Raw genomic sequence first — 72,089 nt, 5'->3', positions numbered from 1 at the left:
AGGTTGAGACATGGAAACACCTGCTCAGAGAAACAACTTTCTTTAGCAATGAAGCCACATGCTGGGAAGGAAAAAAACAAAACAAAACAAAACAAAACCTTTTGTGTTGAAATTCATCTGCCTTAAATATACCATTTAATGTTTCCAGTATTTAGAAAACTACATTTTGAGTATATATTTTCCTGGGATAAAAGGAGTGTCTGTTTGTTTGTTTGTTTGTTTATTTAGAGAGCATGTGCATCCCCAAGCATGAAGGGAAGGGAAGAGAACAGAGAGAGAAACTAAAGCAGGCTCCCCGGCCAGCGTAGAGACCAACTCTGAGATAATTCTCATGACTCTGAGACCATGACCTGAGCCAAAACTGAGATTCTGACACTTAACCAACTGAGTCCCTCAGACATCCCAAAAGGAGTGTGTATTTGAATGAATATTAGAGCTGAAAGTTTAAGAATATCTTTTTTTTTTTTTTTTCACATGTCATCCAGGTTATCAAGGATGTTTTTGTAGTGGTGTTCATTAACACCAGAATAAGATAATTAAGAATGAGATAATTGAGTCATACCTCAAGTAGCTATCAACCTGCTTTTAAAGCAAAACACGGAAAGATAATTCTAAGACAAATGCCAACTGTAGTAAACATGAAGAAGTACACATGGCATTTCAGAAATATTTAGAAGGGGTTAGTTATCCCAGTTGGGGAAACACAAATCATGAGGAGCTACCTGAACTAGTTAACACTTGAACTAAATACTAAAGGAAAAGTCAAGTGAGAAATGGGACAAAGAGAATGTCTTAACATAGTGGGGTCAGAGACAGCTTTAAAAATCATGGGGAAGAGAAGTAGTTGTCTGGAAATAACAAGTCATTCGGGGTCTTTGAAGCATATGGTCTTTAAAGCATACCAAAATATAGTATCTTATGATATGGGTAACGTGGATGGTTTGATACTACAGCTTTTTATATTGTGGTACTTAGACTATATTCTAAACGGTAAGGAGCCAGACAAAGGCATAAAGCAAAGAAAATGCATGGTTTTATGATTTTTTATATAGGTGATTTTAGGAGTCAATACACAAATGGATTGAGGCCATGAACGAGTTGGACACCCCTCCAAATGACGGGGCGAGAAGGATAAAGATCCAACAGAAAAGAAAAGAGAGGAATGATGTAGAACCCCATACAGTTCAATATATGCTGCATGCAATTTATATTGAGAATTCTGTCATTTAATGAGACTTTGCATGTGAGAGGAGGTACATAGTTGGGCTCAGCCTTATATCCAAACTATAAGCTTTTATATTTCTATGAAATGATCAAAAATTTTATATGGTTAAAGAGTAGCTACTATAAATTAACCAGCATACCTTGTTTCTATGTAGTTCCTGCACTGCATGATTTAAATGTTGCAATCTTTAACTGTGTTACCTGTATTCCTCACTTTGAAATGAGTGTGAAAATGGTACTAAAATTTGACAAACTTATATTCTTTCCCACAGAGACTGACCATACAGGTTAATGCTCTGTTTTAAATTTGATATTGTCTGACTATGAAGAGTCTATGTTTTTTCTTTATGACATTATTCATCATTTAAATAAAATATCTTGACAGTTTCTGGAGGCAGAAAGAAAACCCAGAACTCTCTCAATTAAATGCTGTTTTTTTTTCTGGACACAGAGCACACAGATTTGAAACATAATATTGAACTAAAAGCTGAATATTGTTAATGTCCATTACAAATAAAAGAATCTTCACTCTCTTATGCAATTGTTGATTTCTTCTTTGTTTTTCCATTAGTGAATACAGATTTTGAGAAACCAATTAGATCTTAAAATCTCACAACTAAAAAAGAAAAAAAATATATATATATACATATACTGGAAATTACACATTATTCTTCAAATTACACATGATTCTACCTCTCATTTTAATTGTTAGTTAACCAAAAATTTTCTTAACGTTATGTAGGAGTAGCACAAGAATGAGAGTAATACTAATTCATTTTTCAAAGAACATGTTGATGTTAGTGAATCTTGTCAAGGATTATTTCTTATATTCCATGATAGGGAAGAAAAATTTGGTATAAGTAGGGGTCAAACTGACATGAAAGGGTTAATAAAAGATAGACATACATCCACAAAAATTAGCTAAAATGTCATCTAGGATACTTGTTTTTATGCCTAACTCAGATAAGGAGAAATAGGCTTTTAGTTTTGGGAAAGAAAAAAAAAATATATGTCATTTTATACTTGTATTTGCTAGGTATTATGAAATTTAGATATCCAGTTTTAGGTTTGGAACTCTATTGTTTCGGTAAATAGCATTCTTTTTCGACATGGATACAAAGACTTTATGACATTTCTGGTGGAGAACTGGAAATATTTACTTGGATCAAAGACATACACAGTAGTTAAGCTGCTGCCTTCGGCTCAGGTGATGATCTCAGGGTCCTGGGATTGAGTCCCTCATTGGGCTCTCCACTCAGCGGGGAGCCTGCTTCCCTCTCTCTCTCTCTGCCTTCTTGTGATCTTTCTCTGTCAAATAAATAAATAAAATCTTAAAAAAAAAGACATACACAGTATATGCGAGAAATTTGGATCACTGAAGATGGAATACTACAGTGAAAAGTCAATCTTTCATTACTGAATTTTAAAGGTGTGTGATGTCATGGAGGGGGATGATTGGGATAAAAATGGGGAAGCTGGAAGAGAAAAGTCTGAGGAATCCAGTTTCATCCCTTTCTCTCTTCTCTCAACTGTTTTTTCCATTTGGAGGAGATATACATGCATACATACATACATACGTGTGTGTGTGTGTGTGTGTGTAGACCTCAACTTTTTTTTTTTTTTTAAGATTTTATTTATTCATTTGACACAGAGAGATCACAAGTAGGCAGAGAGGCAGGCAGAGAGAGAGAGAGAGGAGGAAGCAGGCTCCCCGCGGAGCAGAGAACCCGATGCGGGACTCGATCCCAGGACCCTGAGATCATGACCTGAGCCGAAGGCAGTGGCTTAACCCACTGAGCCACCCAGGCGCCCGTAGACCTCAACTTTGATTCTGCATTCAAACTGAATGCTGATCAGAATCCTTGACATGCTGGATAAAAGTCTTCCAGGCTCTACTGTGTCTAAATCAGGCACTTCATTGTTCAGAAGACCTTGGTCTCACAAATTAAGGTCGTATTTTTACATTTTTGTCTTTTTAGTGTGGTTGTAGAAGAAAACAAATGTAACCTGATACAAACCATTAATTGAATAAGGGACATTAATCAGGCAACCCTATTGTAATAAATACTATATTGAAAATAAATTAGACAGTTAAAGCACAGACAATAACTTTCTGATCATAAGAGTAAAATCAAGTAATTTCTAAAATAATGAATAAGGGAAGTCTGCACAATTTGTAAAATAAGAATGCATGCTATAAGTGTTCTTGTAAATATTTGTAATTTTCTCTGCAGCTATAAACAGATTTTCTAATATTTACTTTATTATTCTTGTTTTTTTTTAATTTTTTATTTTTTATAAACATATATTTTTATCCCCAGGGGTACAGGTCTGTGAATCACCAGGTTTACACACTTCACAGCACTCACCAAAGCACATACCCTCCCCAATGTCCATAATCCCACCCCCTTCTCCCAAACCCCCTCCCCCCAGCAACCCTCAATTTGTTTTGTGAGATTAAGAGTCACTTATGGTTTGTCTCCCTCCCAATCCCATCTTGTTTCATTTATTCTTCTCCTACCCACTTAATATTCTTGTTATTTTTTAAGATTTTATTTATTTATTTGACAGAGATCACAAGTAGGCAAAGAGGCAGGCAGAGAGAGAGGAGGAAGCAGGATCCCTGCTGAGCAGAGAGCCGGATACGGGGCTCCATCCCAGGACCCAGAGATCATGATCTGAGCAGAAGGCAGAGGCTTAACCCACTGAACCACCCAGGCACCCTATTATTCATGTTTGATGCAATTCAGTTGCCCCCAAAATTGCCCACACTATCACTGATATTACTCATGGTTCTAAATAAGGGATGTTTCAGGCTTATAGAATTTCTTAATACTAAATGGAATTAAAAAGAAAATATTTATCCTATTAGTCAATAGGTTGAACTTTTAAAAAAAATTATATCTATTCTATCTTTAATTCATTTACAAAGTAAATTTAACATGACAAAATAGTTAAAAATGCTATCAATACATATTCTAAAAAGACTCACATTTCATAATACGTTTCCCTTTTTCCATAGTGATCTTCCCTTCTCATTTGAAAGATTTGCAAATATAGCCTAAAGAAATAACTCATTTTTAAGAGAAGATGATTATAAGCCTTTTCCTTTAAAAGGAAAAAACGGGGGGCCACCTGGGTGGCTCAGTGGGTTAAAGCCTCTGCTTTCGGCTCGGGTCATGATCCCAGGGTCCTGGGATCAAGCCCCATATCGGGCTCTCTGCTTGGCAGGGAGCCTGTTTCCCTCCCTCTCTCTCTGCCTGCCTCTCTGCCTACTTGTGATCTCTGTCTGTAAAATAAAAAAAAAAAAAAAAAGAATCTTAAAAAAGAAAGAGAAAGAAAGAAAGAAAGAAAGAAAGAAAGATTTTTTTGCTCATTTACAATTTTGTAGACTAGGAGTTATTGGAGATGCATAAATAATCCTATTTAATCTTCACAGTACAGTTGACCCTTAAATAATACAGTGCTTTTAAGTGTCAACCCTCTGAGCAGTTGAAATCATGTATAACTTTTGATTCCTTAATATCTTAACTATTAATAGCCCACTGTTGACCAGACCTTAGTGATAACATCAACAATCAATTCATACATATTTTTATATTATGTGTATTACATGCTGTATTCTTTTTTTTTAAGATTTTATTTATTTTAGAAAGAGAGAGAGAGAATGAGCAGAGGAAGGATCAAAGTGGGAGGGACAAGCAGACTCCATGATGAGTACAGAGCCCTACAAGGGGCTCAATCCCACAACACTGAGATCGTGACTTGAGCTGAAACCAAGAGTTGGTTGCTTAACTATCTGAGCCACCCAGGCCCCCCTATGTACTGTATTCTTATAATAAGGAAAGCTATAAAAAATTTAAGAAAATTCATAAGGAAGAGAAAATGTATTTAAAGTACTATACTGTAAAGACACCTTTTGTGAAAATTTTTATACATTAACATTTTGAGTATCCCTATGTGAAAAGTAGAATTTGGAAAGATTTCCAAGTGGTAAAACATTACTGAAATGAAATGTGTTCTCTTTTTTTAGCTCATGGATGTGTATGAACATATATGCCTATACATGTACGAATACATGTGCACACACTCCACTGCTCTTTCTACTGGAATTCATTGTAAAGATTTTTTAGAAATATCTATTTAATTTTTAAAAAAAGACTCCTAGGGCACCTGGGAAGTTCATTCAGTTGAGTGGCCAACTCTTAGTTTCAGCTCAGTTCATGATCTCAGCATTGTGAGATTGAGCTCCACGTTGGGCTCCACGCTAAGTGGGGACTCTCTTTGAGATTCTTTCTCTCTCCATTTCCCTATGTCCTTCCCCCCACTCTCTTTCTAAAAGTAAATAAATTAATTAATTTAATTAAATAAAAATTATAAGAAAGACTTCAAATGTTACTATTTCTAGTGAAAGAATACCTGTGCTAAAATCAGGACTGATGAAAAGAAACATAGGAATGTAACACTTCTTTACTTTGGGAATATTGCAACAAAGACTCAACCTGTTTTAAAACAATTTTCTATTTCCTTAGTAATACATTTACATATGCTTATATGTAAAGAAAGTCTTTGGATTTAATTTTTACAATATTCTATTTTTACTTTTCTCCTCCAGTCTGTTCATTAACTATCATGAAGAACCAGAAATCCCATTCTCAACATATGTAATTTGGACTAGAAAGGGATTAAATAAAAGAAATAAAAGGTGACTTGAGTGACCTTGAACTCTATTTTTGTTTTTACACACAGTCACACAACAGTTGTCAAATAGAATCTTCTCCATGGCCACATGAACCTGCATGGACATTTTTCCTAGTGTCCTCAATGAAGGTAGATAAATATTAGCTTTTCACATAGAAGTTCTATATTACAAGAAAATTAAGCAGCTGCTATTTGCCAGAATATGATTCTTTTTCTTAAGTTAGATATTTTTCAATAGTCTTCTCATTTTTATCTAAATCCCAATTTATCCTCAAATATCCAGTAAAATATATTCATCAAATATATTCAATACTTCCTTTGTAAATTTCATTTATAGCTTCAAATTGCTAAATAATATTTAGGACAAATTTTATGTAAAATCTGCTAACAAAGGTAAGAATTGATTTTAATTTAATGTGAACTAGTGACAATTAATTTAAAAAGAATGGATTTCATAACTATATGAAAAAAGGCAAACAGTAGTCTGAGTTAAGTAAAAATAAAGCTAAATAAAAACCCTTGCAGGTATAAAATTTACCAAGGGTCTACTTAAAAACACTAAGATATAAAAATATATGGATCTAGAAATGAGGGGGATATTAGATGCAAAAACAAAGAAAACAAAAAAATAAAAACTCTACATTATTTTGGAGTGACATTTACAAAATATGGTACTTTATATTGTTAATTTTCCAGATTAAAAAAAAAAATATTAGAAGTCAAAGAACCAACAAGGAAATTATAAAGTTTTTTTAAAAAAAAAAAGGTTGAGATAATTATTACTCCTTGAAAACCAAGATAACAAATTATTTTGAAAATTAATAAACTCAGATGAAGAATCATGCATTATAATTTTCTTCTTTCTGGACACTCCCATTTTCATTTATGCTCTATGCCATCCAATCAACATCTTCACTCAGATTACAACACTGGTAATTCAGCTTTAGGAGCTGTGTTGGAATGCGACACCTGGATGGCTCAGTTCATTAAGCATCTGCCTTCAGCTCAGGTCCTGATCCTGAAGTTCTGGTATTGAGGCACACATTGGGCTCCTTGCTCAGTGGGGAGCCTGCTTCTCCCTCTGCCTGCCTCTCTCTTTCTCTGAAAAACACATAAAATCTTAAAAAACAACAAAACAAAACAAAACATGTTGCAGTGTTATCACATTGAACGAGAATAATGCAAACAAACTCAGGTTGCGTTTCTTGGATATTGAAAGAGTGAATATAGGGATTAACTCAGGAAAATCAAACAGGGAGATTAACACAGATTCTTGATAATAATAATTTTCTTCCTAATTTCAGCTTTTTTGATGTCCTTCTTTCCAAATCCTTCACTGTTTTACTATTTATGACATTTTTGTAAAGGAGCATGATTTTCAGGTACCTTGTCTCATTTTCTTTTTTCTTTTTTCTTTTTTAAAAAAATTTTTTAAATTTATTTTCGGCGTAACAGTATTCATTATTTTTTTGCACCACACCCAGTGCTCCATGCAATCTGTGCCCTCTCCAATACCCACCACCTGGTTCCCCCAACCTCCCACCCCCCCTGCCCTTTCAAAACCCTCAGATTGTTTTTCAGAATCCATAGTCTCTCATGGTTCACCTCCCCTTCCAATTTCCTTCAACTCCCTTTTCCTCTCTAACTGCCCTTGTCATCCATGCTGTTTGTTATGCTCCACAAATAAGTGAGACCATATGATAATTGACTCTCTCTGCTTGACTTATTTCACTCAGCATAATCTCTTCCAGTCCCATCCATGTTGCTACAAAAGTTGGGTATTCATCCTTTTTGATGGGGGCATAATACTCCATAGTGTATATGGACCACATCTTCCTTATCCATTTGTCCATTGAAGGGCATCTTGTTTCTTTCCACAGTTTGGCGACATGGCCATTGCTGCTATAAACATTGGGGTACAGATGGCCCTTCTTTTCACTACAACTGTATCTTTGGGGTAAATACCCAGTAGTGCAATTGCAGGGTCATAGGGAAGCTCTATTTTTAATTTCTTGAGGAATCTCCACACTGTTCTCCAAAGTGACTGCACCAACTTACATTCCCACCAACAGTGTAAGAGGGTTCCCCTTTCTCCACATCGCCTCCAACACATGTTGTTTCCTGTCTTGTTAATTTTGGCCATTCTAACTGGTGTGAGGTGGTATCTCAATGTGGTTTTAATTTGAATCTCCCTGAGGGCTAGTGATGATGAAATTTTTTCACGTGTCTGATAGCCATTTGTATGTCTTCATTGGAGAAGTAGGTGTTTTCTCAAGTTAATATTAGGTCACATTCCTGGGTGAAAAGATTTTGTTGCAGATTTGAGCAACAGGTGTCTAATTGTGAGTGCTCTTAGGAATAATTCCTGAAAAGGAGTGATAGAGGCAGTGAGAGGAAGAAGCTGGACTGCAATGAAGATGTTTCAATTGATCCCATGGAGCTGAAATAGCCCATAAAATTCGCCCCAAATTAAGGCAAGTTGATCAGGTGTTTATTTGGATTCTGCCATTGACAAGTTATAGTATGTCAGAATAGATGATAGATAGATGATAAAGAGATAGACTCACCATCAAAGATAATATAAAATTTGGGCGCCTGGGTGGCTCAGTGGTTAAGCCGCTGCCTTCGGCTCAGGTCATGATCTCAGGGTCCTGGGATCGAGTCCCGCATCCGGCTCTCGGCTGAGCAGGGAGCCTGCTTCTCTCTCTCTCTCTCTGCCTGCCTCTCTGCCTACTTGTGATTTCTCTCTGTCAAATAAATAAATAAAAATCTTTAAAAAAAAAAAAAAAGTTGCACAGCTAGTGACAGCTTTCTAAAAAAAAAAAAAAAAAAGATAATATAAAATTTAAGGTCTGCTTCCAGTTACATTATTTTGCTAAAGGAAGTACAGTTTTTCCAGCACCATTCAGTGGAAAGACCATTATCTTTGCATGAATTACATTTATGCTTTCATTAAAAATCAGTTGACTATATTTCTGTGAGTCTATTACTGGGCTCTATATCTTACCTTCAGGAGGTATCTTTCCAAATTTTGGGTGGTTTCTTTATAATAATGTGCTGTAATTATTAGAGTGTTAAAAAAGAAGATGTTATTGGGCATATATAATGAGATAACTGGAAAAATGGAACCATATTAAGATGACATATATTTGGAAATAGAATTGAATATGAAATCTGCTTTTCTGATTATAAATATATATATGTGATGTTAATTTATTTGTTTTTGAGTCTTGATTTCTACAATTGTAAAATAAATATAACAATTGTTGATTTTATAAGAATATATTAAATTATCTAAATTACACAAAGTATTGTAGAATTTCTAAAATGGACCAGATTTTCATTATTGAGTACCTTTTATATTTGTAAATATGTGTTTTAAATTTTGTCATAAACAAAAGATAAATCTCTGGTTTATTTCACTTAGCATAATACTCTCTACCTTCCTCCATATTGCAAATGGAGATAGAATTATGCTAAGTGAAATAAGTCAGTTATAGACAAATACTGTATGATTTCACTCAGGAGGAATTTAAGGGAAAAAAGAAGCTAAACAAACAAGCAAAAAACACAAAATAAAACAAAACAAAAAAAACAGAGAGAGATTGAGAGAGAGAGGCAAACCAAAAATCAGACTCTTAACTATAGATAACAAATTCCTGGTTACCAGAGGGGAGGTAGGTAGGAGGATGGGTGAAACGGATGATTAGGATTAAAGAGTTCACCTACTGCCTTGAGCACCAGATGTTATATGAAACTGTTGTACACCTGAATCTAATATTACACTGGATGTTAACTAACTGGAATTAAATAAAACCTAAAAAAAAACCATGAACCAATAACAGCACATTTTTGATCAATAAAATTACTACTTTAGAACAAAATGCAACACATAATTCTTGAATTCATTGCTCTCTCTGTGGCAAACAATTCAAATGATGCCAAGGGAAATACTGCATGTGAGGGTTTTACTGTGGTTTAAATGTAGAAAGTGGTAGGGACACATAGGATGGGAATGTGTAAAGTCTGATAGACTCACTGAATTAAGACCAGAAAACAAAAGCAAGAAAAACATACACTATACTTAGCCCTAATTATCTCCCAAAGGCTTTATCTCCAAATACCATCCATTGGGATTTCAAGATTCAACACATGAATCTTAGGGACACAATTCAGTCCATATCAGCTAACTAGTCAAACCTATAGACAAACAAAACAAACAAAAAACATATAAGGAAGCCTTGTGCAGAATGTTGTAGGAGTAGAAAGGAGGGGCTGAATTTGCAAAACTTTATCAGGAAAACGGAATAGGAAAAATGAACTATATAAAGTTTGGAGAGAAGCTTGGCAGAGGAGAGAGGGAGAATACTTCAGGTAGAGGGAGTAACAGGATCATAGGGAAAAAGAGTTCCTTATGAAGACAATGGGTTTAGTGAGCTCCATCTTAATGGAGAAGAGAGAGTTTGAGATCAGAAATAGATTGAGATTGTGAAAGTTAGTTGGATCCAAGTTTAAAGATTTGTGTGTATCATGTTGTGAAGCAGGAAATTAATCCTGTAGGTCACACTTTTGCCTAGTGATTTATAGGTACTGAAAAGCACAAGGTAGATAAAAGAGGCATTTTCCTTTATATAAGGATAAACTTACTCCAAATTAATTCAGCTACTGGCAATAACACTTATGTATTTGGTTTGCTGTTGAGGATATCTCCAGGGGAGATGTGGAAAAAGTGAACATGACTATTGTTTTCCTGAGAGAATAAAGCCCTGACTCAGAAGTTGACATTGTTCTGGCTGATTGACAGTAAAGAAACCTATGAAGGTGAAGAATATAAGAAACTGTGTGCTATCAATGACATATATAATAATCTATAATTATATTCACCTTGGAATTATATAACCAATATATATATTATATATTCCTATAAATAGCTGGAAATGGTTTAAAAAATATATGTAGTATATTCTGGAAAAAAATTAAAACAGTTGAATTTTTATTTATTTTTATACATTGATAAAAAATGATTTGAACTTTACTACAAAAATATATTATCTCTTAGGATATATTATCTCTTTGGAATATGGCTTTCATATACAGTATAATTTTAGATACTGAAAATTTAAGGACCATAAGGATCAGATTCTTGATCAATAAATGTTTTTATGACATAAGTCACTCAGAGCTTCCATCATTATCAGAATATTAATGATCCAGATTGGGTCTTGACAGTGTTACTTGCTTGACTTCCGTTTCACAGATGATCTGAGGTTTTTCTGTTCAATTACTAAAAAGTGCTGATTTTTTTTTTTAGGATTTATCCAATTACATCATTTTTATAAGCAAGATGTTGATGGGAAGAGAGGGATTTTATTCAGAGAGGTTTTATCAAAATCACTATCCCTACAAAGGTACTCATGTATTGAATTTCATTCAGTTCATTACAACTTTAATCTACAAGGAAAGTTTTGGGGAAAGATGATAAAGATAAACAGAAATTAAAAAAAAAAAATTACCTTTCAGGATTTCTGACACTTGCACCCAAGGAATTTTAAGTAAAGTAACTACTTAACTACGTGTTTCATGTCTGGCTTACTCAGAGCATGTAACCAAAAATGGGAAAATATAAATTTGCTAAATCAATATATGTCTACAATGATAAAATACATTAAAAATTCCCTTACCTTATGTAATTAAAATATATATGTGGTCAAAAATCCATGAAATCTGATCATAAAAATGGTAAGTTCTTTTAATAAATATATTTTGTAGAATAATTTAAAACATATAAAATTGCACTTTTTCACCAATCTTTTGAAACATGACCAGGTGATTTTCTTTTTCTTCTCTCTCTCTCTCTTTTCTTTTCTTTCTTTCATTTTTTTTTTTTTGACCATTTTTTTGGAAAACAAACAAACAAACATATTGCTTTCTTTTAGTGGGGGTGAGAACTTCAGGTTACTTAGAAAATAATAGTGCAATTCTTTATTTTGACAGCTCAGCCCTATCTCTATCCCTTACCTGTTCTTCAGAACATTTATTGTAAAATTTTCCTTTAACGATCTTTCTAAGGCTTTCTAGTTGGTTTTCTTTTTTTTTTTTTAATTTTATTTATTTATTTATTTATTTATTTTGAGTAGCTATTTTTTTTAATTTTTATTTTTTTTATAAACATGCATTTTTATCCCCAGGGGTACAGGTCTGTGAATCGCCAGGTTTGCACACTTCACAGCACTCACCAAAGGGTTTTCTTAGGGAGAAAAATAACAATTCCTTTTTTGTTTGCATTCATATTTTATCAGTGGATGATAATTGTACTACCAGAATATATGTGTTTTAAAATCTTCACAACTGACTTAATAAACATACCAGCCAACTGTTGGGAGCAGCAGTGTATGGATGTATTAAGTGGTGGCCATATGGCCATTGGCCACAAACTGGGGGCAACAATTTATGTTATAGAAGACCTAAAAAAAATATTGATTATTCAGACACTGAGCTAATGGCCCAGTTATAAGATTCTCTACTATCTCAAATCTCTATGTTACAGCTGCATAAAGAAGTTATAGAAATCTAGAGGCTAATCTAAGTTTGTGTGTTCATCAAAAATATCTTGATTATACATCTGGGTGCAACATAAACTGTGAATAAATTTTAAGATTATGTAAAGAGTTCAGATACATTTATGTATCTCTGAAATTAGAAAGACCATACCTTTGGTTCTTTCCCATGAGCATGGCTCTTGGAGTAATGGTATCATTTAGATTAAGCTATGTATTTGTGTCTTTGTCTGTAATATCTGGTGGACAGTTATATATCTTAAAAGTACAGCACACTAAAAATATCCTGAGATGAAAAGTCTGGCTGAGCAAGGTTTTGTACTTGCTTTATTTACTAGTTTGTATGACTTTAATTAAATTGTATTACATTATGAGGAATCACCATTTCCACCTTAATGTAATAAAATAATCTATTCCTCATGGGTTTATTGAGGAAATTAAGAAGATAATGTGTTCAAAGGACCAATCATCGTACAGGGAGATAGTAATAGTTTAAAAGACATAACTTCATTCTCCCCCAAATCTTTTATAAAGTAAAAGTAATGAAATAAGTTGTATTGCATTTATATACCTTTCAAAGCAATTGTAATTAAAATAAAGTGTCTCAAATGTCAAATAAAAATAATAGACTAGGTTAATATGCCATTAAGAATTTATGAGTGATTATTAGTTCCACTTTTATGTATTTTCACCCCATTTCTTATAAGAACCTATTTCTCGAATTTAGTACACAATTATTTTTTATGATTAGGTACTTATACCAACACATGTTATTTAAAATCACCCTGGCTGACATTGACATCTCTGCCTTGATGGTGGTGAACTGCTAATTCAAAGTTCTTTCTCTGTACATTCTCATATAACATCATGAACAATTACCCTTAAAGAAATGTGTCCTGATGATAATGATGGTGTGCAATAAACTCCCTTTTACTTGGGTTTTAAACAACCATAAAACTTAAATAGCCAGAATTTATTTCTATTCTTTATCAATGGCAACTAGGTCATACCACAATTGAAATCAAACAGGGAACACCTTCATGTGAACTTTTCCTGCTATTCAAGGGTCCAATTATCACTACTTGTTGTCATTTTATAATGTGGAATTCACACCCATGGATTACACTTTGTCACATTCAGGCCAGGAGTTCCTCTGGTTTACTCCAAGGGCCATTGCTCCAATATCCGAGGATTAGCCCTTGAATGTTTTAGTTAATATTGTTAAAAATAAATATTTTACTATAGTATTCTTTTTTATTCTCTCCACTGTATGAATGAATAACATGAAAATTCTCAAGGAGTCCTAATCAATGTGAACCTAATGCTCTAGGCTAGACTACTTTATTGATCCTAAATAAGGACACTTTCTTAATGTGAGTTGTAGAAAGATCGATAGCTATCAGAGCCAAATTATATACCTAATGTTTTGTGTGTATTCTTAATCCTTCTCATTTTCACTCCTGATCTTGCATGTGTATACAAATACACATAAATACACACCCACACCCACACCCAAACACACACACACACACACACACACACACACACACACACACAATTTGCTTTGTATAACTCTGGTACTATATATATGTATGCATAACATTTTCACTGGATACATGCATTATTGTACATAAACAATATCATTTGGACTATAGTGCAAAATCAAGACTTTCAGGAGTAGTGGTGAATTTCACTAAATAATGTTTAATATAATAAAATTATTCATGTTACAAAATGTTTTTCCAAAATTCTGTATAGTCCTTAATCACAAATACCCATAATCTACAAAGTTTAAGATAATTTAGAATCTGGATAGTTTGAGTAACTAGATAATTTGAAGTTTGAATGAGGGTATTATGTTCTCAAGATCCAAGAGTTACTACACTTTGTTTATTTGAACCAGTAATCTGTGAAAGATCTTCCCTTGCATCAATGGAATAATAATAGAAATGAAAAATCAAATAGCTACTTTTTTTCTTGCAATAATACTTTATTTTTTTAAATCTCTATTTAAATGATATATTCTTGGTGAAATAATTAAGCTCTAAATGTGTCTTATTGTTTGTAGTTAAGCAAATTTTGGGATTATTGACATTCCCTTCATTTGAAAGTATTTTATTTCTCTGAGTTTTAAGTATCAATGTTTAAATATATGTTATATGAGTTCATACAACTATAGACATGTTATTTTCTTCTATTTAACATATAGTTCTCTATATATCATTTATAAATTATTTGTAGATATAAATTATGTTGTTTTGTGTTGAAAATGTATTGGACATGTACTAGAAATATAACTAAAGGGACGTATGGGTGGCTCAGTGGGTTAAGCCTCTGCCTTCATCTCAGGTCATGATTTCAGGGTACTGGGATCAACCCCTGCATCAGGCTCTCTGCTCAGCAGAGAGTCTGCTTCCTCCTCTCTCTCTGCCTGTCTCTCTGCCTACTTGTGATCTCTGCCTGTCAAAAAAAAATAAACAAATAAAATAACTAAAGATGGGGCACCTGGGTGGCTCAGTCGTTAAGTGGCTGCCTTCAGCTCAGGTCATGATCCCGGGGCCCTGGGATAGAGCCCCACATAGGCCTCTCGGCTCAGCAGGAAGCCTGCTTCTTCCTCTCCAGCAACCCCTGCTCATGTTCCCTCTCTTGCTGTGTCAAATAAATAAATAAAATCTTAAAAAAAAATTAAGAAATATAACTAAAGATATTTAATTATTAAAAATATTACATGTTGGAATTGATTTTAAATATACACACCTAGCCTGAAGAAAATCTAGACAATCTATCTAAAAACAAGAGATGCATAAATATATTAAATACTATAAAATTACACAAACAAAATGTGTATGTCTGTGTTTTCCCGTGATATTTTTTGTTGAATAGAAAATATTCAGTGAGGTGACCAGAGACTCAAATTTCAATTTAGTTTACTCTACTTCCTACACAGATAAATAGCTTTATCTTTCTGTCAGAATTTTAGTTATAATAAGAAAGAGTGTTAAAAAAAATTCTAATGTCATTCCTAGCTCTTTCATTTATTTTAAAATTATGTTCTATAATTTCATAGGCCTGAGACTCAGACAATTAAGGGAATTTTAAGCATATTGAACTATTATAATTCTCAGATTGCAGGTACAATTCGAATGAAATGGTAAGTCCTCTTTTCTTTTTTAGAACGCTGATTTATCTTATTAACAAAGATGGCAATGACGTATGAGCCACTCAGTTTATTTACATCACATTTTATTTATTTATTTATTTATTTATTTATTTATTTATTTATTTAAAGATTTTATTTATTTATTTGACGGAGACACACAGTGAGAGAGGGAACACAAGCAGGTGAGTGGGATAGGGTGTAGCGGGGTTACTGACAAGGAGGGAGCCGGATGTGGTGTTGAATCCCAGGACTCTGGGATCATGTCTGAGCCAAGGGCATAAGTTTAACAACTGAGACACCCAGGCACCCCTTTATATCACATTTTAAAGCCAAAGATGTAGCTTTTCTTTATTTTTTACTATTTATTTATTTATTTATTTCCCAACATGGGGCTTGATCCCACAACTCTGGGATCATTACCTGAGTGGTAAGCGGTTGCTTAACCAACTGAGCCACCCAGGTGCCCTGAAACCTTTCTTTAAAACAATCTATTAGGAACAGGAAAAAAATATGGCAGATACAGAGTACCATTTATAAGTATCTGTGATATTCTAGGTACTAGAAGGCCTGCTTTATAAAGATCTCCTCAATTAATCATGAAACCAGTTTTCTGAAATAAGTATTATTTTCCCATCATTAAAACCATTTTATAGAGAAGAAACCTAGGTACAAATTTTATGTAGCTTGCATTCATAAAGTTAGTAATAAGTCATGGAATTAGGGTGCAAGCCCAGGTCTTTCCAACTCTAATTCCCAAATGTTTATCCATTTTACAAAACTTACTTGAAAGATACCAGTTTTGTCCCTTTGTCACTTTGTCAGAATTCTTTCCTCATTTCTAAGACCTCATTCTCATGCATAGACCTTGAATTCCTGTTCCCCAGGGCCTTGGCTTTATGAACAGAGGCCTGTTGGCTTATTTTCAGCTAATGCCTCTGCCAGCAAGGCAAACTGGAATTCGTCTCCAGACTCTGCCATGCATAAACTGACCCTTCCAAGAGAAGGAGGATAATGCCTTAATAATTTCAAAGCTAGTGCTTTTATATGATGATGTTTTGGGTAGACTCAGGTAACTTCTATTTTTCTATTAATTTTAGCTTTTCTGTGTTGACATAAGATGTTATTCAGAAATGTGATAAAGTTGAAAGGTGCTGAATCTGTGGGTAGAGTGTAAGATAATGATTTAGCTTATCCAATTTATTTTTTCTAGTCAAGATACTAGAAGCTTCCAAATATTACAACTATCTGTCTCTGTTACTCTCTGCATTGAAAAAAAGGAAGAGGGGCGGCTGGGTGGCTCAGTGGGTTAAGCTGCTGCCTTCAGCTCAGGTCATGATCCCAGGGTCCTGAGATCGAACCCCACATCGTGCTCTCTGCTTAGCAGGGAGCCTGCTTCCCTTCCTCTCTCTCTCTGCCTGCCTCTCTGCCTACTTGTGATCTCTGTCTGTCAAATAAATAAATAAAACCTTAAAAAAAAGAAAGAAAAAAAGGAAGAATATTTTCAAATTTGATTGAATCTCATATGATAATATATTGATAGTTTTTTGTTTTGCTTTGATATGATCTATTCCAAAAATTCCTTCTCTGTATGAGTATTTGAATTTTCTGTGCATTTAATATGCAAAGCTGTAGATGTCTGGATTCCATTTCTTTTGTTTTCATTTCTAAGTTGTGTCAATTGTACTGTACAAATCCTTGAGGACTTTCTGGTTAATAATAAGTCATAGTTTTCGGGTGCCAGGGTGGCTCAGTCATTAAGCAGCTGCCTTCAGTTCATGTCATGATCTCAGGGCCCTGGGATCCAGCCCCACATTGGACTCCCTGATCAGTGGGGAGCCTGTTCCTCACTCTCCCACTCCCTCTCCTTGTGTTTCTCTCTCCTTGTGTCTTTCTCTGTCAAATAAGTAAATAAAATCTTTAAAAAAATAATAAGTCATAGTTTTGACAACTCTGATGATAAGCTTTTGTTAGGTCTCTAACTCTTGAGTTCCATAAGTCATTTGGTAGAAAACTTATCACAGAGTAAAAATGTTTCTTTCCCCTCCAGAAATATAGCTATACCTATAATTTTAAACCCCTGTAATTGACAATTACATTGAGAATAGTATTGTATGGCTCATACTTCAGAAATTTATTTGCAGCCTTCTTTTACATTTATTTATTTATTTGTTTAAGATTGTATTTATTTATTTCACAGAGACTCAGTGAGAGAGGGAACACAGCAGGAGGAGTGAGAAAGGGAGAAATAGGCTTCCCACTGCTTGAGCAGGGAACCCAATGCAGGGTTCCATCCCAGGACCCTGGGACCATGACCTAGCCAAAGGCAGACACCCAACGACTGACCCACCCAGCTGCCCCCTTTTTTGCACTTTAACATGCTAAGTATAAGCCGCTGAAATCTAAAGGTTCTGACATGACTGTATGAAAAGTAGACATTCTAAAAGAAAAATTAAGTTCCAATGCTCAAGTCAAGACAATCAGAATGTATATGCCAAGATAGATTATTCCATGTATATACATTATAAAAAGAATATTTATTATACAGGGATTTATTTCCTTCTTCCCAGATTCAACACACTTGTCAAAATGAAATTAAGAATCAATGAGCAAATGATGAGATAAAAATTTAGAGAAAATCAGAGTTTGCATAAGCCATTAGCATGATGTGCTGTAGACTTTTTTCCAAAGAAATGGCTTGAGTTTTTAACCTACAAGGTTTGGGTATAATAGATGATTCCTTTTGAAAAAGCATTATTTCACTATTTATGCTTATGTAAAACTCTTAAAAATTTGTATTTTCTATTTATTTTTGTATTTTTTAATCACATGGTAGAGAATTAAATTGTCTAGCAACTCATCTCTCTCTCTTTTTTTTAAAGTACAGCATTGACATTTGGCTACATCCAAGTAAACTTTTTTTAGTAGTTTCTAAACAAAAATATACAAAGTTCTATTGGCTATTTAATAGAAGAGAAATTGTTATTCACTGATTCATGCAAATGGGTTATTATTTTGGAAGTGGAAGAAACAGCATCTCTTATGAATCTGACTCCTTTCAATGAACAATTTCATTCTTAATCTATTAAACTGAATCATTTAAAAATACCTTAAAATGTACATTACATTCCTAATCTTCACAGTAGTGTCTTGTATTCACCTAAATAATTCATCCCTTCTGAAAACTGGAAAATAGTCAAAAGGAAGATTTTTTGCATAAATTGTTTTCTGCAGGTTTTCATTACATAAAACCTCTATATTTAGAGGTTTCATTACATAAAACCTCTAAATATAGAGGTTTTATGTAATGGAATATTACTAGCTGAAGAATTGATGCTATATATTTTGAGAAAACATAAAAGTGAAAGCTTTTTAGGTTAAAGCTAAGTTATTTTGTTATATTCTAACAATTTTGTTAGAAGTTAATATATTTAATATTTCTTCCTACCAATATCCTTCATTTGAATCAATTGGAAACATCCATTCTATCTTAGAAGCATGAACCCTGGCACACATTTACTAACTTTGCAGGTTTCGTTGAATTGACTACTACAGTTTTATAGACATTATGAATAATGAAAAAATGAAGTAGAAAATGAGATCAATGCATAGGAATGCAAGATTTGATTGGGGACCTCAGTTACCTCTTATCACTGAAGACAAAAGCATAATATGAAAGCTCCTGTAAGATAAAATACACAGAATGAAATATGACTGAAAGACAGGTAGGTGAACATTTTTTGTGGTTCTGTTATTTTGACTTCGAGAACATGAATAAATATTCCACATCACTTTCTGTGAATAGAGTTGAAAGCCATAAGCAGCATAAGATTGTATTTTTACACTTCTACAAACCTTCTTATTAAAAAAAAAATAAAGTCATGCATATTTTGGAATTTAATTTGTATCCCACACTGTGTATTTGCATTCAAATTTATTATTGCCTTCCTGATCCAATATTTATTTTAGTAAGTTAACTGTATTTTTAGAGTGCCAATTTCATTAAACTCAAGATTAGTGTTAAAAATTCAATTCTGACATGTATTTGCCTCTGACATTTTCAAATAAGATTAGAAATATATGTATAAACTGTAGATTTTCTCTGACATTGATCAACAGTTATGTGATATATTTCTACAGAATGTGGGTTTTACACATTCACTTCCATCATACGTTTAAAAGAAATTCACAAACCTACAAAATAAGGTAGATTATTGTCTTGATAATATATATATAAAATTATGTGTATTTAGTTTTTTAAAAAGATGTATTACCAAGGATCTTGATGACGCAGAGAATAATACAGTTTGAAGATACATGTCCTTGACAAGTCTGAAAAGAAAATTAATGGTTCTATGATTAGCTTTTTATGATTTAGACATTGACAGAGTACTTCTAATTATTTGCTTCTCAGCTTGCCTTTATTTACCTATTTTTCTGACTTTTTTGAATAATAATATTTTCAATACCATATTAAGAAAAATTAAAACATTATTCATTGTGGAAATTTAACATATAAATAATTGTGTAAAGACTTCTGTGAAAATTTGTTGAGAAAAAATAAAATAAAGTGACTTGTAAAGAAAAACTGGACAGTGTGTGTATATATATATATATATATATATATATATATATATATATAGTCATTTATAGACCTAAATTTCAAATGTTATATTTCTTATGATTATAATAAAATTTGTAAATGTATTGAAGCCTACATTAATTGTATAATTTACCCTGCACTAATTTGCATTGAATTACCTATAATCTAATATTATGAAAGCAAACCTCATTACCAGCTATTAGGTTTTTTAGCTAGACATTATGTTATAATTTGATTTTTTAATACAATAGGTCTTTAAGTTACTATCCATATAAATAGGTCTTTAAGTTACTATCCATATAAAATTTACAGTTCTTTTTTTTTTTTTAAAGGTTTTATTTATTTATTTGACAGAGAGAGATCACAAACAGGCAGAGTGGCAGGCGGCAGGAAGGAGAGGGGAAGAAGGCTCACCGCCAAGCAGAGAGCCCATTGCAGAGCTCGATCCCAGGACCCTGGGATCATGACCTGAGCCGAACACAGAGGCTTTAACCCACTGAGCCACCCAGGGGCCCCCATATAAAAATTTATAGTTCTTACTAATCCCCCCAAATAAACCCTGATTTCTTAGTTAATTAAGGAGTTGATTTGTTATGAATTGTTAATCAGTTGTATGTTAAATGTGATTATTGCTAATTGTGCAAATTTAGATCATTTTGTAATTTCTCTGGCTCATTGGTCTCATATCTAAAGTGAGAAACATGATTGAGCCCACCTCTATTCACTCTAGTGGGGGTTCAGTATGGTGATCCAGTTAACATGTATGTTGCAGGTTTTGATGAACAGAAACCACCTTATTTTCTTTTCTCCAGAGATAAAGGTATATATACACACACTTTTTTTTTTTAGACATAAAATACACTGATTTTTTTTTTTTTCCTGAAGCTCTGTCTGGTATTAATTTATATTGAGTTATAACTTTACAACTTTACTTCGACTACAGTTAAGAATTTATGAGGTTTTGGTAGCAATTGAGGATTTATCTTTAAAATCAGTTTAATGAACATATTTATCCATTCACTTTGCATAGGTGGAAAATAAAACACAAACAGGGAGAAACAACTAGGTATTCTGACATTGACATTTTTGTCACTACTCAATTATTTTCCTGCAACAGAAGTTTTTTTTAAGTACATAAACTGAATTTTAACAGTTCAAAATTCCTTTATTTCAACTAAAACAGGACTTAGTAGCACCCATTCTAAAGGCAATTTTGAATAAATATTTGTAATTATAAAATAAACATATGCCATCCTTCTTGATTTTTTAACCTACAAATAGATACCTATTTTAAACTGGTATGTGGATGTAGCACAATCTAGTGTGTCATGAGGTTTAGTGGAAAACACAGGGCAAAATAGGAAAGGTGAAGCTAGAAAGGTGATGACTCGTCCACAATTTTATTCTATTTTTTTTAAAGATTTTATTTATTATTTATTTGACAGAGAGAGAAAGATCACAAGTAGGCAGAGAGGCAGGCAGAGAGAGAGGGAGAAGTAGGCTCCCCGCTGAGCAGAGAGCCCGGTGTGGGACTCGATCCCAAGACCCTGAGATCATTACCTGAGCTAAAGACAGAGACTTTAACCTACTGAGCTACCCAGGCACCCCTTGTCCACAATTTTAAATAAATTGTTGAGTTAGGAAATAAAACCAGATGAGCTAAGTTTTCAGTCAACAGTTAGCTGCCCCACAAGTCAATTAATTTTTCATTTTATTCATCTGTCATTCATTTATTCACTCATTTATTAAACATTTATAGGAAACCCAATGGTGAATAAAATACTTGCAACACTCTCCCTTGGATTTTCAAAAGTAGCAGAGAACAAGGAAAATGAACAAAGGTGAGGGGCCTATGAGAACCAGAAGGTAACAAGGAAGCATGTAATAGGGAAATATAATAAAGACTGTGGTTCCAGGAGAAAGGCCCCCACACTTTGTGAATCTCAGTTTACTAATCTTAATGTAGGGAGGTGATTCTCTGAGATAATTATCTAAAGAATCATTAGTAATGTGGATGATTATTAAACTATGAAAAATATATCATCTGGAGAAAGGGGAATCTTCTTCCACTGTTGGTGGGAATGCAATCTGGTGCAGCCACTCTGGAAAACAGTATGGAGGTTCCTCAAACAGTTAAAAATAGAACTACCTAAGATCCATTTTGTATTTACCTAAAGAATATAAAAAGACTAGTTTAGGGATCCATACCCTGATGTTTATAGCATCATTATCAACAATGGCCAAATTATGGAAAAAGCCCAAATGTCCATTGACTGATTAATGGATAAAGAAGATATGGTATGTGCATATGCATGTGCGTGCGTGCGCGCATGCACACACACACACACACACACACACACACACACACACACACACACAGGAATATTACTCAGCTATCAAAAAGAATGAAATCATGCCATTGGCAATGATGTGGATGAAGCTAGAGTATTATGCTAATAAGTCAGTCAGAGAAAGACAAATACCACATAATTTCACTCATGTGGAATCTAAGAAACAAAACAAATGAACATGGTGAAATGGGGGAGAAAGACAAACCAAGAAACAGACTCTTAACAATAGACAAAAAGCTGCTGGTTATTGCCCGTGATGTGGGCAGGGGGACGGATTAAATCGGAGATGGGTAGTAAGGACTACACTTGTGATGAGCACTGGGTTTTGTATGTAAGTGATGAATCACTAAATTCTGTACCTGAAATTATTATTGCACTGTATGTTAACTAGCTGGAATTCAAATAAAACTTGAGGAAAAAATGAGAACTTTTAGTTATATTTGAGATTTAGAAACATGTAAGATTGAAATCTTCCTAATAAGGTTTCAACTTATCTTTATTTTCCATTATATTTTTTCAAATGAGTCTTGTTCCATGTCAAGATTTAATGATTTAAACATTATTCAAACTGGACTTACCCTTATTTCAGCTACTCCTGGCTTTTCTCTTCCATACTTTTTTTTTTTGGAAAGTGTTTCTTAACTATGGTAACTTTGCCTACCAGAGGATATTTGGCAATATATGAAGATATTTCTAATTGTCACAACTTGGGAGGGGGGATATTATATTAGTATCTAATGGGTAGAAGTGGTGATGCTGTTAAACAATGCATAATATTTCATGCCAAAGCAAAAAAAATATAGATAGATATATATAGATATAGATATATAAATTCTCTGCCTCAAAATGTCAAAAGTACAAAAGTTGAGAAACCTTGCTTTGAAAAAAATAGTATTTTCCTTCTTACTTCATCTCCTATGTCTTCACTCTTAAATTAGCTACGTGGGGTAAGGAGGTTTCTTTTTCATATGCTCATTACTAAAGTTATTAATTGATTTCCTTACACAGATCACACCATTGTGTAGCATCGACAAATTCGTTTATTTATCTGGACCATTTATTTAGAAATCAATAAATATTCACGTAGAGCTTATTATGTGTTAAGCATTCTGCTATTAATACAAAACACCTGAACATAAGGAGGGGAAGGGAAGGGGAAAAAAAGGATAAAAACAGAGAGGGAGGGTCTCCTGGGTGGCTCAGCCCTTAAGTGTCTGCCTTTGGCTCAGGTCATGATCCCAGGGTCCTGGGACCCAGTCCTGCATCGGGATCTCTGCTCAGAGGGAAACCTGCTTTTACCTCTCACACTCCCCTTGCTTGTGTTCCCTCTCTTGCTGTGACTCCCTCTGTCAAATGAGTAAGACTTAAAAAAAAAAAAAAAAAAAGAGAGAGAGAGAGAGAGAGGAGTCAAGCCATAAGAGATTCTTCTTAACTACAGGGAACAAACTGAGGGTTGCTGGAGGAAGGATGAGTGGGGGGATGGGGTAAGTGGTGATGGGCATGAAGGACGCACTTGATGTAAAGAGCACTGGGTGTTACATGCAACTGATGAATCACTAAATTCTACCCCTGAAAGTAACACTACACTACACATGAAATAAAATCTAAACAAAACAAAACAAAGAACCTTCCATCACAATAAAGAAAATGTATTTAAATGCTTAACAATATGTAATGTTTAAACTGGCTTTGGCTTAAATATACTTAAAAGCCTAGGTTGAAGGCATCAATTAAATTTCAGTAAGTATTATATATATGTATATAGATACACATAATATATATATAGACAGAGCAGGAAATAAATTATCTTGACAATTACACTTAATTTTATTTATTATCTTAAAAACTTATTTAAAATTGCCCATCCATCTTTTATTACCATTGTATGTCATGCAACCTATCATACTACAAGTAGCTTAAGAAGGTCAATTAAGCTTTAGAAACTATGCCATGAGCACAATTGCTTAATCCCTTGGTACTTCTCTCTTAATTGAATTTAAACTACCAATTTTCTTTAGTTCTCCTTAGCTCAGAAAACTTACTTAATGTGCCAAGACTAATATAATACCATAGCTATCATCAAATTAAATAGAATTTAATTTCCATTAAAATATAGAGAGGGCACTATGTCCAAAACTATCCATTAAAATATATGTGGCTGTATTGACAGTACAAGTGCAAAGTGGATGTGAAACAATCTGTTTTTTTTTTAATTTTTCCATGCATTTTTCCATCCATAATGTGACATTTTTATATCCATTTTGATTTTTTGTTGTTGTTATTGTTCTCCAAGTCTTTTTTTTTTTTAATTTCATTATCTCAGTTTTTACTAAAGGTCTACAGAGACCTACAATGTACCCTCTCATACTATCTCGTAAGTGTTGTTTCCTGAATGCAAGGGTGAAGGGAGGCACGTGTCAAGTCTAGAGAAGAGCAGATAAAATGTACTTTTGATAGTAAAAACTATCAAAACTTTTATTACCTTTTGCTTCCCCCTATTTTTTTTAATCCAAATGTGTAGATTGTGTAAATTCATACAGTATAGAGCATGGAAATAGGAAATTATATGGGGTCATATAAGAGATAAGAAATGATCAAGAGCTTCATGTGAAATTATTCTTAAAACATCAAGTTTAAACATGAAGGCAAATGCTATCATAAATGTTTAATAGTGAATCATATTAAAAATGAAAAATATGAAGACTTAATCTCTTCAGAAAACATATGCAGAGAGGTTTCTTACCCTTAGTTGAAATACTACATGGCCCCATTAATATAACATGGCATTGGGTCATAGACATCTCTAACTGAACCAGCTGAGAAACAGATGGAAAAATAAAATTGCTAGAGTAGATTGTCAGAACCAAGAAAGTGCTGCAGACATTCAAATACCAAGTCATTGGTATTTTTGGAATTTTTTTCCAAATAAAAAGGGGAAACAGTAAGTCCTCTGAGTAGAAAATCTAAAGAGTAAATAGAATTCTGGAGAGCATTTTAGTGATTTGAGGCTGAGGGCCGTATATCAGATAACATGGAAAAGAAAGAGAACAGACAGAACTGCTTGACAGCTAAGGAGTTGGGTTAAGATGGGAAATAATTCAGGGTGCCTAGGTGGCTCAGTGGGTTAAAGCCTCTGCCTTCAGCTCAGGTCATGATCCCAGGGTCCTGGGATCGAGCTCTCTGCTAGGCAGGAAGCCTGCTTCCTCCTCTCTCTCTCTGCCTGACTCTCTGCCTACTTGTCATCTCTGTCTGTCAAATAAATAAATAAAATCTTTAAAAAAAATGGGAAATAATTCATAGGAGGATCTGAAGTACAGAGAAGGACTCTCACTCAGTCACCGACACAGCGAAAAATAGTGTTAGACTAAAGTGTCTTTGAGACGCATGGAGATGGGAGAAAGTGTCTATGTTGTGGTAAATAACAAGCATTGTGATAAATAATGAGCAATTCTCAAATGACTAATAGTATTTACTTTCTTTGGGTCTCCTTAAAATTTAGGGTAGTGAGGTAATTTTATACACATGCTGTACTTGCTTCTAATGGCTAAAATTGCCCAACTACAATTTTATTTCTTTGTGTATGCACACTGCCCTAGTAAAATGCTAGTAGCCCAGTGAGAGGTCCCATATTGACTGACTCATTTGCAGAACATTAGTATCTACGATGATCTAAGGAAGAATAATATCCATTGTTCCATTTTTGAGAGGACTTTTCCTCGAGAATGTTGGTGAAAGGTGATGCTGGGAGAAGGGATGTGAGGATGGGTAAAAACATGGCAAAAGAAAAAGGTGGGATTTAGAAAGAACTAAGTCCTAGTATTAGGACTCAGGTATTGGATAAATTAGAGGCAAGATGAAAGCAGTGATTAATTATGGGGAAGAAAAGAATAACATAAAAAGACAGAAGTTTGTTTAAGATGATCATGATCTAGTTCAAAATTTTAATTAAGGCTTTGCTTATGTTTCAGCTTATTCTGTATGTTTTATGAACTACAATGAAATTTAGTGACCAACTTTATAAGAACTTAAGACTTGCTAGATTCATCATGCTAATTACTTGTATTATGTATTCATTATTATTTTTCCTTCCTAAATGCAGATATTAAATAATCCTAGACAATTTTCCAAATAGAAAATTTAATAATTATTTCATGTATACAAAAATTGTTTTTTATGATCAATTCTAAAATAAGATGTCCTTTTAAGCTGTTATGTATTCATAGAATTGACCACTGTTGTCAGTCCCATTACCAAGTTATCAATGTGGATGCTACCACCTTAAGGAATGTTTGAAAATACATGAAGGTATTTTTGTTGTCATAATGACCGAAAAGTTCTACCAGAATACAATGGATAGGTTGAGAAATGCTAAACAACTAGCAGGGGATGGTAAGATTTGCATAATCAAAATTTTCCTCTCAAAATCCCAATATTTCTCCTATTGAATTGTGCTGGGTTTGTGACAGATAACTGTTAAGATTATATAAATAGTTTAGGAAGATCCAGACATCATCAACTCACTGGCCTAACCTTTTCCTACAATCTGCTCTTCTTTAAGCATGTTCCATAGAGGGCAAGCACGTGTGACATAGCTCCTACTAAGGAGAAAAGATTGGAAATTGCTGTGTGTGACTTCTGGGAATATGTCACTTTTTATAAAAAGGAGACAAACAGGTAAAGCATAAAGCATAAAAGCATTGACTCTTTTATCCCTTTTACCATGCCCATAATTTTTGAATGTGGATGCATGGCATCCATTTTAGAAAAAATAAATCATGAGCAGGAGGGGGAACATAGCAGAAAATGAAGACAGAACATGGTATGATATCTAAGAGCATTCTTAAACTCCTTTCTGGGCCCTGGACTTTCCAACTCCAGACTTCTATTTTAAAAAGAGAAAAAAAAAATCTGTATATTTAAACCACTTATACTTCAGTATTTCTATACTTCTATGCTTTCTATATTTCAGTATTCTGCTTAAGCATATGTTCAGGTTTTTTTTTTTAAGATTTTATTTATTTATTTATCAGATAGAGTAGGCAGAGAGGCAGGCAGAGAGAGGAAGGGAAGCAGGCTCCCCGCTGAGCAGAGAGCAAGATGCCGGACTCGATCCCAGGATCCTGGGATCATGATCTGAGCTAAAGGTGGCCACTGAGCCACCCAGGTGCCCATGTGTTCAGTTTAGATTAATTTTTGATTATAAATTGTTTAAAAATTGATATTTTCTGGCAAATTTAAGTCATTTCTTCTAAACAACCTTACACTGTTGGGCTTTGAGTATTTGTTTTGTAAAAGTATTAGGTGAATTATGACTTGAGCAGCCATATTCCTATTTGTTACTGAAATACAGTTAGAATACTTGGATTACAAACACAAGTGCAAGAAAGAAATTCCTAAAATATATGAATTCTCACAAACCTCATTGATAGTTTTACTGACAAATCAAGAAAAGACATGAGAGGAAATATAAAGTCTATGCTTTACTAATTTAAATCAACAATAATCATCAGTTTGAATATAGCATTTGAATCACTTCAATTTATCATGTCAATTATAGAAAAAACACATTAAGAAATATCTTCCTGGGGGCGCCTGGGTGGCTCAGTGGGTTAAAGCCTCTGCCTTCGCTCTGGTCATGATCCCGGGGTCCTGGGATCGAGCCCCACGTCGGGCTCTCTGCTCAGCGGGGAGCCTGCTTCCTCCTCTCTCTCTGCCTGCCTCTCTCCCTACTTGTGATCTCTGTCAAATAAATAAAAAAAATTAAAAAAAAAAAAAGAAATATCTTCCTGGTATAAGCAAAGGTTTAGTAGGAAAATTTTTGACATAATCTGATAAGGAGTCATCAGATTTTTGTGTGTATTATATTCTTGCATTAAAATTTTATAATATTTCTGTAAACTCTTCTCACCCAGCTATTCCATGCATGAATTATTCTGTATCTAAAATGCTTGAAGGACCTATTCTCATGGAATCATTTCTTTGCATTTTACAACTCAAAATTCTAAAAACAAAATTTAGGCCTCAATCCCTTATGGAGATTCTATCTTTTTTAGTATATGTGCTGTATCTTTTGTATGGAATTTTCAGATGGGATTTTTAGAGTATCCAAGAAACTTGGCTTAACAATTATGAAACTATCAGGTTCACTGAAAAATTATGGGATCTTTCATAGGTGTCTTAGGGTTTCCAGTGGACACATCTAGCTTCTCTTCAGTGTCAGTGTGAATCAAAAGGATGAACAGATGAGTAAATATAGAAATCAAATAATCAAAATCATTTTTCCTATTTTCTTTGTCTTAAAAGTTAGATGCTTGAATTTGAAAGTCTTAAAAGTTTAGAAAATTGTGGATTACAGTTCTACAGATTAGTCACTCATAATTATTTAAAAATCACTATGCTTAAATATCACCTTGAATAAAATTTTTTAAAATTCAATTACAATAAATACAAAACTCACTCTATCATCAGGATGTATATATACATAAAAATACATATTATGTAACTTCATTTTAATGTGTGTTTCATTTATAAGAGATTTTATAGTAAACAATATGTAGTCTAAGAGAAGTGGCAAATTTTTCAAACCATTTCTTAAATAAGTTTGCAATCGGTTGGCTTCCCTCAACTCTCACCATTCCAAAAGGCTCAAACACCTCTCTCTGGCTTTACAAACTTGTCTATGGCTCTCTAAAGACCTTTTCTGTGGCAACTGTTTTCTATCTAGTGCTCCTTATACTCTGGGATGCTGTTCTTTCATTCTCAAGTCCAGCCAAGAACGTTATGTTCTCCATGAGACTGTTCTCTCTATAGTGTTAAAAACAAAACCATCTGCTTAGTTTATTAAAGTAATTCATTCTAAGGAATGATTTACCAATAATCCCAGCCAAATAACTACAATTTATACAACTGCAAAATATTATATCCAGTGTGTGGTTAAATCTTATTGCAATCAACTTCTTTATTATCTACCTTACCCACTGGAATAGAAGCTTTGTGGAACAGGCATCTCCATATATCATGATTCCTCCATAGTTTCTAGTTCAAACCCAGTGGTATCCACTTATGTTTCTTAAGTGTAGTAAACTTTAGAAGTTCAGAAAAGAGGCAGACCACTGTAGGTGATTATGGTTGAGTGAAAATGAAGGGAAGGTCCATTAGGCTGGGTTGGTAAGGATGGATAGGATTTCTATGACTCAAGTACTTAGATGCTAATCACATTGTTACCTCAGAGTCTATACACAGAAATGTTACACAAACATATCTGATATTAGAGTAGTACACAAGATTCTATGGGTGGTTTTCTAGGGGTAAATGGAGGAATTGAAAAATGGGGTATAGCTTAGGGACATGGACTGAATTTGAGGACAAGAAGGGAATAAAATACACTGAGAAACCCATAGATATAAGTTGAATAAATCTGTCTTCCTCATATGTGGTTAAATCATGGTCCAGTTAACTTATATATAATAATTTATTTCTATACATATTGATAGATTATATAATAACAACAATATACTTGTACTCATTAAATCTTTTTGTTTGTTTTTCCTAGCCTATTCTACTAATGGAAATGGTACTTCCTATTTCAGCATTCTCAAGTAAACTCAATTTGCTGGTCAAGATATCAAAGAAGGGGTGTTATAAGTTTAATGCTACAGCAGTCATTATTTTCCTGTAGTTACTACTATAATAAGTTAATTTATTTTTTCCATTTTCTAATATGTAGCGCCTATCTAATTTATCATATAAAAGCAATAGTCATGCCAAATTAAAGTAATAGAATATTGGTCATGTTACATAGATAATTTTTGATTATCACACGAAATGAAGTCTCAACACTACAATCCAATTAATCAGAGTATGAGTAAGAAGGGCACCATCTTTACTGAAACAATTTCTTCAGGAAGATTTTTCTCTAAGTATTTCAATATACATTTTTTTTTTCTTAGACCAGAGCAAGATTATTTCTTGTTCTCTGAGAGGTCACAGTCATCCAAATGCCTTCAAGATAGGTAGATAAAAGTCACTTATGAAAAGTGTTAACTATCTACTCACATTTTTAAATCCCTTTTTAAAAAATTGCTGGAGAACAGCAAATGTAAAGCATGACAGTATTTTTTAAATCTTGCATTAGCATAATAGGACCTGATTATTTTGGAATGTTTACATTGGAAGATTTTGTTTTATTCTCACTTCCTTGTTCTTTTCTACGTATATCACCAACTCTGATTTAATGGTTTGAATTTGGTTCTCAGAAAACAATATCAGGAAAACGATATCAAGCCAGGGTAATTCTGAAAAATTATTTCACCATAAAATTTTTCAGAAAATGACTTATAAAAGAAGAAAGTGAGCAGATTTTTCTCACAATATCTATAATTGAAAAAGAAGAAATCATATCTATATGTAATTAATATAAAATGTTGAGATACTTCACATTTTTTTTCATACAAAGTATTTGAAATCTTATATTTTGTACTTACAGTACTTCTAAATTGGGCTAACCATATTTCAAATGCGTATAAGCCATCAGTGGGTAGTGGAGACCATGTTGGACAATGAGAGTTCTAGTATATTTCAATGTACAAATTCAACCTTCAGAATTTTTCATCTTTGCTAATTACTCTTACAGCCATCTTAATTCTGTTGTTTCCAGTGTCTTTTCTACTTTGTCTGAACAAAACAATATAAAACTTTTCACTGATCTCTGTTAAGATAGCTATAGGAGATTATCTGGTTTTCATTAAACAATCAACTTTGAAGAATCAAAAAACTCATATTAAATTATTAGAAGCAGAAGCTATAATATCATATATATATTATATAAATGCATTATATATTTATTTAAAATGATGTAAGTGATGACCCTATAACAATCATTAAACTTGGTCTGTAATATAATTATATGTGAAATATATAATATATATTCTGTAATTATAATTATATATAAACATATAATTGGAAATATGTATAACTATAATTATAAAAAGAGCACTGTTTTGTATGAACAACAAAGTATAACTAGTCAATGTATTCAGCATTATAAAATAACTGTTTATTTTGTTTCATTATGAATAATTCTCAATAAAATCTGTTTATGATAAATATTTCAAAATATTGTTTAAAATAGATTTATGGGACAATATTTCATTCTACACTTTATAGATTGTTTAATGATTTCACTTTTATTATTTTGCTTTTAAAGGAAAAAGTTTTATTTATTTATTTTAGAGAGAGAGTGGACAAGTGGTAGGGAGGTGCAGAGGGAGAGGCACAAACAGACTCCTCCTGGAGCATGGAACCTGCCACTGGTCTTGAACCTAAGACATATGAGATCATGACCTGAGGGCAGAAATCACAAGTCAGAGGTTTAACTGGCTGAGTCACCCAGGTGTCCCTATTACTTCCTTTTTTGTACTCTTTTCTATTTGTGACATTTATTAGCTTATATTGTTACAATTATTTATTTTTCTACAAAATAAAAATCTGCTGAATAAACTGTAAAGTTGTTTTCCTTCGGGTGCAAAATCCAAAAGAACTAAAATATGCAACATTGTATAAATGATAATTGCAGTATATAAGGTCTAAAATCTGGGTAACATTCTGATGACATCCAAACTTACTTAATTCAGTTTGGATGCTTACTGTCAGCAAGACGTGTAAATGTTCTATTGGCAAAATTTCTTCTTAGATGTCTTAGTTTTAGTCTCTGCTTTGTAAGAAACCCAAACTTTAGTTTTAAGCTGTTTCCGCTTATAAGAGTGGAAAAGTAAAGGGATACCAACCAGGAAAAGATTTGATTGGCAGAGAAAGCTGACTGATTAGAACCAGCTGGATTTATGGACAAGTCAACACTTGAACCCAGGGATTTCTGGCAGGCTAACAGCCTGGAAGCTTTTTTAGGAAGACCAGATCAAGTTACTGACCCAGAATCAATGAATATGTAACATGATGCCAACAAAATTACAGATACCATATAATTTAAAAGTTACACAGATAATCCATACAGTGAAATGCTACACCAGGAGAATTGAGAGTTTGCAATATATGCTCATAGCCCTTTATGCTACTTATGCTTATGTGCAGATTCCTTGCATGGCTGTCAATGACTGAGATTAAACACACTCATTTTCCCTTATTTAAACTATATGAATATGTAAAGAATAATTAGTAACATTTAAATCTGCTTGTTTTTCTTTATAAGATGACAAATGCTGCATTTCAAAGTATATATGGGTGAAATATTGCAGATATTAGGATAAATAAAATGATTAACAAGACAGATGTGAGACAGATCACTATTTAAGTACATTTTTAACATTTTTATTTAAAAAATAGCCATCTCCAGTTATAGACAAAAGTATTAGATTGTAATTACATAAACATATATTTAAACCCCAGGAAAAATAAAGGCAAAACACCCCCCAAATTCCAAACCATCTCCTTTTTTCCTATTAAATTAGTTTTAATCTAAAATTTAAAGACTGGCTCTGAGGAGCAATATGTGCCCCTCCCTCTTGGCCAAATAAAATCTTTTTTTTTTCCTTTTCTTTTTTATATTCTGGTCCATTAGGGAGAATTTTAGCAAGGTTCCTTGTATTTTTCTGTCCCTAGTTTTAAGATCTTCCCATGAAACATTTCACATCTGTGTGGGAAGTCATCAAGAGATTTGGCCACTAGTTGTCCTGTGACCTGGACTCCTGCAATGAAGGTATCTTCCTCTCCTCTGTCCTTGGAATGTGCATTCTACTTGTATTCTCCAAAAGCTGCCCCAAAGACATAGCCTTGAAATAGTGATGTGTTGTTGAGAGCATCTGAAAGGTATATGTGACTGAATGCAGCTAAGACTTCTATACAAATTTTAAAATTTGGCAGGCAGGTGCAAAGATCTACTTACTCATCTTGAGGGTACCCAAAACAAGCTTCATATGTAAGTTACTTTGCTTTTTGTCTACCACTTAGCAATCTCAGTAGTAGACTGACTTTCTTTGGTCTCTCCCTGCCATTGGCATATAGGGACTGGTTTCAGATTCCACAGAGGAAGCTTCAAAGGAGGTTGTAAACCAACAATTGATAAGCCAGCCAGGAGACCAAAGAAATGGATGTTGGGAATGAGGCATCCTCAGGGGAACTCAGGGAAAATACTGAGTTGGCCAACAGTCTTCGTGCGGGGAGGAGTAGCTTGTATGTCCAATGTTTGTGGACTGCACATGAGTATGGAGATGGCCTGAAAATGCTGGCTGGTTTTGTGTGCTTGGCGAGAAACTGTGATTAGCACACTGTGGCAAATAATCTTTGGAAAATCGATGAGTAAAGAAGAGGGGGCACAGTTGGTTAGGCACCTTGACTCTTGATTTCATCTCAGGTCATGATCTCAAAGTCGTGAGATCAATGGAGCCCTGTGTGGGGCTCTGTTGCTCAGTGAGGAGTCTGCTTAGGATTCTCTTTCTCCATCTTCCTCTGCCACCCCTCAACATAAATAAATAAATCTTAAAAAAAAAAAAAAGACTAAAGAGGAGGGTGTTGTCCTGATGGACAGTGAAATAGAGAAAATACCTTTTGCCATCCCAGCCCTAATACAAAGGAAAGCAAAATTAAAGCAACAGCAACCTACAGTTCAGGAAATATTCATCATGGGAGAATTTACTCCTCCAAACTTAGTAGTGTAGCTGCCAAGTTCATGAAATGACCAGGGAAATTATCTGGATATGGTTAGTGTGGCTATGGGGTACGGGGAAGATGGCATTTCTCTGACCAGGCAGGAGGCAGAAAAAATGAGCATCTTCATGACACACCCTGTTCTCTAGCAACACCTACATGGTACTCTAGGGATTTCAGGTTCTCTCATAGATTAGATTATGTGAGTCTACAGGGAGGCTTATCATAGTGAGGAGAACCTCCCAGGGCATGTGAAATCCTGGAAATCTATAAAGGAGGTACAACAAATTCTTAAGGAGCTGGGAATGAGGCAGGCAGCCCATGAAACTGTCTTTGAAAGACATATTCATGACAAGAATTAAAGATGCCTCCAGCACCTGGTATGGGACACTTGTATGCATGCTGTGTCCAGTTGTAGAACAAGATATTTATGATGTGGGGCAATCCACTGCTGATCTGGAGAAATTGACCAATCTTGGGTATGGCTATGAGCTGTGGGAAAGACCCAAACTAGAGGGGTAATTTGGAAAGCCAAAAGGCTATCCCAATGGGCTGTAAAGGGTCCTGTAAAATAATCCCAGAAGCAACTGTGACTTTATCTCATTCCTGCAGGAACCCCACCTGAGCAAATAGTCCAACCAACTCATGATATGTTGGTGAGACTGTAAAAAGCCTTAGAACCTGTACAAAAGTTCATACCTGCCCTTCCTGCGCCTACTATCCTTGATGTAACACTTGCTCCAGAGCAGTCTCAGGGATATAGTCCTTTTCCCAAGCCCCTGATAAAGCATACAGGCCAAGACTGCCTCACCAGCACTCATGTCAAATTTACTACTCACTGGTCCTCCAGAAATAAACAAGAGGGATGGCTCTGGTGGACACAACCTGTCCAAAGAGCCTGTTACATTGGTGATATAATGTTTACATGTGAAGATTTGTCTCTGCTATAGGACACTTGGTGGGCTTTGCTGCAAAACCTGTGAGGAAATGAATGGGTGATGGAAGGCCCAGCCACTACCATAAGGTTTGGAGAGTCATGTTTTTAGGTGAAATGTATGCTGTCCCAGAAGTTATGATTGATAAGATACAAGCTTATCCAACTCTGAAAAATGTGAAAGAGGTACAAACGTTTCTAGAGATTTTAAGGATTGGAGGGTTTTTATTCCCCAGTTGTTATAGTGACTTTATCCCTTATGCTACCTCTTAAAGATAGGGCCCATGTAGGACAGGATGAGAGCAACAAGTCACCTTTGAGAAACCAAAAATTCTAGTGCAGCAGATGAAAGCCCTGGGCATCAACCAAGCAGGACTACCATCTGAGTTAGATGTGTCTGTGACCCCAAAAGGTATGGGTTGGGCACTGTGGCAGAGACAACTAAATAGGAGAACATTTTTGTCCCAGCTCCAAAAGGGGACAGAAACTTTATAGACCCTCATAAAGCAACAGCTCCTAGCAGTATGCACAGAACTTCTCCAGGTCGAGCCTCCCACAAAGGAACAGCCACAACAGCTAATGGGTTGAACTCATAATGGTTTGGCTGGTCATCCCTCATAAGCCTGGCTGATAACCTTTTCATGAACAGGGGCTGTTCTAAACAATTAACCTTATGGTTTGGACAACAGGAAACAAAGGGGGAGATGACCATGAGAGGACCCTTTAAAGGTCAGGATATGTGGAAAGATGTTTGTGTTCAACTGAAAGAGTCTGAACCAGTCCTTACTTGTTTTCCTTATCCTGGCTCATAAGGCCCTGGAACCTCCTGGCAATCAAAAATCAAGAAGCTGGTGCCCTAGCTGGAGTATGAGTCCTAGAAACTTCCAGGAGATAAAGAACACTGGGTGTATAAGAGGAGGTGACACTATTTAGCCCATGGGTGATGGCGCATTGTCAGGGATGCTGGAAAGTCCTTGAAAATGACTTGGTTAATGAAATAACAGTATGCCCTGTGTGTTCCAAAAATGTCCAAAGCAACTGTCAAAGGAGTCTAGGATGAGATGAGTCTAGCAGAGTTCCCAGATGTAAGTTCCCAAATTGATTATATTGGCCCCTCCCTCTGAGTGTGTTCTAAATATGTCTTGGTTTGTGTGGACAATGGATCTGACCCAATCCAAACTTTCCCCTATCTCTGTGCAACTCAGGCTGCTATGATTAGGATAGTAGACAATCTGACTAACATGTCTGGATATTTTCATCAGCCAAACAATGATTAGGGGATTACATTCCAAAGGTCATGTTGTACAAAAGTAGGGAAAAAACAAAACAAAACATGACATGAGATTGAATTGAGAATTCTATCTCCTGAATAACCAGTAAGCTGCAGGATTGTAAAGAGAAAAAAATAAAATACATGAAGACATCAGTTGAAATTACTAGCAGATAAAACCACCTTGCCTGGGTGGCCTGAAGAACTGTTCAGACTTCGACACATTTGAATGTTCACCAGTAGGACCTGTTGCTCCATATGCCCACCTGGGGACCCTTGCCAAGATATCCAATACTATAAATGTGTGCAAGTCCTAGAAAACAGCCCTGATTCTCACTGTGGATCAATGTACTATGCTGCTGGGAATACAAAGTCCCATAATGCCTGGAAAAGCAGTTATCTACTAGACAATGGGATGTCCCTCCAGGATAAGTAAGTTACTGTGCATCGGTGAGAGAGGGGGAGCTAGTCAACGTCCACAAGGATCTCATTATCCTGCTAGAAGCTGGGCCTATGGAATACACTATACCTGGAATGGAAAATTTACCATTGAAAGAGGGGGTGAATGGGGGTCTTGGTCTGCAACACTCTCCCCCCACAATCTATCTCCTCAGTATTGTCACTCTGACCAACATGTATGGGATGCATAACAAAGTTGAATTCCTAAAGTTTCCAGCCACTCCTCAAGGCCAGGTGGGCACAATTCCCCCCTCCCCCTCCATTTTCCTGGAAGATGTTATAGCACATATAGAAGTCTTTTCTAAATGAACCCAGTAAGCCTTGAAAGATAACCATCAAAGTCTGTCCTCACTGAACACAAAAATGTTCCTACTGAGAAAAGCTGTCCTTCAAAATAAGAAGGTCTGGATGTTATTATTGCCCATAAGGAAGCACCTATGCCATTATCCAAAGAGAATGTTGTGTGGGTCCATACTTGATGAGTCTACTAATTCTCATCTTCATTAAATCACATGAGGATATAAATGAATGTCCTAAATGATCCAACCCCCAGCTTAGGTGGTTCCAGGTCCCAGAAACATTAGTGGAAAACGTTGTCACTGATTTGGGGAATTATTATTTTAATCTATGTTTTCTCTTGCATATGCCTACATTGTGCTCTGGCATCTGCCCTCACAGCAGTCAAATAGCTGTCAAAGGAGCCACCTTCATGCTAGTGAGACTCCTTTCTGACTGCTCTGGGCACATTGCAGAAGAGGTTGATCACAAGGGCCAGGTGGAGTATTGGTAGAATTCCTCAAGAGGATATGGCTGCTAGTTGACCCAGGAGCAAGACCTGGCAATTGAAGTCACCTCACCACCAACTCCCGTCCTTGGAATGGGTATTCTACTTGCCTATCCTGGTCTCAGAAACTGCCCCCAAAGACCCAGCCTTGAGATAGTGATGTGTTGTCAAGGCATCCAGAAGATATAGATGACAAAACCCCATTATGGTCTTTTGTAATACTGTTAAGGTTTGACAGAGGTTGTGGAGATCTACTGGTTTCAAGGCCACCCAAGACAGGCCTTGCATATAAGTTCCCTTGCTTATTAAACCTGTCACCTTTTGATCTGTAATGACCTGTCTCTTTCTTTTTGGTCTTTCAAAATTAGTAAGAGAAGAGAAAAGAGCCAAATGGTCCTCTCAATTGATGCAGAAAAAGCATTTGACAAAATACAGCATGTGTTCCTGATTAAAACTCTTCAAAGTACAGGGAGAGAGGGAACATTCCTCAACTTCATAAACTCTATCTAGGAAAAACCCACAGTGAATATAATTCTCAATGGGGAAAAGCTGACAACCTTCCCTTTGAGATCAGGAACACAAGGATGCTCACTCTCACCACTGTTGTTCAACAGAGTACTAGAAGTCCTAGCAACAGCAATCAGAAAACTAACTAACTAAATAACTAAATAAATATGCTCAGATTGGCAAAGAAGAAGTCAAACCTTCTCTCTCCATAGATGACATGATACTTTATATGGAGAACCCAAAAGACTCCACCCCCAAACTACTAGAACTCATACAGCAATTCAGTAATGTGGCAGGATACAAAATCAATGCACAGAAATCAGTTGTTTTCTTATACACTAACAATGAAAATACAGAAAGGGAAATTAGGAATTGATTCCATTTACTATAGCACCAAGAACCATAAGATGTCTTGGAATAGATCTAACCAAAGAGGTGAAGGATCTATACTCGAGGAACTACAGGACACTCATGAAAGAAATTGAAGAAGACAGAGAAAGATGGATAATCATTCCATGCTCATGGATCAGAAGGATAAACATTGTTAAAATGTCTATACTGCCCAGAGCAAGCTATATTTTCAATGACATCCTGATCAAAATTCCACCAGCATTTTTCAAAAAGCTGGAACAAACAAGTCTAAAATTTGTGTGGAATCAAAATTAATAAAAGGAAATCTCCCTAGAAAGAAATTGAGAAGTTTAGCCGGGAGAGCTCATATGCCCTATCACTCACGGTTAATTGCAGACCCAAAAGAAAGAGGTGAACCCTGCACATGGATACTACTTTACTATCCCAGTAGAAGGAAGTAAGTCTTCCACCGCTTATGTCCCTCACTGGCTCCGCCAGTGATGGACTATTACAACGCAGCTAATGAAAAGCCTCTATACTTCCAGTTCTCAGTTAATGTCAATGGATTTATTTTTTTAAGATTATTTATTTATTTACTTATTTGACAGAGAGAGATGACAAGCAGGCAGAGAGGCAGGCAGAGAGAGAGAGGAGGGAGCAGGCTCCCTGCTGAGCAGAGAGCCGGATGGGGGGCTCGATCCCAGGACCCTGGGATCATGACCTGAGCCAGAGCTGAAGGCAGCGGCTTAACCCACTGAGCCACCCAGGTGCCCCCCCCTTTTTTTTCAATAACAAATAGCTTTCCCAGATTCCCACTTTTCTCTATAAAAGAACATTCCTGTCCTTTCTTCTCTATACTTACTTATGGTTTTGCCAGAGTGTGTTGTTCAAGATTGCAATTCTTTGCTATTCTCAAATAAACCCATCTTTTGTTACTAAAATTACTGGCAGTTTTATTTTTAAGGTTATCAGGTCTTTCCTTGCCCTAGGCTTACAGGCTGGTTTCAGATTTCACCTGGGAAGCTCTTGAATAGCAAACATCAAAGCAGTTCATGGAGGAAAAAGAGCAAAAATCACATGAAGAAAGATTCTATACCCTGAGCTAAAATAGAGAAGATTTATTGATGACATTAAAAAATATTAAGGAAAAGGAAAGAAAAACTAACTTTGTCATTGCGTTCCAAAGTCCCAGTAAAAATAGAAGTCAGTCTGTTTTTGATTCCTGAATATAAAGATTTTAGTGTAATAATTCCTATTATAAAACATTAATATTTTGTGAAAATATAGATTATAACATCAATAAAATAGAAACAGCTCTTTAAAAAGGGACAAAATTAAAGAGAAGTACAAAAATTCAGGATAGGGAAAGCCATGAATCAGGATAAAATGATGTATATATTTTGAGTAGAAATGGATATTAAAACACTCAACCATCTAAAAGCATGAAATCTTGCCATTTGCAATGACATCGATGGAGCTAGAAGGTATTATGTTAAGTGAAATAAGTTAGGGAAAGAAAAACACCCTATGATTTCACTGATATGTGGAATTTAAGAAGCAAAACAGATGAACATATGGGTAAGAAAAGAAAAATAAAATAAGATAAAAAATAGAGAGGGACGCAAACCATAAGACACACTGAACTCCAGGAAACAAACTGAGGGCTCCTGGAAGGTGTGTGGGCAGATGAGGTAACCGGGGGATGGGCATTAAGGAGGCATTTGATGTAATGAGCGCTGGTTGTTACATGCAACTGATGAATCACTAAACTCTACCTTGAAACTAATAATACAGTTTATGCTAATTAAGTTGAATTTTTAAAAAAATACAAAATATAGGCATAGTGTTAAAATCAATCTTTTAAATTAACCAAGATTAAACTGCCATTGAAAAGTAAAATGCTGTCACTTTAAAGCAGATGAAATTCTATTAAACTGTCAAAATAATTGGTTAAACAAGAGCACCACACACAGAAGTTTTTATTCCATGTGGCAGGAGTTATTTATGAAGAGTCTGGTTTTCCTCATAATTTAATGTTTCTGTTTGATCCACATATAGTTATGTTTCATATAGAATCCTTCAGTTTCTGGTGTTAAATTCAAAAGTTTAGCTTAACTTCAAATTAAAATGAGTTGAAATGATTTTTGATCAATGATGTGAAAAAATAAACATTTAAAAAATAATGTAATTTTTAAAGTGATGAAAGGCAATTTTATTCCAGCAGCCTGTACTTATTTTATTCTAAAAGAATGAAATGCATAAAAAGTAACAACTTTTATTTTTGTTTGCAGTCTGTAAAGTTAAGTTATTTTGCTGATGTAAAATACCAGTCACTCACTTGAGGACCACGTCACCTTTTGAAAATACCACACAGCTGCTTAGATGTGGCAAAGCTGAAGCATATCTTCTACTTGTCCAGAGTTGAAGCACTAAGCAACTGCCTTTGGCCAACAGATGTTTTCTTGACCACAGATCTGACCGTGTTGGGAAACAGCCACAAAACAAGGCAGCACAGCAAGATGCAAGAGACTTTTCATTTAAGGGCAAAACACCCCAATGGACAACAGGCATAAATAATTTCTACTTTCATGCTCATCAACTTGTACAAAATAGAGCACCATTTTTTTTTTTAAAGATTTTATTTATTTGTTAGAGAGAGAGATACAGAGCGCAAGCACAGGCAGACAGAGTGGCAGGCTAGAGGCAGAGGGAGAAGCAGGCTCCCTGCCGAGCAAGGAGCCCGATGTGGGACTCCATCCCAGAACGCTGGGATCATGACCTGAGCCGAAGGCAGCCGCTTAACCAACTGAGCCACCCAGGCGTCCCGTAGAGCACCATTTTTAAAGATGTGATGTGGTAGAACCTGGCAAAGCTTCATATTATCTTTTTTCACCTATTGGCTGTATAGTTTTTGCTTTGAATCTATAAAATATGTTTATTATTCTAAAGAAAACGTTTAATTTCTGAGGAAAAACATCATTGTTCACGTCACATATTCAATAACAAATATTTAGACATCTTGAGATATACTTTTTCAATTTTATGAAAGATATGGAGACTTGGTAGTATAAATTAAAAAACAACAAACAAACAAACAACAACAACAAAAAAAACAGTATTGGCCAGATCTTGCATTTGGACATGCTTCTCTCTAACAATATCTTTTTATCAGCCACAATATCATGTCTATCTATAAAACTCAAACACAAAATATCTCAATTAAAAAAAAAGGAATGGTTATGAAAAAGAAGAAAAATATTATATTAATTATATTTTAGTATATTTATTATTTAGTCATAAAATAAAAATGCTATATCCATTTTTTAAGTTTAATTATAACGTATCAAAGAAAATAGTACCTCTGTTTTATTTAAAGTCATGCGTGCCTTGTAGACACCACAGAATAAGTACATGCTCATGATTTTTGTTGATTCCAAATGTTTTAAGATGAGTAACATTGAAAGGTTCTTTCAGTTAAATCTCAAATGTGTGTAATCACCAAAATCAAAATGAGTGATTAAACGTTCAAGGCAACTTCAGACCAGACCAACTGGTTGATAAAGTTTGAATCTGAATGCTTCCCATCCTAAAAGAGAAACACTTAACAGGCACCTTTACCTTTATTCTGTCCTGGCCAACTAAGTTTTTCACTTTAAATTTAAAAACAACAACAAAAACCAGTTGATTTCATTTACTCCATTCAAGATTTCCAACCACACTGCCAAATAATGGGGAATAAGCAAGTCCTGTTTCTCACACATGTACTCTACTCTACAATACAAACTATACAGATATGACCTGGAGATAACAGTTAACGATTTATGCTGGATTCTGATTCAGCACACTGAGGGGGACACATATACCCATAGTTTCAAAAAGGATGATGTTAATGTCATTGAAAATCTTTGAATGTATGGGAAAGTTTCTCTAGGAAAATCCTTCTCTCATATAGCTAACAAAAATACTCCCATCTGTTTTAAATGAAGTTTTTTTTTTTTCAATAAAATTTTGGAAAGATAATGGTCCTCTTTCTTTGCACATTTGAGAATATTTTTCTGCTTAAAAGTAACTTATCCCACTTTTCACTTAGTTTTAAATGTTTACACTGATTTCACATAAACTCTTTCAAGACATTTATTTCTAAAATATTATGGCAAGCAAAAATAACTGTCCATGATTTTTTTAAAATTAGAGCTTTTATAGGAAGGCTACATTAGGCATCTTAAATTACTCTTCTGACCATTTATAAATTTTCTTGCTAGAAATCACTTTGGAAATACATTGTTCTAATAACTAAAACTAAATGGCCAAAATTGCATAAGTATTTAGATTCATTACAAAGTTTCCATAGAGTATCTAACATTTTTATCTAAGAAGATCCACTGGAATTTATCTTGAAGTGAAAATCTTCAGAATCTCAAGTTTTCAGGTCCTAGCACCTGAATGACTAAAAACTCAGGTTTTAATGACTAACAAGGACTATAGACTGGACATAAGAAATATGAAATGGATGCACTCTATAGCTCATAAATTGGAAGTTTCTGATTAGACAATTCTCAAAAGCAAAAAATAAGGGGAAAAAAGGATTTTTAAAAGGCAAATAAATGTAAATTGAAAAGTATACTGAATGAAGTAGAATTATTCTTTTTTAATTTTTTTTAAAAAGATTTTATTTATTTATTTGACAGACAGAAATCACAAGTAGGCAGAGAGGCAGGCAGAGAGAAAGAGGGGGAAGCAGGCTCCCTGCTAAGCAGAGAGCCTGATGTTGGGCTTGATCCCAGGACCCTGAGATCATGACCTGAGCTGAAGATAGAGGCTTTAACCCACTGAGCCACCCAGGTACCCCTAGAATTTATTCTTAAGTTGGAATTTTGATGAAACCTCATGGAATCCAATTTTTGATAAAAATTTTTGTTAAAATTTATAAAAAGTATAATATTTTTCTTATTAGATTCATTTGAGTTTAGTAAAACCTAATAATATGCCATGGAGAATAAATCATTGTTCTTAGTTGTTCTCCCCAGGACTATTTATAATAATATCCACCAATATCTGAAGAGCGAAAATACATGCTGTACCTGTGAAAATGCAGAATGCAGCTAACCATGTGCTTGAGAACAAAAGCAAGTTCTATAGTTGTTGGTTAACAAGTTCCAACATTTGTTTCCATAATCTCTTTCCTACTGGTTGAGATCATTAAATGTTACAGAACCAGAGCAGAGCTTCTTCTATAAAGCCCTGGAATTTGCTAACAGGCTTTATGTCAGTCAATTGAATAGGTCATCACCTACAGTGAATCAAGATCCATTTGTCTTATACACATTTTGAAGCTGTCTAGAATAATTTTCTAAAATACAATAAAAAATTCACATTATTTTAGATTATCAATTTTTGAGACAAGGACATACTTTGTGAGCAATTTTTGCACCTTAAGCATTATGCTAAGCAAAATAAGTCAATCAGAGAAAGACAATTATGATATGACCTCACTGATACATGGAATCTACGAAACTAAACAAAGGATCATCGGGGAAGAGAGGACAAAATAAACTAAGATGAAAACAGAGAGAGATACTCTTGTCATAGGAAACAAACTGAGGGTTGCTAGAGGGGAGCTTGGTGGGGAATGAGGTAACTGGGTGATGGACATTAAGTAGAGCATGTGATATAATGAGCACTGGGTATTACATAGGACTAATGAATCACTGAAATCTAACTCTGAAACCAATAAGACATTTTATGTTAATTAATTGAAATAAAATAGTTTTTAAAAAGACTGAAATGTGTATTCTATTAAAAACTACTATTGATGTGGGACCAATGAAGGTCATGTGCATTAGTTCTTCAATTTATAGGTAAATTGAGGAAATCTTGAAGAAAAATGTTACATACATTTTCACAGGACGAAAGAAAGAGAGAGAAAGAAAAAGAGAAAACAAGAAAGTAAGAAAGAAAGTTAGTTCTAGTACTTTTGGAATATAAAATATGTGATATGTAAGGGAATTTGTTGCTGTTTCTCACTGTATCCTCAGCACTTACAACAGTGGAACACAGTAAATATTTAATAAATAAAATAGTAAAAATCCAATACCATTCCAGAGTTTAGTTTTAAATTAAGCAAAACTGATATTTTTTAGAGGGTAGTTGTGTGTGTCAATTTTATATATTTAGAAAAGAGCGGATGACTCTATCTTCATAAATCAAGTTCTGTAAATTTTAGTTACTCTGGCAGGGAGTCTACTCATAAGAATCATAACTTATCCTCAACATAAGCCTTAACATTTCAACAAATGATACCTAATTTTTGTCATAATTAATACTGTGTAGAAGAATGAAAGTTATGCTCTAAAAGAAAGAAAACTAAACACTAAAAACTAGTTTTATTTTCACCAAATATTTTCTACCTTTAAAAATAAAGTATAAAAGAGAATAAAACCAAATAAGAAAAGGGGGAAAAACAAACAAACAAACTCTGAAACACTTGGAAAAGGATCAATATGCCTGAGAATAGTTCTCTAGTTAACGAAGCCTGAAGTGAAAGGAACTAATTTTAAATTTGAGCAAGTGGATTTTGTGTATAAATGAGGAAGGAGAATTTGGTAAACTTCTTTTCTTTGCCACAAGGACTTCTTTTAAGTTGCCACAATACTTGAAAATAATTGTAAGTTAAATCCAAAGCTGCTTTAGTAAATATTACCTATGAGACATCCTCTCATTTCCTGTCATATGTAAGAAAAATTTCTTTTTCTTTTTCTTTTTCTTTATCTATTTCATTATAGTTAGACAAAATCTTTGTGTGGTCCACGAGTGGTCTTGAGTGTGTGACACAGATGTTAGCTTTCTCCAGTGTTGCCTCCTTCCTTGCTAGCTCTTCAGTTACTCCTCCTTCTGGGCTGACTGCAAACTAACCTCTGCCCCGCTTACTTGCCCCGGGTACCTGTGCTACTTCATTCAGGGTTCAGCTCAACTCTCACCTTGGCAGAGAGTCCTTCTTTCCTCACCCCTTTCTAAAGTGGTGTCTCACTTAGCATGTGTTGCTTCTACTTTAGTTTTTAATTGTAATCATCACCTAATACCCCTTCACAAAATAAAAGCTTCTCCCATTAAGATGTCAACTGCGGGAGTTCAAAAGCTTAACTATTCACTGATAAATCCTAAGCATCCAAAATAATTCCTGGCTCAAAATATCAAAAAAAAAAAAAATGTTTGTTGGATTAAATAAATGGTATGAAGTGTTTGAATAGAGATCATAAAGTGGTAAGTAACATATGTATTAATTAGCAGGTATACTTAGGCATATATATGTAAGTTCACCTCTGTATTTCACAGGATAAGTTAACCAAAAAGGCATAGTCAGTAAGATAGTCACCAGGCTATACTGCCTACTACTGACAGAGGAAAATGTAATTAAACTAGTTGTTAACAGCAAAGAGTGAATATAGAGAAATGATTTTCAGAAACAAAATCATTGATCAAGTCTTAGAAAAAGGGAGGCCACTTTCTCCATTTATTTAGGAATCTTCATGAATTAGGAAAAATATGCTACAAAGGAAAAGTTAAGAAATTTGGCAATTTAAATAAATTTTAATAAAATTTAATATAATTAATCGCTGAAGAGCAGTTAAGTTCATAACACTAATTCCCAGTAAACCTTGTTAAATTTATTTCTAGGGTCTTTCAAGAGTAGAGGTAATATTAGATGGCTTAATTGAGTGACCCATGAAGATGTCATAACTAAAAAAGTCTGAAAACAATGTTTAACTATAATTTCATATTATTATAAGAAAATTTAGTAAATAAGTATTTCATTCATTTATACTTAGTGATACAGAAATTGCAATGACCCATCCAGTTTGGCACATACTGTCTGAGACTTGCAGCCTCATTGAAGCAAGATGGTTTATGTCATGATACTCTACAGTGAGCTAACACAACTCTCAAAACACCAGCATGGGCAACACGAATGATTTCAGAAAGCACACTTCTACTTCTAAAGCATAACCAATTAACGTCTTGCATCAAGTTAGAATTTAGATTGTGTTTTGATCATGGTGAATGACCAAAATAATGGGCATCCTCTGGAGGGGGAATAACAAAACAAAATACAGTTGACCCTGAATGAAGAGAGTGTTAAGGGAGTTGAATTCCTGTACAATTGAAAATCTATATAACTTTTCACTTTCCCCACTAATACCCTACTGTTGACTGGAAACCTTACCAATAACATAAATGGTGAGTTAACTCATGTGTTGCATTTTATATGTATTATGTACTGCATTCTTACAATAAAGTAAGCTGTAGAAAAGAAAATGTTATTAAGATAATCATAAGGAAGAAAAATACAATTATAGCACTGTAAAAATACAATTATACATAGTTTGTATAGTCTGTTTCCAAGATAAATTGTCTTTCAGTACCTACATCAATATTGTCATCTATGATACAAAACACTGCAGGTGCAGGGACTGATGGTTTTTAAATATGACTATGATAAAATTGCAGCAAGATTTTGGAAGATTAATCACTGATGGAATGCAGAAATAGATGAAACAAGTGAGATGGAGCCAGTGAGAAAAATGAAAAGGCCATCTCCATGGTCCATACATAAAATAATAAGACAGAGATCCAAGGTGGAGACAGTCTAGGAAACCATTTTTTTTTTAAGATTTTATTTATGTATTTACTTGAGAGAAAGAGAGAGAGCCTGAGAAGGGGGAGGGTCAGAGGGAGATGCAGACTCCCTGCCGAGCAGAGAGCCCAATGCAAGACTCAATCCCAGGACTCCAGGATCATGACCTGAGCCAAAGGCAGTTGCTTAACTAATTGAGCCACCCAGGCACATCACCCCCCACCCCCATTTTTAAAAAAGATTTATTTATTTATTTATTTGTGAGAGAGAATGCGAGAGTAATAAACCCATTTATGATCGCATCAGCACACAATGCTTTCTATATCTTAATTCATTAGTATTAAAAAAGACATTAAGGGGCACTTGGGTGACTATATTGTTAGGAAGGCAACTCTTGATTTCAGCTCAGGTCATGATCTCAGGCTCTTGGGATAAAGACTATATCAGATTCCATTCTCAATGGGGAGTCTGCTTGAAATTCTCTCTCTCTCTCTCTCTCCCTCTCTCTCTCTCTCTGTCCCTCCCCCTGCTCACATGCACTCTTTCTCTAAATAAATTAATAAATATTTAAAAATATTAAAAAGACATTGACTTTCTTACATCCAGTAGTCTGAAGCTCTTGGATAAATGGGGTAATATATTTTTCTCTTCCCATGTCTTTAAGACTGCCTGTAGTATAACAGGAAAAATAATGTTCACAATAATGATTTTAATAATCTAAAACAAGTTAAATTATGTTTTATACTGAATGTAGTGAAACATGCTGTATGTGACTTCAAATTGTTTTAATAATATGTCTTTAAATATATCTTCTAAAACTTGTCCTACAGAAATCCTTTACATCAATTAAGTGCTGTCTTATAATACACAATGTATTTATATTAAAATCTGAAATATCCAAGTGTGAGTACATATGAGCACTTGAGAGGACTGTATTAAAAATTTCCTGACATTTTGTATTCCTCTTTCAAACTGGCAATTATAAATATTTTAATGTTTTCATGAATTAAATTTTCATAAAACTCTCATGGAATAGTCATCTTCATATACTCATTTTTTTAAAGTTTTTATTTAAATTATAGTTGGTAACACAGTGCAGTATTGGTTTCAGGTGTAGAATTTAGTGATTCATTACTTCTATATAACACCCAATGCTCGTCACAACAAGTGCTCTCCGTAACACCCATCACCCATTTAGTGTATCCCCCCTTCCCTCATGCAACCCTCCGTTTGTTCTCTATAATTAATTATCTCTTATGGTTTGTTTGTCTCTCTCTCTCTCTTTTTTTTCTTCCTTCCCCTATCTTCATTTGTTTTGTTTCTTAACTTTCTTTTTTTAAAAAAGATTTATTTATTTATTTGACAGACAGAGATCACAGGTAGGCAGAGAGGCAGGCAGAGAGAGAGAGGAGGAAGTAGGCTCCCCACTGAGCAGAAAGCCTGATGTGGGGCTCGATCCCAGGATCCTGGGATCATGACCCAAGCCGAAGGCAGAGGCTTTAACCCACTGAGCCACCCAGGCGCCCCTCTTAACTTTCATATGAGTGAAATCATACTATGTTTGTCTTTCTTTGACCAACTTATTTCACTTCACATAATACATGCTAGCTCCATCCATGTCATGGCAAATGACAAGATTTCATTCCTTTTGAAGGCTGAGTAATGTATACACCACACCTTCTTTATCCATTCGTCAGTCGATGGACATTTGGGCTCTTCCCATAATCTGGGTACTATTGATAAGGCTGCTATAGACTTCAGGGTGCATGTACCCCTTCAATCAGTACTTTTGTACCCTTTGGTTAAATACCTAGTAGTGCAGTTGCTGGGTTATACCATAGTTCTATTTTTATTTTTTTTAAGATTTTTTATTTACTATTTGACAGAGATAGAGAGCACAGGTAAGCAGAGTGGCAGGCAGAGGGAGAGGGAGAAACAGGCTCTGCACTGAACAGAGAACCCGATGCGGGGCTCAATCACAGGATACTAGGATCATTACCCAAAGCAGCAACTCAACCCACTGAGCCACCCAGGTGTCCCAGCATAGTTCTTTTTTTTTTTTTTTTTATTTCCAGCATAACAGTATTCATTATTTTTGCACCACACCCCGTGCTCCATGCAATCCGTGCCCTCTATAATACCCACCACCTGGTACCCCAACCTCCCACCCCCCGTCCCTTCAAAACCCTCAGATTGTTTTTCAGAGTCCATAGTCTCTCATGGTTCACCTCCCCTTCCAATTTCCCCCAACTCCCTTCTCCACTCTAAGTCCCCATGTCCTCCATGCTATTTGTTATGCTCCACAAATAAGTGAAACCATATGATAATTGACTCTCTCTGCTTGACTTATTTCACTCAGCATAATCTCTTCCAGTCCCGTCCATGTTGCTACAAAAGTTGGGTATTCATCCTTTCTGATGGAGGCATAATACTCTATCCCCAGGGGTACAGGTCTGTGAATCACCAGGTTTACACACTTCACAGCACTCACCAAAGCACATACCCTCCCCAATGTCCATAATCCCACCCCCTTCTCCCAAACCCCCTCCCCCCAGCAACCCTCAGTTTGTTTTGTGAGATTAAAAGTCACTTATGGTTTGTCTCCCTCCCAATCCCATCTTGTTTCATTGATTCTTCTCCTACCCACTTAAGCCCCCATGTTGCATCACCACTTCCTCATATCAAGGAGATCATATGATAGTTGTCTTTCTCTGCTTGACTTATTTCGCTAAGCATGATACGCTCTAGTTCCATAGTTCTATTTTTAAGTTGAGAAAACTTCATACTGTTTTCCAGAATGGCTGCAGCAGTTTGCATTTTCACAGTGTAAGAGGGCTCCCCTTTGTGCTCATCCATGACCAATCTGTTGTTTCTCGTGTTGTTAATTTTAGCCATTCTGACAGGTGTGTGAGGTGATACCTCATTATGGTTTTAATTTGTATTTCCCTGATGATGAGTGATGTTGAGCATTTTTTTTTCTCTTTTTAATATTTTATTTATTTATTTATTTATTTATTTGAGAGAGAGAACACGAGTGGGGACAAGAGGGAGAAGGAAGTTTCTCCATGAGCAAGGAGCCCAATGCAAGGCTCGATCCCAAGATCCTGGGATCATGACCTGGGCCGAAAGCAGCCACTTAACTGACCAAGCCACCCAGGCACCCCTGTTGAGCATCTTTCATTTGTCTGTTGGCTTGGTTGTCTTCTTTGGAAAAATGTCTATTTGTGTCTTCTGCCCATTTCTTAACAGGATTAGTTGTGTTTTGGTGTTGTGTTTGATAAGTTCTTTACAGATTTTGAATATTAACCCTTTATCAGATATATCATTTGCAAATTTGCCTTTTAGTTTTGTCCACTGTTTCCTTCATTGTGTAGAAGATTTTTATCTTGATGAAGTCCCAATAGTTCATTTTTGCTTTGTTTCCCTTGCTTATTTTTTTATATTTTATAAGCAAACCAATTATATAAATTAATATAATAAATGTAATATATAATGCACTGCTTTTATTTGTCTGACAATATTATATGCATGGTTATGCTTATTTTTTTAAGAGTTTATTTATTTATTTGACAGAGCTCACTAGTAGGCAGAGAGGCAGATGGGAGCAGGGGAAGCAGGCTCCCTGCTGAGCAGAGAGCCCGATGCAGGGCTTGATCCCAGGACCCTGAGATCATGACCTGAGCCGAAGACAGAGGCTTAAACCACTGAGCCACTCAAGCACCACTGCATGGTTATGCTTAGTAATAATTTTAAATATTAAAAAATTTTAAATATTAAGGAATATTACATGAAATCTACTTTATCTGATAGCCAGAAATTCCATATTTATAGTAGACAGAATTCTGTATGATTTTGTCTTTTTTTGTTTTAGAACACGTAGAAGTTTTCCAGCAGACAAATAATTTTATTCAAAACTGACATTTTGCTCAGTTTATCTTAGTTCAGTGTATAATTTGATTTGAAGAGTTTAAGTCCATTAGGATTTAAGTTAGATACATAACATTCTAATTTAACTATTGTTCTTCACATGAACAAAACAAAAATAAGACTTGTCTAATTAATAAGACTTTGTGATTTGAAATTTTACATGCCACAGCTTTTCATTACATGTAAACCACAACACGTCTTTAATACTTAAATATTTTTGATATTTAATACTAATGGTTTAAGTAATATTTTAATCTTTTCTCAAAACATTTCTAAGTATGGGTATTTTCCAAGATGATTATTCACTTATCCAGAATAGGAAATTAAAATTATTTATGTATAATAAGTAACTTTAACTCAATTTAGTTGAATATCATTGCCTTTAAAATTCACTCATTCTATCCCATAGTCAATACTAATACTATTTTGAAATAACTGAGCTGTTCTTCCAACAGAAATAGGAAATGACTGGTTAAGTATTCGAACTAATAAAAACAGGTGATAAATGTTTAGGGGCACTCATTTCAGCAACTGTATTAAATGATATAAATAATTTAGATCTTTGATACAGCAACTTAAGAAGTATTTACTATCACTATTCTTTTTCGGAGGTGGGAAAAGTGAGGCTAAATATTCACAGAGGAAAAAGCATATCTGAGAACAGAAACATCTAGTTGAAATAGCAAGATGCTGGTGACAGAGATTCTCCTTAGGCAAGCAGGCCATTTTCAGAGACACTGCCATCAGCAATTATGCAATTCTAACCCTCCAGTCAGTTTGGGTGGAAAGATTGGAACAGTGATTATTGCACCAAAGACTTTACACATGTGCCAATTTCAAAATGTGTTCAATGGCTAAGGAAAGGTAGTTTTATAGATCTTTTTGCCATTCTGAGTTGTATGTGAACTCAAATGTTAAACGCTTCTCCTTATAGGTTTCTCTCTTAAAAAACAAAACTTTAGAGATTACATTTTGGAACGTCGAACGCTGTTATTAGTAACAGAAGAGAGCAAATAGATAATCTCTCTCCCCAAACCAATAATTATAGAGTCTGCCTTCTAAAGACTCTGTTTCTGCCTGCATATATATGAATTTAGGTCAGGCATTTTGTACTTGAGTTAGTGGAAGTTGAGAGTGCCAGTGACTGAGAGTGCCTGAAAAAAACATGAATTATATTTTAAGTCTGCGAATTGCATTAGCATGTATGTAACTTAATGGATGGTACCTTTAATAAAACCAGTGCAATTCATTGAAATGAAGAAGAAGAAGAAGAAGAAGAAGAAGAAGAAGAAGAAGAAGGAGGAGGAGGAGGAGGAGGAGGAGGAGGAGGAGGAGGAGGAGGAGGAGGAGGAGGAGGAGGAGGAGGGGGGGGGGGGAGGAGGAAGAGGAGGAGGGGAAGGAGAAGGAGAAGAAAAAGGAGAAGAAGAAGAAAGAAAGAGACTTCAAGGGATCTAAAGAGAGTGGCATAAGTTTTCAGTATATAGTCTTAAATAACATGGGTACTCACAGGTACCACAGTAGTTTGATTCATAGGTAAAGATGTGCTTTCTAGAGCAAAGAGACTTCAGGGCATTTACAAATCTAAAGTTTTTATTCATTTGACAGAGAGAGAGAGAGAGAGAGAGCACAACTAGGCAGAGAGGCAGGCAGAGAGAGAGGGGGAAGCAGGTTCCCAGCCGAGCAGAGAGCCTGATGTGGGGCTTGATCCCAGGACCCTGAGATCCTAACTTGAGCCAAACGCAGAGGCTTAACCCACTGAGCCACCCAGATGTCCCTATAAATCTAAAGTTTTATGCAAACCTAGCATGTATGTATATTTGCCAGAGTGGAAGTCCATACCTTTCATTAGAATCTCTCAAGTGTCGTTATAACAACACAATTGAAAGAAAATGGTATTTCAGATTTATTCTTAATTTATAGTTGACCTAAGTAAACAATTCCAAGTTAATAGTTATTGTCACCCAACACTCTGAAGACAATATTTCAATGACTTCTGGCTCCTATTTTTGCAATTGTGAAATCTATTATTTCTTTGTAAGTAATCAGACTTAAGATGCCATTGCCTCAGTGTTTTGGGATTTTTTGGTAGCATCCTTTTCAGTTTGTTTGTGTTTGTTTGTTTTCCATGACTGGAAATCACTCTTGTTGGCTCTAAAGATCCTCAGCTATTACCTTCCTTCCTCATTCTCAAATCTCTTCCAGGTGTACGTTAGAATTAAACATGGAAAGCAATGATCTCACCCATTAACTTAAATTTAACATTGTTTATTCATGTTGGTATTTATCTTTTGAGCTCAAAATATTTTCTTCCACTCTATTATCTGGTTTATCTTTTTCATCTGCCTCTATGAAGCTACTTAACATGTATTTTTTTTTATTTCAATGATTACAATTTCAGCTATTCCTTGATTAGAATTACAGTACATATTCCAACACAAAAATTAACTTGCTAAGTGATCCTGTTCCTTAGAAACTTGTCTTTTAATTGTATGAGACTTTCATCTGCACCTATGCCCTGGATCCTATGTGTATAAATGTACATTTTCCAGGCTCAATTGAAGCCCTAACAATTGCTCTGATGATTGATGTGGTAGAAAATTGTTCTTTTAAATATGGAGAATTATAAACAACTCGTAAATCAAAAACTTCATCTAAGTATAAAAAAGTAAGACATTTTGACATGTTTTGAGAATATTATTCCAAATAGAACAAAGCTTTCTGGATTGGGGTAACATGACATTTTCTTTACTCTTATTTTAGGTTTTCTGAATGTGTATTTCACTGCGATTTCAATGAAAAGAAAATAATAATGTTACCAATAGTTGCTCCTCTTTTTAGTCTTTACAATTGCAAATTAAAATTTGATATTTTCTACAGGTAAATTTTCTTTTACAGAGCATAAATAGTTTTTCTTTCAAAGGGACATTTATTTTAATTTTCATTGAAATATTTGGTTAGTTAAAATTTATATTAAGTGGTTTCTCTTTATACTACACTAATTACTATGTGATTTGGTTTACCAAAGGTAAATGGTGTATGCTTAGAATAGAATTATACTCTTATTTTTTCTCCTCTCCTTTCCTCCCCACCCCTCCCTTTACTTTCCTTTCCTTCTTTTTAAAATAAGAAAGTATCAATTTGGAAATACAGCATTTTTAAATGGAACATGTGTTGTAAAATAAAATTACCCTAATACCTTCTATCCATAGTCTTCAAAAGATGTAATGATTAACTGCAGTTTGAAAATAGCTTCCCAACTGGATGTAGACAGTAGTCTCACAGGATATAATTATAATGTATACATTTTAATATATAGATGCTAATTTGAATGTTATTGAGCTTAGTTTGTAAAAACTGTGATTAAAGTCATGTACAGATTCCATCATTACTTATGTTATTAAAATCTTATAAGTTCTAATCTCAGCAAAAGTCTATTTCAATTGAAATTTGCACCAAACAAATTTACTTTTGTAGTAGAAGTAATTTCTCCATCTTATGAAAAAGCATCATTTTCTCATTTCATTTCATTGACTTTGTTAGTTGTTACTATTACATATTAATTTTAAATGGAAAAGTGATTAGAGTTATAGTAGATATAATACATCATCAATAAACACAGACTGTACCAGAATAAATTACCTTTCTTCCAATTTCTTTTTTTTTATTAATTTAATTTTTTCAGTGTTCCAAGATTCATTGTTCCAATTTCTATAAGTTAATGCACAGTAGCCCACATTATCCATGTTTTCACTTTCTGTGGTTTGAGTGGTCAGCTAGGGTACAGAAGCAATCTTCCCAAAGTCTCATCAGAAGGTCAATAGTAGGGGCACCTGGGTGGCTCAGTGGGTTAAAGCTTCTGCCTTCGGCTCAGGTCACGATCTCAGGGTCCTGGGATCGAGCCCCGCGTCGGGCTCTCTGCTCAGCGGGGAGCCTGCTTCCCCCTGTCTCTCTCTGCCTGTCTCTCTGCCTGCCTCTCTGTGTGCTTGTGATCTCTCTCTCTCTGTCAAATGAATAAATAAAATCTTTAAAAAAAAAACAAAGAAGGTCAACAGTAGCCTAACAGCCACATCACAATGCCTTTGTCATTCACCCCAGTTCTTCTCCTCACAGAAACATTTTGTCATCTTATGCCATCATCATAAAAAGGATAAGTATAGAACAATAAGATCTTTTGAGAAAGAAAGATGGCATTTGCTAAACTTTTGTTACAGTGTATTGTTATAATGGCTATATTTCACTATTAGTTATTGTTGTTAACCACTTCCTGTGACTAATTTATAGATTAAACTTTATTATAGATATGTATGCATAGGAATAAACATAGATATATGGGATTTGGCACTATCTGTGACTTTAGGCATCCACTGAAGATTTGGAATGTACCCCTGTGTGGATAAGGGGGACTAATATATTTTAGAAAACTTTTGAAAACAACTCTTCCATAGATAACAAAGAAAACTACATACTATCTAAAGTTAGGAATAGGCATTTGCAAAGACACAGAGGCAGAAGTCTAGTTGGTAAAGTCCCTCTAGAAGCTGACAAAAATGTAGGCCTGCCTAGAAAGAGTAACTTATTAAAAGTATGTGTAAGATAGAAATACTGTCAAAACTAACTTACTTATATATTCAAACAATCAAATTTTTGTTGAGACATAAACACACACCCACACACACACACAAATATGTTTGCATTCTTTGCCATCCAAAAATTGAGTGGATTCAGGTTATGTGAAGATTCTATTATTGTATAATATGAATTACATACAGTTCAAAATTTAAAAAAAAAAAAAATCTTTGCCAGTTTTTCCTCACCTTCTCTGAGATAGAGTTTAACCTCCAGACTACCAGATATCATCCAAATCAAGTAGTAGCCATTAAATCTGTGACAAAGTGTGTTTAAAGCTTCATTAAAATTAAGCCATCATAAACATTTGTGCTTATGAGAAATGTATGATATTTTAAAGTGTTCCTGGTGGATTCTTATGTAGCTAACCTGGATCACCTCCAGTGCCCCTGTCCCAAAAAACAAACAAACAAAACAACAACAACAACAACAACAAAACAAAACAAAACAAAACAAAAAACTTGTTTCATTTAACAACTCCCCAAGCCTCAAATTCATTAAATAATAAATTTGTTATATATCATAATTCTCTGAATCAGAAAATCTACATGACCCCAATAGAGTTCACTCTTTAGATTCACTTGACAAATCAGATCATTGGGCTGGGCTGAATGATCTGATTTGCACTGTGGTTGAGTGCTGGTCAGCGGGACTCAGCTGGGAGTTGTCAGGGTAATTGGAATTCCTACTTGCATCTCAGAGCTTCTAGAGAACCATCTCAAGAGACCCAGGCCCAAGCTGAAATGTCCCTTTTGGCCGACCCTCTGCAATTCCTGAAAGGTTAGTTCTACCACATTCCCTTGGACTAAGAATTCACCAAGACCTGCTCAGATTCAAGGAGAGGACAGAATTTAATTCTCTTACTTAGAGGAATAGCAAGGCATTTATGGACATCTCTAATCTACCATACAGATGAAACTACAAGACTTGTTTTTAAGAAATTGCTTCCATTTTAATATATTGTTCTTCATATTAACTAACAAGTGTGTTTCAATTTCTTTTGAATACAATTGTGAAGAATACCCTACTAGGTGTAAAATGGGTATTGTCTCCAGACTTGGAATAGATTGTAATAAAGTAGCTATCTTATTCTTGTTTTAAGATCCTACATATAATAGGATAAGGGTACAATCAGAGTAAAACAAGTTAAATCACAGGTAAAATACGTTTCCCTCTATAAATAAGGTATTATTCTAATTCCTATTATAAGCCTTTCTTACTTTCATTTTCTTTGTAAATTAAAAAAAACACATCAACTCATTCTGTACACACAGACTTTCATAATTATTTTTATCTTAATTAAAACTGCATTTGTAATAAGACATGCATATGGCAATTCGGTAAATTATACCTCAATATGGATTTATTATGGATTTATTATAATACTAATTTATATCCCTGAAAGTTGAGAAAGTGTCTTGTGCTGCCTAAGTACTATTTTTATCCCTCAGGAAAAATTGTATTTTGTGTTCTTACCTCTGAACAGAAATAAAGGCATATGCAGAAAACTTGATGTGGAAAAATGTAAATAAGACATTTTGATGTTTTGCATTCTGAACTGTTAACAGGTTTAAATTTAACTTATCTCATATAATAATGAAGTATAACTAATAAGTAATATAGAATGACTACCTTGTTACAAATGATATCTTAAATGTAATTAAATGTGTTATGTAATTAGTACTTGTTTTATTAAACCAAATGCAGCATGTTTGTGATCTCCTTTGTTTTGAAAGCATAATATCCTTGAAATGCTGAAAATAAATGGGTTGGTTTCAGCTTATACTGAAATATAAAAACATTTTTGAACATTAGAAAGAGGGGCATAATCTTCCAAATTTCTGAGGCTTGACATTATAATAAAAAGTTTGGCATCCAATTATGAATTTTTTTTTCTATACCTTCATAGTAGAGTTAAGAATTATGTGTTGTGCTGTAAAGTAAATGTTTTATTCCTATTAGTTTTCTAACATTATAGGCAATTTTATTTCATTTTTAAAATCTCCATCCAATTTTATCAATAAACTTTTAAGTTTGTAAAACAAACAAAAACAAGAAACATAGCTCCAAGATAAAAGTAGCTGAAAGTATTTGTAAAGTTGAATATTTTATTTTCATCAATAATTAGCTTTCCATGGCCTGCTTATAGGGAAGTTACTAATTGTTTTATTATTAAGATAAGCATGTCACTAATTATAGTATCTGTCAGATTACCTAATGACCCTAGGCTTCACTAGCAAAGAATAAGCAAATTAAATAAGTTCAGTTTTTATCAGTTGATGTATGCAGTTTGCAACTAGAATTTCCTCTAATCCTCATACTAAAAGCTGATAAGAAATTTTCATGCCTCAGCTGTTAAGATATAATGACATTAATTGTCAAGGATAATAACTGCATCAGAGGAACTGGCTAAATTTAAAGAAGACTATTTTTAAATTATGTAATGACCAAACATACCTGAAACTGTATGATATCTAAATGAAATTAATAATTTTGGAATGAAAAAGAAGGTTTCACTTAAATAAAGCATTTATACATAGGTTTGAGACAAGGAAGAAATTTCTAGAATTGTAGATTTTTTTTTTAAGCCTGAAATCTATCAAATGGATACATGGGGAAATATATGAGAACTTATTTCCAAATAATAATTTAAAAAAATAAGTTTATTTTGACTCAATGTTGATTTACTTAAAATTCCACTCATATTACAACAAAGCTTTTTATTTCTACACTTTGCAATTCAAAGATAATATAATTATTGAACACTTAACTCCCACTTTGTCTTAAATATCTCTCACTGCAAACATCTTTCTTTACAAAAATAATTCTGATTCTTGGGGAAAATCTGAAACTTGCCAGAAAGACTCATTCTGTAATGATTAAAACAATAATGTATTGACAAAAATCTCAACACTCAAACTCCTAATAAAACATTTAAATCCAAGTGACTAGTAAGGATCAAGGAAAGTTGCTCAAGTGCTTTGTAAAGCTTTCTTATTTATTTATTTATTTATTTATTATGTTTAATTATTTATTTATTTGACAGACAGAGATCAGAAGTAGGCAGAGAGGCAGGCAGAGAGAGAGAGGGGTGAGCAGACTCCCTGCTGAACAGAGAACCTGATGTGGGGCTCAATCCCAGGACCCTGAGATCATGACATGAGTCAAAGGCAGAGGCCTTAACCCACTGAGGCACCCAGACACCCTAAGCTTTCTACTTTAAATGGTTTTCTAAAACAGGAACTGTACTTTGTTATGAAGATATATTTTATAAAAATATGTATTATAAATAGTTGTAAATATCTAAACCAAAGCCCATCAACATATTATGTAGAGTCTCTCTTGTAAACAGGTTACAAGGTTTTGTTTTGTGAATCTATATTGTGAAATTTGTATAAAAATCCCAGAGCTTTTTATTTTTCCAAACTTATCCAAAGCAAAGTGTGCAGATATACATGGGGAATAATCAAATAATGGTTTTTGATATTAATACATGGACTTAAAAATAAACAAAATATTTTTTCTATTTTCTCTAACAGTGTCTTAATATTATTGAAACTGAACTTGGTGAGACATATAACATTTCTAGTACTGTGGTTATAATCAGAAAAAAAAAAAAACCTGATGTATTAAAACTTCAAAGAATGAAGCATATTAGTTACAACAGTTCTTGTGGCAAAGCGATGCAGAACAGCTACAGCTTGATATCTGGTCTCATTTTCAGTCATCAATGGGACTTTTCATTCATTTCTTATTTTAAGAGTTTGTTTTCCTGGCTTCAGACTCAAACTGCAACTGCTGTTTTTCCTGTGTCTTGAGTTTGCTTACCTGCAGACTGAAAGTATGGAGCACTGTTCTGCTTCTCAATCTTCACACATCAGCAGCCCTTCTGGATCTCTGGCTTCTCAACTGCGGGTCTTGGGATTTGTCAGATTCCAGAATCATTTGAGACAGTTCCTTATAATAAATCAGTCTCTCTCTTTCTCTCTCTGAAAGAGAATTAGGAATAGATAGGCATGTATATCTCTTACTGGTTCTGTTTTTTTGTTTCTTTGTTTGTTTGAGAATTCTAATACAATATAATTCTAGTATTTTATATATATCTGGATATTTTCTGTGTCTCATTTTTCACTTTCATGGTAAATGAATAGTGAGAGTTCCCTTATCTCTGTTAACTAGATGGGCAAATAAAACAGGAGCTGTCCATTATACATATTGTATCTCTAATCACTCAGCATAAAACCTAACAGCTAAAGTAAATGAAGATATAGTTCTGACCTACATGACTTCCTTAATTTTTCCAAATATAATTTTATTTCTTTTTTCATCAAGATGTTATCTAAATTCAAGTAAGTTCACATACACTGTAGTATTAATTTCAGGAGCAGGATTTAGTGATTCATCAGTGACATGTCACACCCAGTGCTCTTTACATCAAGTGCCTTCCTTAATGCCTGTCATCAGGCTACCCCATCCCCCCACTAACCTACCTTCCAGCAACACTCAGTTTTTTCCCTATAGTTAAGTTTCTTATGATTTGCCTCCCTCTACATACTTATCTTAATTTACATTTCCTTCCGTTCCCCAATGTTCATCTGTTTTGTTTCTTAAATTCCACGTGAGTGCCATTTGTCTTTCTCTAATTATTTCATTTAGCAAATATGCTCTAACCCCATGTTGTTGCAAATGGAAGATTTCATCTTTTGATGGTTGAGTAATATTCCATTGAGTATGTACACACACCACATCTTTTTTATTTATCCATCAGTTGATGGACATTTGGGCTCTTTCCACATTTTGGCTATTGTGCAGAGTGCCACTAAGAACATTGGAGTGCATGTGCCCCTTTGAATCAATATTTTGGTATCCTTTGGATAAATAACCTAGTGGTACAGCTGTTGGGATACAAGATAGTTTTATTTTTAACTTTTTTTTAAAGATTTATTGATTGATTGATTGATTGATTGATTTACTTGACAGAGGTCACAAGTAGGCAGAGAGGCAGGAAGAGAGAGAGAGGAGGAAGCAGGCTCCCCGCTGAGCAGAGAGCCCAATGTGGGGCTCAACCCCAGGATCCTGGGATCATGACCTGAGCCAAAGGCAGAGGGCTTTAACCCACTGAGCCACCCAGACGCCCCTATTTTTAACTTTTTGAGGAACCATCGTGCCATTTTCCAGAGTGGCTGCACAAGTTTTCTTTCCTCTTTTTCTGCATCCTTACCAACATCTGTTGTTTCCTGAGTTGTTAATTTTAGCCCTTCTCACAGGTGTGAGGTGATATCTCATTATGTCTTTGATTTGTATTTCACTAATGATGAGTGATATTGACCAATTTTTTATGTCTGCTAGTCATTTTAATGTCAAATATGATTTTAAAATAGCAACATCTAGAAAGCATAAACTTTGGTGTACTGGGTTACATAGTGTGAAAATATTTATATGCAGGAACGAACTAAAATTATTCCAATGTTCTTGTGTCTGCTGTAGATTAGATATGCATGAGTTTTGGAACACAAAATACTTTAGAATGTTGGGTATGAAGGGGCTCTGATACTTATCTGCTACAACTCACTTATCTTGTATAAAAGGAAACTGAGATCTCAGGGAAGAAAAATGACTTATCTTAAGGTAGCATGACTAATTAAATTAATACAAAAGCAGGGATAGAATCAGGGTTTATCATGTATGAGATGGAACCACTCCAGCAGGAAAGAATAATTTATCACAGACCTTGTTGAAAATTAATAGTGCAAACTGAAGATAAAAAGAATTGTAACTTTCCATAAGTCTTTTTCTTTCCTTCTTTCTTTCTTTCTCTTTCTTTCTTTCTTTCTTTCTTTCTTTCTTTCTTTCTTTCTTTCGTTCTTTCTTTTCTTTTCCTTCCTTCTTCCCTCCCCTCTCCCTGTCTCTTCTTTCTCTCTCTCGCTCTCTCTCGCTCTCTCTTTCCCTCTCTCTTTCTTTCTTTCTACATCTCTGGAGAAAGCCCCCTCTCTTTTCCTGGGTCTAGAGCAGAGGACTTCCAAGGCCACTCCTCCCTTGCTCAGAACCTATTCTTGCACTGTCCTGATAATCAAGAACACCGATCACTTCTCATGACCTTCTTTCTAAGTGCTTAAATTAGTGGTTTGCATTATAGATTAAATAACTTGAAAATACATCCAAGACACAAGAGCAAACATAGAGTGCATTTGTAATTTGTAAGTAGTAAATTTGTAAGATATAACAACCTCACAGGAAAGCATATTTGAGAAAACTTACAAGACTTCAGGGGGATATTCAGATACAACTTTAAAAAAGGTAAAGGATATGTGAGGTACTGGGGTGGCTCAGTCTGTTTAGCATCCAACTCATGATCTGGGCTCAGGTCATGACCTCATTGTCCTGGGATAGAGATCTGCATTGGGCTCTGTGCTCAATGGGAAGTATGCTTGAGATTCTCTCTCTCCCACTCCCTCTGCCCCTTCCCCCACTTGCACACATTCTCTCTGTCAAATGAATAAATTAATAAATATTTTAAGAAAGAAACGTGAAGGATATCGTACGGCAAGAGACAGCAGGAGGAAAAAAGCACACACAATCATTAGGGAGATACAGGACTTGTAGCTAAAGTTTCCAAAGGATCCATTCTCAGTTGCAGATGAAGAACTTTGTCTCTGGATGATAAACCACCAAGACATACTCTGGTCTAAAAGGATCCATGTCACAAGTTTAATGAGGAAGTTTTTTACTCCCCTATTTATTTTCCTTTCTTTCTTTCTTTCTTTCTTTCTTTTTTTTTTTTTAACATAGCTGAAACTAGGCTGTATAATCCTATAAATCAGGTGAAATGCATCTGTCTATATATTTTTAATGACTTATGTAAACAAACATGGAGATAATGCTTACAGAGGAATTTTGTACATTGATCAGTGTATTTTACATCACCAATAAGACATTTCCATTCCTCTTTGGCCCCAAGTGAATATCCTGGTTTCATGGTTTCATGCATCCCTGATGATAATCACAAAACAACCCCCATAAAGCTGTAGGTTAACTCCATTCTTAGTCAACCCCCTGTCCCTTTGCCTAGCTTTCTTACTTTCACATATCTCAACATCATTGCATCTCATTGTGTGCCTTTAAAAATACATATAAATGGGGATCCTGAGTGGCTCAGTTGGCTGAGTGATTGACTTTTGGTTTCGGCTCAGGTCATGATCCCAGGGTCATGGGGTAGAGCCCCATGTCCAGCTCCTGCTCATTACAGAGTCTGTTTAGGACCCAGTCTCCCCTCTCTTTTCCCTCCCCCCACTCCACTCTCTCTTTCAAATAAATAAAACATTTAAAAATAAATAAACATATAAATATACATATAAAGTAGAAAAAGGTAGAAGGATAAGCATCAGAACACTAATTACCCAGTAAGACATCAGTAATGCTTTTTAAAGAAGAATTTTAATTTACTGAATATGTCAGTTCAAACGTGGGTGCAATGCACAAGCTTACAACTTTTTTACTTCTTTTCAGTGGTGAAATTTGAAATATATGAAAGAATCAATATATGGACTTAATGTAGCAATTATTGAATAAATCTACATTTTCTCTAGTCAGTCATCTTCCATTGGAAAAGCATGTTGTCAAGCAATCATTTCAATCTCCCAATTCATCAATACTGGTATTGTTTTGGATGTTAAATCATTTGTAGATCCAGTTGTCAGTTAATTCCAGATTCTAAGTTTCACGTTTCCTGTCTCATATGGAGAGTATACACATTCATAGTTTTCCAATAGAACTTTTCCTTAAACAATCACAGTCTTATGACCTCTACTAAGAATCCTAGACACATTTAAAAGGTGTCAGTTCTAATTAATTGCATATTGGGTAAACTTGCTTCTTAAATGTATTCATGATGCTTTCAAAGTTAAAAAACATTTATGCAAAATACAGTATCCATAAATTTTCACAGACTACCGAGGCCAAAATTTCACACAAGTTCATCCCTTGTGCTTTCTCCTGCCAAAGTCAAAGACCATTTCCCCTGAGCTATTGCTACTTTCATCTAGATGAGCATACAAAGATAGCTCTTCTCAGGTCAGTGTGTATGCTCTCTAACAATCTGTTGAGTTTTTTAATCCATTTTTTGGTTAAAGGATATCCTCTATTCAGACCACTTGGTATTCTTTGTCTTCCTCCTAAAATATCATGCATTCTTAATGTCAATAGAAGCTCATGAGTCCTTTCCCTCAGTCTCTCTCTCCTCATTAAAGACAAATTTGCTTCACTGTACAACTTTTAAACATGAGCCAACATTACTCAAGCTTGTCTTAGAATGTTTCAGATAATATTGTCTTACCCACCAAATATATTTTGCAAGTGAGTTTAGTATTAAGTACAGTTTACTAACTTACCTTGGAACCGGAAAAGTTGACCTCCTCAGCAGAATGTCATACGGCTAGCTGTTGCTTACCAAATATAGTTTAGCTGCAGTAATCCAAAGAACTCCTTTTAGTGTACTCAAAAAGTGCACTTGTGAGCCAACTAAGTCTTCCTTAAACTAACACTGATTTCAGTTTGCTATGTATTCTTTACCTTGATTTTGGCTTCTATTCTCCAAAATCTTGGAACTAAAAACATTACAATAACTTGAATACCAAAGATATTTTAGTTCCATTTTAGTTGGGTACTTTTCTTAACATATTATAACATGAGTCAATAATTGCATAATGGTCCCTGGCTCTGTTGTTAAATAAAATCCTTTGTAGGTGTTTGAGATGTAAGAATTATGGTAGATGATCCCCCCAAAACTGTTCAATGTGATTACCATAACCTGCATTACCACTTTCTTGCTCCTGTTCAATCAACAACCAAGGCCATTTCTTTCCACTTATTATTAAATATCACCCAGAAAACTCCCCTCGGGGTAGAGCTGTCAAGTTTAGCAAGGGTACTGACTCAAAGATCTGGCCACAACATAAGACCTGTCAATATTTCTTCTTTTGTCCATTCCCAGATATATCATGTAGGGGTGGAAAAATATTGGCTAATGAAACTGTTCGTCCACTTAAGGCAGAACCATTAATCACAATTTAGATAGGTGTCAGGAAGAAAAACCACCCCATTATTTCTTCAGAACTCAAATATTTAATATTTACAATTGTCATGATGTCATGTTTAGAAACAGATTTTTCTTTTTGTGAGGAACTAGTAATTGCAATCTAAGTCTCAGAACTGCTGGATCATGTAGAGAAAAAGAAGAAAGAGCAAGAGGAGGACAAGGCAGAGAGGAAGAATAGAGAGTAGGAGGAGAAAAAGAAAGAAAGAAGAGGAGGAGGAGGAGAAGCAGAAAGAGGAGGTGATAAGTTCATATAAGCTCATTCTTACATCAGGTTCCACTATCTATTCCCTATTTTTCCTTGTTATATCATCAGTCTGTATGACGGTAAATCCCCTTTTACTCCACATATTGTTTTAACATATAAATCATTTCTACCATGCAAGCTATCTGCTCAGCCTCCAGTCACCTCCCAATTTTGTAACCAGATCTTTCAATGGTTCATTCCAAGTTTCCAATAGACCACTACCTTGTAGGTTGGAAGGCTTACGAAAAGTCCATTGTATATGATGTTTCTTAACTCATGGTTGTACTCTACCTGCTGTAAAGTAAGTTTCTTATTCAGGTGACTTAAAGGGTTGCACATTAAAAAGTGTTTATTTTCTCTTGCAGACAACAGTCTCCTTCATTTACTGAATATACAATTCCAAACCCAGAATGAATTTTTAGCCCAGTTAATACCCATGACTAGAGCCATGGATAACCTGCCAGGATCATCCCCTAATTAGCTGCAGGTCAGCCTGGATTCCCTCAGGGTGCTTTTGGTGATTTTAATTTCTCAGGGTCCTGTTGAACAAAGAGAAGAATTGTTAGACACATTTTTGAGGCTCTGAGAACAGTGAGGGGTAGCTTTTCTCTGCCATTTTTTAAACCTGAATGGCTCCATGACCACTCATCTAATGTACTCCAGTGATCAGTTCCAAAGAGTGAAAAAGAACATCTGTCTTTTAGGTTCAGTTCCATTCTGAAGTGTGTGTGGTGTGCATATATGTGTGTGCACATAAACACACATAACTCACTATATACATATTTGTATTCATTATTCATTATTTATATTCACTATATAGATCTTTGATTTGTCATCTTCAAAATCATACTTTTTTCATAATATTGCCACATACTAGGACTCCTTTTATTTTCCAATAATTTAAGGTACACTTAATGAACCATATTACCAATTCATCAGATACTCCTTAAGAATTGGTATAAACTTTACTGTTTTATTATTTTTATCTAGTTCTTCAGATGCCACAAGGGACACTACTCCTAATTCTGATAACCTAGTGGTTTTACTTTTTAAGTCTTCTTGCAAACTTCAGCCATTGACCAGATACAATACAGCTTTATTTCTGACTGAGATCCTAGGAAGTACCATATGTGAACATTATTGCTTATTTAGCATCATTCATTAGGTGCTCCTAGCGAAACACCTATTCAACGGCAGAGTTAGATAATTCTTCAGGTGGATCTAATATAGAAACAGGTATGGTAGTCACCTGCTCATGTATGGGATGGGTACAGCAGTAGCATGTTTTTTAATATATCATTCCCAACTCCTTTGTGTGTTTCTCTCTCTATTGGAATGTTGTTTTGACATAATCCATGACATGAGAGGTATTTTGTGTCTCAAAATAATTTTATGTCCTCCCATAACAGAAAGTTTCTTTTGAAGCCCAGTAACAGACCTAAAATTGTCTTTCAGAGGAAATTTATGTAGCAACAGCTTCTGGGAAATTTTTACTCCAAAATCCCAGCAGTTATTATTGCTGGGTAACAGATATGAGCTTTTGCAAAAGGCTCTAGACACCGTAAGAGCAAGTGGCTGACACATCATTTGAGCACTGGGCTTGTACAACCCCAAGGAATAGACTTGGTAAGCCATTTGCCTGAGTTCTTTGAAACTCTGAGTGTCTTCTGTTGTACATAACATTATTAAAATTCATCTTTTTCTCTGGTACCTTTGTGAAAAGGGGCTAGTGAAAATTTTACTTGCGGTATGTGATTTCTCTAGAGACCAACAACCCAGTCAATCTTCATATCTCTTATTTTCATTTTGAAGATGAACAAGAAAATAACATTTCTGGTTCTTTGAGGTATATCTCTAGTGTGTCCAGTCCAGGTAATTTTTAAGAATCTTATCATTTGTGTTTGACTCTGTAGTTTAGCTGGGTTAATCCATGACCCTCTGGTGGCCATATTCATTTATCAGCATTTAGTTCAGTCCTTGACCTTCAGATTGAGTTGTCAATGTTGTATCATCAATATGATGAATAACAGTCTTTTAAAATTTTTTTTCATTTAATCAGATCTAAGTCTCTTCATAGCAGATTTTGTTAATAATCACCAGAATCTATATCTGTGTGAGAATACAGTAAGTATTTGTTGGGTTTCATCCTCATGAATACAAATAAGTTTGGCTTCCTTTTGAAATAAGAATTGGGGAAGAAAACCCCATTGAAATTGTTCACAAAACACTGATATCCTTTAGCATGTTGTTTACTTTGAATTGTTAAAACCACACTGAATACAGCGTACTTATAAGGTAACACTTTGCCTAATTCTTTATATTCTACAGTAAACTCCAGGATTTATTAACTTTCTTCAGAATATTAAACAAAACTTTTAGGGTACTAGTTCAGATGAAACTGAAATATCCTTAAATAAAGCAAAAATCCCTTGATGACACCAAATATCCTATACTCCTTTGAGTTAATCACCTGAGTGGGTTTAGGTAATTCTAAAGATTTCCTTCCAGCATACCACATTTAAACAAGTGAAAAGCAGAATGGAATGGCTTCCTTTTTCTTAATGGTTTAAGTATGGGAAAAAAATCCCACATTCAAACATTGCATCTATTCCCATTCTACTTTCTGATAGGGGTAATGCATTAGAACATAATACTTCCCTTCATAGATTTCTACCTTGAGTCATTTTTACATTTTAGCATTCCAGAATTGTATCACCATATTCTCTAACAGAAACAAAATCATCCTTTAATTTTTTTATTAGCAATTAATATCATTATCCAATTTGGGTTAAGAGTATAGTGTGGACTGGTATCCACCAGTTTTCTTATTGCCCTCAGACATTTAATCTATATCCGTATAAATGGTCTCTCTTATTCCTGTGTCAAGGGACCCTTATTAAGCCATCGCACAGAATCATAATTCTCTCCTTTATTTCACACCATTTTAATCAGCACTTGTTCTGAAGAGACCATAGTTTCTGTATTTATGTTATCATTACAAATTTAGAAAAAAATCATTTAGGCTAAGAAAATTCAAGTGAATCTATTCTAGCCCCTTTATAGTCTAAGGAGTTGATGAACATTCAGATCACCTAATATTTACTGTAATCTACTAAAATTTTTATAGCTGCCTCATCTATCTCCTATTTTATTTCATTTTGAATGAACTATTGAAATGCTTCCACTGGCTTAATTGTCTCAAAGTTATTCAGTATTTTTATCTTGTTTTCTCTCTTTAAAATAATTTCCAATACTTTCCCACAACTGAATCTCATTGAAGGACCTGATCTAATAGCTTCACAAATTATGCTGCCTTCCCAACAGTAGGGTTAGAAGGAGTCCAAGCAGTTGGAGTACTTTCTAGCAAAGCATGAATAGCACTTGGTCAAGATTGGGTAAGACTTTGGTTTCATCATAAAATGAATCCAAATGTACAAGCATTCTTAATAATTTTTGGTGTCTCAGAATCCCACTTAGTATCAAAGGGTAGTATGTCTTCCTGACTCCCTTTTGGAATCATGTCTTTGCATTTTATTTTTTTAATTATTTTAAAAAATATTTATTTATGAGAGAGAGAGAGAGAGAGAGAGAGATAACAAGAGTAGGAACACAAGATGGGGGAGTGGGAGAGAGAAAAGCAGGGTTCCTACCTAGTAAGGAGCACGATGTGGGGCTTGATCCCAGGACCCTAGGATCATGACCTGAGCCAAAGGCAAATGCTTAATGACTGAGCCATGCAGGCACCCCTTTTAAAAAGGATTTCTGGCAGCCTTGAAGTTTTGTTTCTCCATTTTCTGACATTTTCACTAAAATACCCCAAGGAATCCAAAAGAATTCTTGATCAATTTTCTCTCTTTAAAACTAAAAAAAGCAAATAAAACAAAACAAACAAAAACCCTAATTTAGTTATGTGTCCGACTTTAGATCTACAAATTCCATTAATATATTGTCTTCTCATCAATGTGTGTGACCTCAAAGAAGGTGTGGCCTCAGAGGCAAACCTGTATCAGGAAAAAATTTCATTTATTTTTCCTGCCAACTGCAGTTATCACACAGGATTAGATATTCTAAGTATTTACAAATAACTGCATAAAGATAAAGGAGAGCATGCAAAGGTACCATCAAAGTATGTGTATTACTTTGGGTTCAAGGAGCCTAGATACAAGTCTGCAGTTAAAATTAAGCTATAGGGGTGCCTGTGTGGCTCAGTGTGTTAAAGCCTCTGCCTTCCGCTCAGGTCATGATCTCAGGGACCTGGGATCGAGCCCTATATCAGGCTCTCTGCTCACAGGAGCCTGCTTCCCCCTCTCTCTCTCCCTGCCTGCCTCTCTGCCCACTTCTGGTCTCTATCTGTCAAATAAATAAATAAAATCTTAAAAAAAAAAACACACATAAAAATCAAGCTATATAAACTAATATCACCATCATCATCATCATCATCGTCATCATAATCACCACCTACAAATTTGTAATGAAAATGAGTAAGCTAGTATAGGATTCCACCCAGGGATATTTGGGTGGACTCTAAATAAAGCAGATAATTAGTCCTACTACTATTTAGTATATTTAATCCCTCTCTTGGTCAAGTTTAGTGCCATGGCTCCAGGCTTTCCTGGAGATAAGATGGAACACCCACAGACAAGATAAAATCTAACTTTATCCCTATGCATAAGATTACATGGTTACATGCCATTATTAGAAGACCATGGGTGGAATCTAGAAAGATTAAGAAGATTTCCTTTCCATCTGTGTCACAATGATTTTGCTACCAGAACACAGGTGTTGTGAAAGCCACCACTAAATCTAAGCCTAAATGAGAAAGAAAAAAAAAATTCATACTAACATCATCAACTTTGGACCCAAGGACTCAAAGAGGTTTACCACTACTGGCCATCTGATCTACAAATGTGGTGGATCAACAAAGAATCACTGAAAAATTGGAGAAGGAGGATGCTGCAATAGGAAAGGATCCTTCAAGGATGTCTAAGTTTTGGATAAGCTGGAAGATGAATGTGAGTATTTTATCATCATTGACATGTCTTTGTGAAAATTTGAGACCAATAAGCATTATGTGACCACCAATGATCTAAGGACAAAGAGACTACCAGGAACATAATTACAGGCACATCTCAGGCTGATTGTACTGTTCTTATTTTTGTTGCTCATATTGGTGAATTTGAAGCAGGTGGCTCCAAGAAGATTCATGCAGACTGATAAATTTCACTCAGGTGTCTCCATTCAGATTCTGGCTTACACACTGAGTGTGGAACAACTAATTGCTAAGAAAATGGATTCCTTCAGCTGGAAGAGATATGAAAACAAAATTTACAGAAATCAGCACCAGCATATTAAAAATTGGGTACAATCTCAATACAGGTACATTTTTGCCAGTTTCTGGTTGAAATGGTGACAAGATGTTGGAGCCAAGTGTTAACATATCTTGGTTCAAGGAATGGAAAGTCACCCATAAAAATGGAAATGCCAATGGAACTGCATTGCTTGAAGCATTGTATTGCATCCTTCTACCAACTTATTCAACTTGCAAGACCTTTTTTCTGCCCCTCCAGGATGTCTACAAAATTGGTGGTATTGGTCCTGTCTCTGTGGACTGAATAGAGACTAGTGTTCTAAAACTTGGCATGGTGGTCACCTTTGTTCCAGTCAGCATTTCAAGTGAAGTAAATTCTGTTTAACTGCACCATAAATTTTGAGTAAAGCTCATCCTGGGGACAAATGTGGGCTTCAATGTCAAGAATGTGTCTGTCAGAGAAATCCATTGTGACATGTTGCTGTGATAGGGAAACAAACAAACAAACAAACAAAAACAAACCCATGAAGGGAAGAAGCTAACTTCAAGGCTCAAGTAATTCTCCTGAACCATCCAGGCCAAATCGATGATGGCTATGCACCTGTGCAGGTGCACATATATATTTATAATCTAAATTTGTTTGCACTTACAGCTTTTTTTGTAAATATAAATTGTAATTTGTTGTCTATTTTTTACTGTAATATTTAAAGAAACACCTGATTTTTAAGAGTTTATTTAGAAAGTATCATAGTGTAAAAAATTATAGCACTTTATTTTTTTTAAACAAGATTCATGATGCGAAGCTGACGTCATTCATGAAGATTATACTCTTTTAGAAAGCTTTTTTTTTTTTTTAAAGAACATCTGTGAACCATATATGGTTAACAAGGAATTCCTTTAATTAATTTTTAAAAAGTCACACGACTCACTTTGCTTGCAATGGTGGTGAATTGATGAAGAAAATTTATTGCCTTTATGAGGAGAAAATAACTGGAAAATGGCTAAAAATTCTTGAAATCTGATGATGTTGCCATCATTGAAATGGCTCCTGATGAGTGTATGCATGTAGAGACCTTGTCTTACTATCCCTGCCCTGGGTTTTGTATTCCATGACAGGACATGGACAGTTACTGCTGCTGTCATTAAAACAATGGACAAGGGGTGCCTGGGTGGCCCAGTTGGTTAAACGGCCAGCTCTTGATCTCAGTTCAGGTCATGGTCTCAGGGTTGTGAGATCAAGCCCCACATCAGGCTCCAGGCTGAGCATGGAACCTGTTTGAAATTTTCTTTCCCTCTGCCCCTTCCCTGCTCCTGTCTTCTATGTCTCTCAGAAATAAATGAATAAATAAATAAATAGCAAGCTTTGTAGATTCATAAAGATGGTTTCAATTTCATTTAACTGTTTCAATAATTCTATAAAGGATTTTTTATGTTAGAAAGGACAGTTTATATCTTAGGAATGACTAGTCTATCATATTTACCCCAGATTTAAATAATAAGTACTTTAAATTAGTTTAGAATAAATATATCCCTAAGGCCAGTCACTGAATACTATTTTTAACTAAATGGCATTCCTAAGGCACAGGAGATTTTGTGCAGAAGTCACCAACCTCCTGTTTATTTTCCAAGGATACTTATGTACTCCCTTGAGTACTTATTACTGTTGAACAAGAGGAGCTGAAGAAATTGTTAATTTACCTTG

The 72,089-nt window shown here is 34.8% G+C and overlaps 1 long non-coding RNA gene and 1 pseudogene across 1 annotated transcript; both read left to right on the top strand.

The window, feature by feature from the left end:
• The first annotated feature begins 34,759 nt into the window (after positions 1-34,759).
• Positions 34,760-44,099, top strand: LOC116567372. Its single transcript, XR_004276201.1, has 3 exons — positions 34,760-34,769; positions 37,070-37,073; positions 43,994-44,099. It is a non-coding gene; the product is annotated as an uncharacterized LOC116567372 (long non-coding RNA).
• Positions 44,100-70,391: 26,292 nt separating this feature from the next.
• The window catches only part of LOC116592135, a 23,721-nt pseudogene continuing 22,023 nt past the window's right edge, over positions 70,392-72,089 (top strand).

This window comes from Mustela erminea, chromosome 1 (genome assembly GCF_009829155.1).
Source record: "Mustela erminea isolate mMusErm1 chromosome 1, mMusErm1.Pri, whole genome shotgun sequence".
Classification (NCBI taxonomy): domain Eukaryota; kingdom Metazoa; phylum Chordata; class Mammalia; order Carnivora; family Mustelidae; genus Mustela; species Mustela erminea.
Note: the sequence above shows the minus strand (reverse complement) of the source record. Positions and strands in the feature narration are given on the sequence as shown.